Source organism: Anolis sagrei, chromosome 2, assembly GCF_037176765.1.
Source record: "Anolis sagrei isolate rAnoSag1 chromosome 2, rAnoSag1.mat, whole genome shotgun sequence".
NCBI lineage: Eukaryota > Metazoa > Chordata > Lepidosauria > Squamata > Dactyloidae > Anolis > Anolis sagrei.
In genome coordinates this window covers 278,146,622-278,218,710 of record NC_090022.1, presented here as the reverse complement: position 1 = coordinate 278,218,710, position 72,089 = coordinate 278,146,622, and the positions used below count along the sequence as shown (strand labels likewise).

At 41.0% G+C, this 72,089-nt stretch overlaps 1 long non-coding RNA gene across 1 annotated transcript; it reads left to right on the top strand.

The window, feature by feature from the left end:
* Nucleotides 1-31,289: 31,289 nt before the first annotated feature.
* LOC137096152 (uncharacterized) lies at nucleotides 31,290-39,083 on the top strand. Its single transcript, XR_010909350.1, has 2 exons — nucleotides 31,290-31,745; nucleotides 36,989-39,083. It is a non-coding gene; the product is annotated as an uncharacterized lncRNA (long non-coding RNA).
* Nucleotides 39,084-72,089: the final 33,006 nt, after the last annotated feature.

Sequence of the window (72,089 nt, the reverse complement as noted above, 5' to 3'; positions counted from 1 at the left end):
ATAGATACTTTAAAGAGGATTCTCTATTCCACTGACACCAGTTGCATTGGATTATGGTGTCACTAATTTAAGAAGTGGAACGGGCAAGTCAAGAACCCATCCTGATACATCAGGGACTATTCCTCACTTCATTTTTTATTTATTTTGCAAAGGCACCAGTCACCATTTTTTTCTTCTTACACTGATTGACTATGTAATAGCAAAAACATTATTTTTGTTTTTAGCTCCCTTTCTATGTGTTTGTTTTTGTGTAGGTGGGCAAACAATGTGCAGGTGTGAAAATGTGCAGTAGGAAAACTGAGAAGTACAGTTGCAAATGTGAGAGTGGATGAGATTTGTTATAATACACATAGAAAATAGGGTCTCGGAAAGGACATATCCAACAGAATAAACCCACACAGATACTTACTCAAAGATTATTGTGAACCTTAAAATGAAAGAAAAACTGTTTGGCAGAGCAGTTTGATGACATATTCAACAAATACCATTATTACAGTGTGGCAGCTTCATAAATGTATCATTGCTGTATAGCAGATAAGAAATATTGACTCCTATGGAGAAACCACACTGATCTCGTCTGTCAGCAAGGAGCAAAGTACACTTTGTGTTAAGCCTTTCTTTTTAACATTCAAGATATCATTGGCCAAAAAAGTGATAAAAAAATAAAACCTCACCTAGTTTTTGCCACCTGAAGCAATTTTCATGCTGCTTGTAGATGTAAATTGAATGTCCAGACAAGTTAACTCATGAAATTATCACAAAGGAAAGTTTATTGTTTTCTTAGTTCTTCAGTCACCTGAATTCCCAGAAGACTTTACTGTGTGTATCAGAAGCCAGTTCTGAACAACATGGGATGGGATACAGGTATCTGGAGAGGTAAAGGGCTTTCTTCCATTTTATTAACATAGCATAGAATCTATGCCAAAATATTTAAGGTAATCTGTTGCATAATACATCCTTTCCATCGTTAGTGCAGACTATAATAAACTTCTAGCATCCCCAGGAAAGAAGGTGAGTTGCGATGCTAGCTGGAAAATCATGGGAGTTGTAGTCCCCAAAAGTACTTTTGCTAAACTAAGCTCTGACTTTTGGATAGGTGACCCCAGGTACATCCAACAAAGGGATAATCATATAGTTTTGTCAAAGGCTTTCATGGCTGGAATCACTGGGTTGTTATAAGTTTTCGGGCTGCATGGTCGTGTTCCAGAAGCATTCTCTCCTGATGTTTTTCCTGCATCTATGGCAGGTATCCTCAGAGTTTGTGAGGTCTTCACAACCTCTGAGGATGCCTGCCATAAATGCAGGCAAAACATCAGGAGAGAATGCTTCTGGAACACGGCCATATAGCCTGAAAAACTTACAACAACCCAGAGAACCATATTGCTGTTACTCTCAGATGTTTTCTTTAGCCTAGATATAGAGAAAGCCTAGGAATGTATTGTGGAACCACTTAGTTAGAAAAGTGCAATCCTGGATAACAGAATGCATCCCAAGATGATTTCTTGGAGCACGACTCATACATGTAAATTCAGGTCCACTCTGTTAAGTATAGACAAGATGACTTGTAACAAGATCAGCTTTTGAATTTCAAACTAGCAGCCTCATCACACTAGAGCATGGATTCACTTTAAATCCGGTTTCCGCCTTGTGCTGAATTCTGGGATTTGGAGTTTAGTGAAGCCCAGGACCTGTCTGGCTGAGCAGTTTAAAAATCCCCACCCTAAACTATAAGCCCCAGAATTCTGCAAGAGGCAGGAACTGGATTTAAAGTGAATCCATACTCTAAGTTTGATGAGGTTGTTAGAGCTATAATACAAAGATTTGTCAGGATAAAGCGCAAAGTTCAATTATAACATGCAAACAATTGGGGACATCACAATGAGGCCATAGATTCTAATTGTTGGTATTGAATTTAATACTTAATTTAAATAGAATCATAGAATCAAAGAGTTGGAAGAGACCTCATGGGCCATCCAGTCCAACCCCCTGCCAAGAAGCAGGAACATCGCATTCAAATCACCCCTGACAGATGGCCATCCAGCCCCTGTTTAAAAGCTTCCAAAGAGGGAGCCTCCACCACACTCCGGGGCAGAGAGTTCCACTGCTGAACAGCTCTCACAGTCAGGAAGTTCTTCCTCATGTTCAGATGGAATCTCCTCTCTTGTAGTTTGAAGCCATTGTTCCGCGTCCTAGTCTCCAAGGAAGCAGAAAACAAGCTTGCTCCCTCCTCCCTGTGGCTTCCTCTCACATATTTATACATGGCTATCATATCTCCTCTCAGCCTTCTCTTCTTCAGGAATCAAACTGCAGTGCAAAGGTAAATGTGATTTTTTAGAGTACAGACAGCTCTCTGTATCAACAAGTTCTGCACCCTCAGATTCAACCAACCATAGCTCAAAATGGTTTGAGGGAAAATCCAAAAAGCAAAACTTGATTTTGCTATGTATTGAACATTGCAGTGATGAATAGGCATACCCTACTATAGCCCCCTGCCATTTTACAGATCCTCAGGCTCCCTCCAGCATTTGTTTGTCATTTTATATAACGAATCTACAACTAAACAATCCTATAGCTAAACCACTAGCCACATTGCCTCAAAAAAACTAGCTCTCCCATCAATTCAAGCCACTCTTTGAACACAAACTCTCCTTCCTAAAGTTGTGAAATCAGCTTCTAAGGCAAAAAGGGCAGAGCTGTTTGTTATTTTCTTTGTTTGCTGTGAGTTGCTTAAAAAGATACTACAAATCCCATACTTTCAAGTCTCTCCTTACCGAACTTGTGAAATCAGCTTACAAGGCCCCAAAAGGTCTCAGAGCTGGCTTTTTGTTATTTCCTTTCTTTGCTGTATGTTGCCTAAAAAGACACTACAAATCCCATACTTTCAAGTCTTGCTTATTGCGTATTGCGCAATCGCGTCTGCCATTGATGAACTGATTCAGAAATTTTGGAAATTTTGTTAAGTTCCAAAAAGTTTTTAAAGAAAAAATTGGAATTCAATTCCGAATCAAACCACCAGTGCCCTCTACATCCAAAATGAGTTTTGAACCTTCTTTTTTGGGAGGGATCAACCAAGCCTATCAACCACCATTCAACCTTGGATGGGGATGTTCCTTTTTTTTTGAACGACAACTCCCAGAATTCCCCCAACCAGCATGGCCAAAAGTTAAGAAGAAACCTTCTCTAGATTCTGTTGATTTCCTACTTTTCTTTATGTAAATGACAATAAGAGTACTTCTTTGTACTATGGAAAGCATTGTTGATGGATGAAAGTAACAATCCCAGTTGCTGATTAAACTGGACTAAAACAGCAGACCCTCTTGCCTGGGTTGGGTTTTTTTTATATCATAGATGAGAAAGTGAGCCAGACCTTAGCATTTTTAATAGCATTTTAATGAAAAACAGAATTGTAGGAGGCAAATGAATTAGGAATGGGAGTATATATGTAACTCTTTCCTTTCTTGGCATTTGTCAGACAAAAAATACACCTCTTCACCTGTTACTTTTCTCCCCAAATGTGTGAAAGTCCATATCTTTTGCCTACAGGTGGACACCCAGTTACAGCCTTGAGCAGGAGGCTGATTGAATGGGAAGAGGAAAAGGATTTCCTTCCAATGCTAGTTGATGATTTTGATGTCAGCAAGGCAATGAATCCATTCTGTACTTGAACCTGAACTTTAAAGGAGCAATCCAGTGTGCTGAAGTGACTTTCAGATAGAATTGAGGATCTTGGATAGCTCTTTTAAATCATACTAAAACAGTGGTTCCCAACATTTGGGCCTTCAGGTGTTTTGGACTTTAACTCCCAGAAACCCCAACCAGTTTACTAGCTGTTAAGAACTGAGGAGCTGTAGTGCAAAACACCTGGAAAACCAAAGGTTGGAAACCACTGTACTAAAATCTATAGTGGATTCAATGCTCCCCAACTACAAATGTAGGCCTGCTTGCCCTCCCTACCAAAACCTTTCAAAGGCTGTTTTTCATTAAAACTGCAGCAATAGCAGCATCAACAGCTGATCATGGGAAAAGTTTCAGAATGCAATATCACATCTATTTTGTCCAGAAGGTCATGTGAAATATGTAAAATTGAACATATATTGGAGTCAGATTTGAAATCCTTGGGATCTAGGACATGAGGCTTTGTGACATTGTCTGCTTCTGAAATGATTCCAGTCTTAATCCTTATTTATATACCTGCCTGTGTATTAAAAATAAGGGTAAATGTGCATTCTAGCAATGGATGGTGGGAGTAGTAATGCAGCACACTTAAATGTCCCCTGTATGACCTTGCTTAACAAGGTGGCTCATTGATTGTTTTTCTTTATTTAGTGATTACTGGTCATTGAGTGATCAGGAAAAGATCCAACAAAAGGAAGGATAGACAGGACTTGGATGTATATGCACTGCAGATTTAATGCAGTTTGATACCACTTCCATTGCCATGGTTCAGTGCTGTAGAATCCTGGTATTGTAATTTGGTGAGACACAAGCCCACTTAGGCAGAGAAGACTAAAGTTTCCATAGAATTCAGCCATGGCGGTTAAGTTAGCATTAAACTGCATTAATTCTACAGTGTAGATCAGTGGTTCCCAACCTTTTTTTGACCAGGGACCACTTTGACCAGGGACCACTCTCCAACATTAGTACCAAAAGGATTAAAAATCAGTTTTTGGTCAACTTTAGATTCGTTTTGGGGTGCTGATTCATAAAATTGCATTGGATAGACCACATCAGCTCTAGTTTCTGATACAGAACATATGCCATGGTCAGCAACAGGGAAGGAGTGGCAGGCAGCATGAAAGGAGGAGAAATAAAATAAAATAAAATAAAATAAATAAATAAAGAGGAAGGAGACTCGCAGACCAGATTTTTGTCCTCACGGCCCACTGGTGGTCCGTGGCTCACAGGTTAATAACCACTGGTGTAGATGAATAATAATAATAATAGTAATGGCAAAAGAAGACTTTCCATGGATAGTTCCTGGGGAAAATTGAGAGCAAAATTGACAAAGAAAAAGCATGGATGTGGTTCACAAATGGAACTTTGAAAAAGGAGACAGAGGGCCTGATTCTTGCAGCTCAGGAACAGGTAAATAGAACAAATGCCAACAAAGCCAGAATTGAAAATTCGCCGGCAGATTCCAAGTGTAGACTTTGTAAGGAAGCAGACAAAATGATAGATCACATCCCCAGCTGCTGCAAGAAGATCACACAGACAGGCTATAAGCAGAAGCATAATACTGTTGCTCAGATAATTCATTGGAACTTTTGCCATAAATACCATTTGCCTGTGACAAAGAACTGGTGGGATCACAAGCCTGAAAAAGTTACAGAAAATGAACACATGGGGCTTCTGAATTCAGACTGACAGAGTTTTGGAGAACAATACTCCTGACGTCACAATCGTGTTAAAAAACCAAGTACGGATTGTTGATGTTGCAATCCCAGGTGACAGCAGGATTGAAGAGAAACAACTGGAAAAGCTGACACAATATGAGGATTTAAAGATCGAACTTCAAAGACTCTGACACAAGCCAGTCAAGGTGGTCCCAGTGGTGATTGGCACACTGGGTGCAATGCCTAAAGGCCTTGGCCTGCACTTTCCGCTAGCAGCAGATTTCCTGCAGCTAGTGGTTTAACCCACTGTGCGACACTCATTATGTATGTATATACAAATGCAGGTACAACAACAACAACAACAACAACAACAACAACAATGCCAAGACTGGTACAAGCCAGTCAAGGTGGTCCCAGTGGTGATCGGCACACTGGGTGCAGTGCCGAAATACCTTGACCTGTACCTAAAAACAATCGGTGCTGACAAAATTAGCATCTGTCAGCTGCAAAAGGCCACCCACTCAGATCTGCATGCATTATTCACTGATACATCACACAGTCCTAGACACTTGGGAACAGGCCTGTAGCGAGGGGGTGGTTTTAGGGGTTCAACCCCCCCCCCGAAATGTTTCAGATTTTTTTAAAAAACCTAGTTTACTGGGTTAACCAAATCCCCATGCTAAGTCGATGAGATGCAAAAAATTAAGAGTCCCTCCAGAACTGCAAGCACAATCTCAAGCAAATATTGACAATTTATTCACACTGTCATTACTTGCAGAAATGGCCGATGTAGTGAAGCAACCAAGTTGTGTGTGTGTGTGTTGAATGCTCTCATTAAGGAGGCCAGACTTGGTGGAGGTGGTTGACAGGGGTGGAGCTGCAGGCTATTGAAGGTTGCTCTGCCCCCTGCTGTGCTCTTGGCTTCAGCGTGAGCTAGGAGGCAGGTTTCAACCCCACCCCCACCCCAAATTTTCAACCCTCCCCGAAATTGTCAAACACCCCCCCCCTGAAATTGTCAACCCTCCCCGAAATTTTTTTCTGGCTACGGCCCTGCTTAGGAAGTGTCCAATATGTGATCCAATACAACAACCAGCATAGTGATCTTGTTTGCTGTGTACTAATCTTGTTGTGTTTCAAATAATAATAATAATAATAATAATAATAATAATAATAATAATAACAACAACAACTTTATTCTTGTATCCCACCACTATCTCCGCGATGGGACTTGGGACAACTTACATGTCCCCAGCAAAAACAGGAGGAAAATATACCTCCTGTTTTTAAAATACATTACGTTGCAAAAATTAAAACAATAAAACCATGCAACAGACATAAGAACATCAATAACCATCAACCAGTGGCTGAGAACAGTGGGCATGTTCAAATCTAGGAGGGTGGGGCAAGGGCTAGTGCAATACAGCTGTAAGGGCAGGGCTGGTAATAAAGTGCTACAGAACACTTTATTACCCTTGGTAAAGTCAGAAAAGCAACAGCTACTGAACCAAATGAAGGCTACCTCTGCTGAGTTCACAGATGGAAAAGAAAAAAGAGCACGGAGTAACTGGGTCATAGCAAGGTAGTTATGCAATGAGAGTAAACAGGATTAACTATAATGAGATTATCAATTCTTTCTGGGTGTAAAGTAAAACAGGAAAACAAAAGGAAACTGCAGACATCACTATTAGGTTTCTGACAGCACTGCTGTCATTAGGTGAGGCTCAAGGGATTGAGCAGGAAGGAGTACCAAACACAGCAGGGTTGCCTTGCTTCATCTGGAAGTATCATTACGATTGAAAGAGGATAAGTACTAAAGTTACCTAACTACTCCATGGACTGGCATTAAAATATGCTGACAGTTTGAACTAAATGAATTTGAATCTAAAATCAACAAATTAATAAAAAAACTGGCTAATAAAGTGATATTCAATTAAATTTTGCCATAAGAAATCAACGATGGCAATTACTGCACAGGTAAATCATTGCTGGTCCAGAGCTACAATAATGTTGCAATTCTTCAGAGAAGTAAAAAAGCTGAAAACTTTTCTAAGACTATCAGAATTCTTTCTTTTCTTTTTTTTCTCCCCAAAGTGATCCTTTGCACATTGATTCCGGCCATGATCTGCACTCTTTAATACTTCAGTGCCTTCCATAGATTCTTGCTACTCTCCCAGACAACTAGTAGTCAGAACAAAGCATATAATGTACTAAAAAAGTAGAACAACATGTGCAAAACAGGCGAAACCACGTATTTGATGTATTAGATTTGCTTTATTTTTATATTGTTCTCTAGATAGTAAGGGCCCAATCCAAGAGTTGGGCATGAATAGACCACAGCACCTAAACCAGTATGACTTGTATAACTGTTATCAAATTCCCATTAATTCAATTGATTTAATCTATTTGTTTAAATCCATTGAATTAAACAATTAGATTCAGGTCAAAGTGGTAGCAGCTATAATGTTTAATTCCACCATATCACACTACAGTAACACTTTACTATAACACTTTAATTGCAATGGCAACATTTTCTGGATTTCTTGGGACTGTATTTTAGTGAGTTGAGAACAGTCATCTTACAAAGCAAATTGACATTAGATAAACACATAAGTACAAAAATACATTCAAATTAAAACATTAAAATTAAAAAAATCAAAACAACGGCAAGCCCAAATCCCAAATCCAAATCAGAGTCCAGAGTTCCAGTCCGATGTCTATTAGTTCACGTAGGTCAATTGCAGCTACTGCTTGGTCACCTGCCCGAATGCTTGGTCCCAAAGACTTGATTTGAGGGGGGTTTTTTTCTAAAGGAAAGAAGAGAGGGAATTGCCCTGATTTCATTGGGGATGTGTTCCATAGGCAGGGAGCCACCAACAAGAAGGCCCTGTCCTTCATCCCCGCCAGTCGTGCTTGCGAGGGTTGTGGAATCAAGAGCAGGGTCTCCCCAGATGAGTGTAAGCTCCAAGGTGGATCGTAGAAGGAGATATGTAGAAGGAGATATGTAATAGCCCTGTGTCAGTTCACTATAGCCGCTCCCAAATGACACGCTCTGGTATCACTGGAAACTTTTACTATAGTACACATTGACATACGAGAAGCCGAGAGTGCCAGGCAGCAGCCTGCACTCCCTTTTATACCCTCCCCCCACTCTCAAAGGAACAATCCCTGCCAAGAGTGAGACCCCGCTAAATTCACCTGCCAAATCCATCAGCCGTTTCCTCTCAGGGTCAGATGCTGCAGGTGCCTTATCAGTGTTTATTGTCAGTGGCCCTGGTTTCGGGCGCCAGAATCCAGGCCCTGAAAGCTGGGTCCTGACAGCCCTGTACAGTATGAGCATCCCTCTTCTCTGCTGTACAGTTTGAGCATCCCTCTGCTCTGCTGTGTTCCCAATCTGGATTTACATGGCAAAAAATGTGAACACTTGCTCAGAATTCTGCTTCATGTAAAACAATGTTTATTTAATCTGATCATAGAATTTGGATATTATTGTTAGAGGCCAGAATTTAGGTTGATAGGGGGTTGCTGAACACACACAGTTGTGTCCCCATGCAGCTGCAGAGCCCAGAACAGTGAGCTAGCTATATGTTGTGACAAAGTGGGTAGGATGATGAGAGCCGAGTGATCCTGAAGCCTAGCAGGCACCTCCACCCTCAGTGCTGTTCTGTTCCAGCCAGATGCTCACTTTGCCAGCTGCAAAACCAGTTTCCATGCAGTTCAGTGGACTTATTTGTGCCCAAGGCTGTATGCTTTCACAGATCCAATTACCCTGCACCAAGGATACGCCGTCATCTCCAAATACTTTCATCTGGTACAGTTTGTCATTTGAACCTGGGCATTTCTGCTTCTTGTTACTCTGATTGCTGATCAGAAGAAAGAGATTGGGGAAATAATTTTTCTACAAATTACTGCATAATAAAACTCTTTGTTATTCATCTCAGTTGGTTATTGTAGGAGACACAACTTTGTAAAGTACATAAGGATTCAATCCAGGGCTGGAACACAGATCTTATGTGCACTCACCCATGGTTACCTAGTGTGGGTTTGGACCTTGGTGAAATTTTGGGCTATAGAAGTTTATTTGCTCCTTCATAGTTCCTTAAGTCTTTTCCCACTTTATCACATTGATTAAATACTTCTGAGCCACCTACTTAAGAAATGGCACATGATGTAGGCTTCAAGTGTAGGGTAGAGATATCTTGGTGCGTAAACAGGGTTGCAAAGGGTTATCTTTTCAGACGCTTTCTAAACTGGTTGGCAAGTGACTTTTTTTTTTGCAAATTATCCAGATAGAGATGGGCAAAATGCCTAATTCTGTCATGTGATGGTATTCATCATTCTCAGCTTTAAAATAATACAGTTACGCAATTTGTGGGAGGAGCTGAAATGCCCCTTTGAGAAAAAGCTCCGCCATTACCTTTTGCTCACAGAGGAGGGAAGATCAGCAATATGTTGTGTTCCTTTCTGTCTCATACACTTTCTAAGGCCCTTCCTTCCTTCCTCCCTTCCTTCCTTCCGTGTGTTGTGTGCCATATGTTACCTCCTCCTCCTCTCCTTCTTTCCCTTCCTCTTTCTTTCTTCCAGCATGAGGAAGGAAAGGGGGGGGGGGATGATCATTGAGAAACTAGAGCAAAATAATAATAAATAATAATAAAACTTTATTTATGTTCCGCCCTATCTCTTTGGAGGGACTCAGGGCGGATTCCAAACATAAAAGCAAACATTCAATGCCTGAACATAACAACAATATACCCATAGTAATGAAATTTGGCAACCCAACATATAAAGACCAATGATGACTTAACAACTCAAATTAAATAAGAAAAATGTGCTATAGCAGGATGTCCCTCCTGCAAAAACAAAGTTTTTTGCAGTTTAATAAAAAAAATTCCCCGTGTGTTTATGACTGAGCCAATTAGGAAATGACATTGATAACCCAGGAACAAAAATCATAGTCCAGGAAGGAAGTGTATCTTTTCACAAAGAAATCAGGGGAGGGACAGTGGGTGGGAACAACTCTCTACGTTGTGATGGCAAATCAACTGAGAACTCAACTGAGAAATCAACTGAATAAAATGGATAGTTTGCTAGTGTGTGGTGGAGGTAGGAAAATCATCCATTTAATTTGAAAACCGAGTATGCCTGAGCTGTATGGTAAACCTACTCTTCCAAAGACTTGACATGCTCAGTGGGATGAAGTCTCTAGTGAGTGAGTGGGTGGGGTCATACAGTTGCTGTCATCCCAAATCCACCATTGAACATTTGCCTGATTTCATTCTTTAGTTCACATCAAGAGACAATCCCTTCTCCCTATTATATACTGTCCCATTTTTAAAGAAATGGTTCCAGTTATCCACCTGTTGACTCACATTTTGAGCTACTTTTAAGGTATCCCTTTTTATCTTCTCCTTTCACTTTCCCCCTTTGTCTTCAGATTACTTTGGCTGCTGGAAAGTGAGTTCAAAGTGTAAAAGTAGCTTGCACCCAATTAACTCAGTGTGAAAGAAGAGAAGGAGGGGGAATGGTGCCCTTCCCCCCCCCCACCCCAAGTAGATTCAGGCAAAAACAAACTGCTGCAGTCTCTCCTTGCTAATGTGTTTTTCCTCAATACTTTGTGCCACAAGTGATATTGCTTGGTCACATGTCGTAGGTTTTCGGCTATGTAGTGTTGGAAGGAATGCACTCAACCAGGAGACCATGCTTCATGAAGAATGGCTTAAAAAGCGGTGCGTGTTTAGCCTGCAAAGGAGAAGGTTGAGAGGAGACATAAACCCCATGCTCAAATATCTGAAATTTTGTCATAAAAAAGAGGCTTGTTTTCTGCTGCTTTGGAGATCAGGACTTCAAGCAATGAATTCAAATTACTGGAAGAGAGAACTTCCTGACCCTATGAGCTGTTCGACAGTGGAACTCTCTGCCTCAGTGTGTGGTGGAAGCTCCTTCCTTGGAGGCTTTTAAACAGAAGCTGGATGACCATCTGTCAGGGGTATTTTGATTGTGCTTTTCCTGCATGGCAGTGAGTTGACTGGATGTCCCATGAGGTCTCTTCCAACTCTATGATTCTGTGCTCTTCTTATTTGTGGTTTATTTCTTTTCCATGTTCCTTTCATGTTATTTCTGTCTCTGCTCCCATTTTTTTTTTTTGTGAACAAAGTAATGCTCAGGAACACATTAATTTTATTAACAGAGGTATGCCTGTACATAGATAAATAAATAAGCAGGAGTGCAAAAAGAAACTAAAAGATTGCTGTGTATATAATAGGGGTTGTAATCAACACATCTGGAGAGCCCCAGTTCAGGGAAGATTGTTCTAGTTTCTCCTGTGAATTCTTAATTGGTGGTACAAATGACCTTTTCAAGAAGTAACTCAGTTATTGGAGATCAAACTAGTTTCAAAGCAGCTCAGTGGTAGCCCCAGGCTTAAGCTTGGAAAGCAGCCACAGAAAGGGAACATGACAACTGAGGACGTGGCAGCTCTCCCCAACCCTTCCAGTTCACCTGACTAGAGTTTCTTTCCTAAGCCAAGGCAAAGATGATATTGTCACATAAAGATTATATAAACAAAATCAAGATTACAAACTTGAAAAAAGGGAATAAATTCTGCCCTCTGCTGTGAAAAGATTCTGTATATGTGCCTTTAAGTTGCCTGTTGGCTTACAGTGACTACATATATTTCATAGTGTTTTCCTAGGCAAAGAATATTTTGGCACTACTTTTCTCTCAAATGTAGTTTATAGCAACTGATAGTTGTTAGGAGTCTCACATTGAAGCAGTAACCAGGGATGATTCTGCTTAACTTCCAAGATCAGACCCTTTCAGTTTTTATTTAATGGAGTAAAAATTGAGCTATGCTATAAATTAATAATGTGTGGGTAGGAAGGCAACATGCTAAAACCACATAATATGTGCATTCTGTCAATGTGCAATCCAATAAATTAATCTATTAAAGGAAAATAGATCTTACAACACTTCTAAGAAGTCTGGATTATGGGTGGTCTATTCAAAACCATGTTCATTTTTGCCATCCCATTTTTGCTACCATATTGTTAAATCTGGTGGTGCAACAATAGTAGAAGTGACTGTGATTGACCTTTAAACAATATGCATGGGCAACATGGACCTTATTTCCAAACAAGATTGTGGGAAGCTTTCCTAGAAAGCTATTCTACTTGGGAAGTCAAGAGTGCATAATGTGGGGCAAGGGCTGCTTATTTGGATCAGGATGTGGATTTAAGAGACCAAGTTTGCTGCAGAATGCCCACACAGGTAACCCTGGAACTGGCTGGAAGCTGGGATAGTGGCCACAAAGATCCTTTGTGTGAGGATTGATCCAATCCAAGGAATATTTTTTCCTACTTCCTCCAGCAAGATGTGTTGATAAGAAGAACCCTATCTGATGCCAATAAGCCATCTCAAGTCCCAAGGGGAGATGGGATGGGGTATAAATAAAGTTGACTGGACTTGACTAGAGCAATTCAAGGCAAAGATGAAAAGGAAAGTGAGCATTCATATAATAGGAACACTGTGGTTCCTCTCCAGGGGCAGGTGTTTGTTTACTTTCCAGCCAAGCTATGTATCTAGTTTCTTTTTTAAAATGCTTCAGTGTTATCCCAGTCCACATAAGCTTGCTGCATCTGGGTATCGAGGCCCTGCTCTGAATGGTATATATTCTGGTCAGTTTCAGTGAAATTTATAGTTTAATCCAGCATTTCTGGCAAGTTTCCTTAAGACATTATTTTTGGCTGGATGTGTGTTGTAGCATGCATTGGGGGTGTACATTTTGTAAGCACCTGACCTTAAGATGGTTTCAAACTGGATTTTAGTGCCTGTGTAGAAGAGCCCAATATCAAGCTGAATGCATCATAGCAAGTGCAATACAAACTAGTGGTAGAAAACCAGGAAAGAAAAACGCAGGATGCTCTTGTAAGTTAAAAAGGTAAAACATGCATTTATTGTTTCAGGAAATTCTTTTTAGATTGAAGAGAAAACAGGCAAAAAACAGGATCTCGCATGTGGATATATTCTATTTTCACTTCACTTCCCTTCACTTTATTTCTTAATTAGTCACTCTCCACCAAGGTGCTCTGAGCGACTTACAATTTAAAATAGCATTTACACAATATAAAAACATTCAACATAATCAGGCAGAAATCTCATGAACCCTCCTCTTCCTAGACCTAGGGACATAAATTAACTTTTGGAAGAGAGGGAGAGTGATTTCTATAGGCAAAAAGGTTTTACACATATCAGAGAAAGAAATAAAGAAAGAAACATGCATGCTCTGTAGAACTTCCATTGTCCTAATTGCTCTATGCAAGGTTTGATGCCCTTCACTTCCAAAATATCTTTCACAGTTTTAAATTAGGACAATTTTAGGAGATGCAAGGGGCCATACATACTCCACAATGGACCTCAGAGGTCTACACCAGAGACAACAACAGCCAACAAAACCTGGCAAAACCTGAAGGACTATAATGCAAAAACTCATGCTTCTTTAAACAAGTCCGGAAGAACCTCAAAGAATACCTTAATCTACAGTCACAAATAAATCCCTTCCCCTATGAGATACAGGATGGGGAAGTAAATTTTATGAATAAATACTATAAGAGCCTGCTGCAGACATATATAAGTAAGCAGTGCTCTGGGAACTCAGCTTGTCATTACAGTGACTTTTTTCTAAGCCTTCATGTCCAGAAAAGAAATTATAAGTTATGGTTCCGAAACCCAAGGATGCACTCTTCTTTTGCTCCCCTCAACCATTCTCTGCCTCATTATACTGGCTTCTTATTATCTCTGCAGACAGAGTGGCACCAACAAGATAACATCTCGTAGGCTTTTTATTAGCAGTTAAGTATTTATAATATCAAATGTTTGTTAAATTCTTGTTCTTTTTTTAAACCATGCTTTTTAAGTGGGCAAAATTAGTAGTTTATCATTGCAGGTTTGTTATAATCTAATATTAGTGGGGTCTGGGGGGGGGGGGGGCGCGGAGTACCAAGAGTGCTGAGAGATCTTCGCGTTTTCTGAAAATCAGGTCAGTCCATGAATCTGTTCAGTTTATTTGGCCTCATCAGATGAGGAATTTTTAGCATCTTAGGATGCTGCCTTCCCAGTTGAGCCACAGAGCCCCATGCCACCCATCATACAACATAGCCTTACTTCTGGCAGGGTTCTGTGGCTCAACTGGGATGGCAGTGCTGCCAATATGGGAGCCATTTGGAATAGTGGGGCTAAAGCAAGGACAAGCCATGTGGAGACGCTTCCCCATGCGGGATGGTGAAGTGCCTGTCAGTTGGGAGAGATGCGGGGTATCAGGATTGCCCTGCTGCCCCCATAATTTGCCAGGGAGGCTGGCAAATCAGCATGGATGATCCCATCAATGTGCTGATGTTTGCAATGAGGCAAGTTGTTTGACCTCTTTTTACCCTATCAAACAAAGAACATAAAAACACTGGCTCAAACCACTTGCTCATGGGAAGCTCAAAGTTAGGAGGTGACTGCAACTGTACTCTTCTGTTGCACTCATCTTTTACTTTTACATGTACGTTAAACTGTTTTTTAACTATTTGAATTAAATAGCACTGTCAGCCCTTGACCTCTGTGAGTTTTACATTCATGCTTTTGATTATTTGCAAGTTTATATCTGCTCTTTAAATGGCTTAGTACCACCCCTTTCCTTCTTCCCTGCCTTCTGTCCCTTTGGGGAGAGAGGGTGGGTTATAAATAAAGATGATGGTGATTATTATTATTATTATTATTATTATTATTATTATTATTATTATTTATATAGGAGCCCATCCCTGTCTCTGAAATATGGGGCTGCCTTTTGAACATTCACACATCCGCTAACTCATCCGCAGGAGGTGGTGTGGCAGTGGCAGTGATCCCTCACCATTTCTGATTTTTTTTTTTGTCGTGTCAGGAGTCACTTGAGAAACTGCAAGTTGCTTCTGATGTAAGAGAATTGGCCGTTTGCAAGGACGTTGCCCAGGGGACACCTGGATGTTTTGATGTTTTTACCATCCTTGTGGGAGGCTTCTCTCATGTCCCCGCATGAGGAGCTGGAGCTGGTAGAGGGAGCTCATTTGTGCTCTCCTTGGATTCAAACCTGCAACCTGTCAGTCTTCAGTCCTGACGGCACAGGGGTTTAACCCACTGCACCACCAGAGGTGTCTACTACTTCTGATGACCTCCTGTGAATGGGGCTGATGTTCAGAAGGAAGCCCAATCTTTGGTAAGGAGATGCAGTAGTTGTAATGACCCCCCTCCCCCACCCCAAACAACTGAGGACAGGACTGATGTATGGATGTTCAAAAGGAAGCCCCAACTTCAGGATGTAAACACAGTGGCAACAGTGATGATTTCCTTCTACCTCCTGACGTCAACAATGATGTGCAGAATTGCATGGCCCTGGGCTTTGAGAGGGAGACAGTAGCTGTGAGGCTAGGTAGCTAGATGTGCAATCTTCATGCTCACTGCAAACTGGGACCTCCTACCCACAGTTTACAGTACTCACATTTTTTCCACCTTTGTGGGGTTCATGTGCAGCATTCTATGCAAATGCAAAGCTCCACCTTATTGTTGTTATTGTTTAACAACAATAAAAGTGGTCCTCAGCATTTGAATAGAATGCAGCACAGGAACCCTGTAAAAGTTTTTTCTCTATCTAATGTACATTTTAGACGACTTCTCTTTTAAAATTTGCAAGCCAATTTGAATCTCTTGATTGGAGAAAAGTGGGTATAATTGTATTGGCTCAATGAACAATTAATTAATTAATTAATTAATTCTGGGCTTCTCATTGCTACATAGGTTAGCTGCAGTGTGAATTGAATGCTACACTACAAAGATTTTTTTGTCTGATCCAGAATGGTTTGCCCAGTGATGAGATGGATCTACTACATGGCAGTGTGTGACATGCATGGATAGAAGCTGAATTTCTATGAGGCCAGATATGCAAGTCTTCTATGCACAAAAGTGGACGATTAAGGAGACCCAGTCAATGGAAAATTGCTTGTTGGAGATATATGACTTAACTGGACTGACAATTTCAATCCAGGATAAGGAAACAGAGAATATTAAGAAAGAATGGCAACTGGTTGTGACATACTTAAGAGAAAATGGGACCAGATCATAAGATACTGTTTGACATATAATATAAATCATGTTAAGTACATATAATGTTATCTACAGTTTGATTTATAGTTTGATAAATTACACGAAGTAATATGGTTGGCATTAGAGGAAGTAGGTCTTGGAAGCAAACAATACCTCTAGCTGGGACATTGGGAAACTAAACCCCAGCTAGAGATATTGTTTGCTATTTAATTTGTTTTGATTTTTGATGAGTTTTTAAATATGGTTTATGTAGTATAGGATAAGATAGCATATGTTATATCAATTCTAACCTTTATATGTGTTTTATATTGTCAAAATGTTTTTGTGTTGTGTTGTGTGTGTGTTTAATAAAGATATTAATAGAGTGAAGCTTGGGACAAAAAGAAAAAAAAGGATGAAGGTCCATAAAATACTTCCTTATTTAACCCATTATACACTAATGGCTAGGAAGATTCAAAATGGGACTGTGAACCTCCTTCTTTCAACAGTTCTCAGATGGATACAGGACATATGTGGCAAAGCAATATCAGAATATGGTTAAGATGTCAAAAATGATTAACAAGATAGAACATATAAACTCCCTCCCTAAAGATGAAGAAACAGCCTGACCCTCTTCTCCTTTAGGAAACTTCTTAAGAAGCACCTATGTGCTTTAGTGTATGGAGAGGAGGAGGAATAAGCCACTTTAACTACTTGGAATGCTGGCTAGTCCCACTTATACTATATGGCTACTACATTACATTTCAAATGAACACCAACACCAGCCATTTTTAATGTACTGTACTTTCTGGTGAATAAGACTACTGTTTAACCCAGGACAAGGTGGGAGCCTGTCTGATCTCCCTAGGGAGGGAGTTCCAAAGCTGGGGACCACTACCGGCTAATTTTGTGGTTATTATGATGAAAAGATTTGATGACTGCCATTCTGACCTGCAATTTTCCAATCATGTCGCTGGCAGCAGATTAAAAAAACAACAACCCTGTAGATGTTGTGGTTGTGGTGCTGTTGTGGTTATAGGAAAGAGGGGACATGCAAATGTGGGGGAGGGGGGAGAATAGGTTTAAACTGGAAACAAAATATCACATGATTTCTTCTTTATATTGAAAACATTCATGACCACTATAGCTGACCACACCCTTCAATGCCACAGAGACCACGTTGTGTTCAAAACCAGAGCATGATACCCATATGGTCACATTCTGCAGGTGACCACATTCTCTCACATTTTTCGCCTGCTTTTGGTATCCTGTGTCCTCATTTTTTCAGGGATACCGCAAGCTAGTGGGGAAAAATACATGAGTTACTGGCATTATAAAGATGATATATTCCAGTAAAGGGCTATGCTAGTGCATAAAACCCATTATTATCACCCCATGAGACTGGCATAAGGGCATGCTGCAAACCATTCTGTAGAAGCCCATTTTTGGTATGCCTTGAATTACAGAGCTACAGCAGGCCCCTCCCAGTCCTAACAGCAGAAATCATTTATGGGGCTTTATTTTCATTCTAATTGACTATGTTTTTCAATTATGCTGAAATGCGATGCTGTCTTTTCTCCAGAATTCCTTCTTCTATTTCTGGTTCTCTCCATTTGATTTTCCCCCCTGTGAGGTCTGAGTACATCCAGATTTTTCTTTCATTTGGTATTTTCCAATGACTGTTCTTTCAGATCTATGAGAAAAAGGGCCATCTGGAAGGGTCCATTAAATACAAAGGTTATAATACAAACCAGATAGATGGAAAAATGGTAGTCTCAAAGATAATCATCATATGTTAGGTTTGCAATGCATGGGCACGGAAAAATGCAACACAATGCTACTGTATGGAGTGCCCCTTATCGTTGCTTCAGTCAATCAGCCAGCTAACTATATTCTCCTTCATATGATTTCATTATGTAGGAGTCCCTTGTGGTGCAATGGGTTAAATCCTTGTGCTGGCAGGACTCCTGACCAATAGGCCAGTGGTTCAAATCCGGGGAGAGCAGGTTGAGCTCCCTCTGTCAGCTCCAGCTCCCCATGCAGGGACATGAAAGAAGCCTCCCACAAGGATGGTAAAACAACAAAAACATCTGGACATCTCTGGGCAACGTCCTTGCAGATAGATAATTATCTCACACCAGAAGCAACTTGCAGTTTCTCAAGTCACTCCTGACACGAAAAAAAAAAAACCTCATTATGTCTCCTACTTGGATTTCCATTCCTCTTCTCCCAGCACTCATGAACACTGATCTGTTGTGGGGGTCCTCCCCAATGAATTTCTTTAAATGCTTGCTTTCTCTATTAAAATATCTAACTTGTGAATGGGTAATGAAAAGTTATTTTGTTTGAGTTTCCTCAGTTCAATCAGGGGTAGGAATATTGTGTCCTTCCAGATGTTGCTGGGCTACAGCTTCCAACATTCCTTGCCATTTGCTATACTGCCTGGGGGATGATCAGCGTTGCAATCCAACAACATCTGGAAGGCTGGTTAATTCCCACTTCTGATGCATACCAAATAAATACATGGCTTCTGCAGCTGCTGCACACAGTAACTCAAATATTCCACCATCACTAAAAGAAAACAAAAAAGAGGGTGGGGGTGGCGGCTGTTGATCGTGGACTTTGCTTGTGAAGTTCTGACAACTGGCTCAACAGCAAAGAGTATGGAAAGAACCTGATTTAGCTTTTGTTGTTTTCTTCCTGTGGTGCTATCACATTACACAGTTACACTCTATAATTTCACTTTAAATTGTATGGCTGAATCTTATGGTTTTATAGTTGATAAGGAACATCCCCTCAACTGCAAGTCCCAGGGTTCCATAGGCTATTGCTATGTCAGTTAAAGTGGAATCATAGTGCTATTACTGCATAGTATGAAAGGGCCTCTGGTCTTGTCAATTCCAGATCTACCATCAGAAATGGAACCACACACAGCAGAACAAAGAAGGTGGGAGACATAATTTGAAGCAAATATAACTTGGAGAGGATGAATTATGAAGTGAGGAGCATACATCTGGAAACAGGAAAAGGCAAATGTGTGACAAAAAGTAAGGACTATAAACATTTCTTCTTTATATGTTTTAACGGTCCTGAGATGGAAGGATTGGGGATTTCCATGAAATGTCAGGAATATTTTATTTATTTTTGGAAACTTGCGTTCCGTTTAACTTGTATGCTTTTGGACAGGAAATTATTGTTTACACTTCCAGTCTTTTAAAATTTGAATTTGATTTTGTAGTACACTGCCCTGGGATTTTTGGCTTTGGGCCAGGATTTAAATATTTTAGGAAAGCAACCAACCAATAAACAAACTGGATAGCTAATTATAAGCACATGCTGGAGTATACATATACTACCATATGGAGAAGTAATCATCTTTAGCATTTGTCCACACAGTGTACCACGTTTTATAATGAAATGCCACATTTTATAATGAAATGCTACAAGTGTAAAGTTGTTGCATGGCTGCCATTCTCTACCATCTGCAACAACCAAACTATTCCCAAGACTCATGGTTTTCTGCCATAGTTTCCCTAGTCATCCAATACACAGATGATGGAGGGGTCAAAGGAGTATCAAGCAACTTCCCCATAGCCAGATGCAGATTGATGAATTCATTGCTGTGAGAACCCAGTAGATCTCAGTAGTTGGGTTGTTTCTGGCTATGGGACATAGCTTGATGCTTCTTTGACCCTGTCCTATGCTCCAACAGCCATAGAATGACTATCCAAGGGAGCGATCGCAGCAGAACCACAAGCCTTGTGTAGAGAGAGTAGGGAGCTGCCGCCTGTCTGCTGCATGGGAGAGATGAATATAGGAAATGTGTAGCATTCACATTTTACTACTATCCTGATATGGCAGAGATGGTCTTGATTAATCCTCTATTATTCAACTTTTCCATCTGCTTTTGAAATGACCCAGTTTGTCTTTCTGCCTCCTGTTTCCCCTCTTGGTTTTCAGCTTATTTCAATTACTAAAAAAAACTTGAGTTCACAATGCAAAAGTAGTTTGCATTTCAGTTCATTTAGAGGAAAGAGAAGAGACAGAATCGCATCCTTCCCAGTATGTTCAGGCAAAAAGCAAATTGCTCCAGCCCAGTGGTTCTCAACCTGTGGGTCCCCAGGTGTTTTGGCCTACAACTCCCTGAAATCCCAGCCACTTTACCAGCAATATCACTGCTCTAGCCTTTCCTAGCTTCTCCTAGTTCTTGCTTGGCAATCACTTTTAGCATCTTGACAAAACTCTGATTTTGCTTGTCCCAGTTTTCTTCTGTGAATTATTGGAAAGTAATTCCGAGGAAAGTAATTTCGAGGAGCCACAATCAGCATAACCAATAATTAAGAGTTCTGGCAATGGCAATTCAACAAAATCTGGAGGGCCACAGGAGTCCCATCCCTGCTAAAGACTATCAAAGTCATGTTCAAATGTTTTACAGTTAGACAAGATGAAAAATTGTACCTATTTTGTGAACGTTCACACTTCAGTCGTGACTGACTAGAGACCCAGAATAGCATAGTGCTTTGAGCATTTGACTGTGACTCTGGAAACCAGAGTTCGATTCCCTATTCAGTCATGGGAACTTCCTTGTGATGTAGGGTGAGACACTTAACTTTTACCCCCTGAAAACATTATGATATAGACTTAGGATTGCCATAAGCTGGATTAAACTTAAAGGAATACAGCAATAACAGACAACTAACCAGCCAAAGACATGACAACTCTAATCTGCTTTTAAGACTGTGTCATGTTTTGTATGGCTGCAATAGACAAGGATAAAAAAGGTATAAACACACATTCACACTTACATATAAGGTAAAAACAGTATTGATGTATTGTCGAAGGCTTTCAGGTGACCTCACTACCTCTGAGAATGCTTGCCATATATGCAGGCGAAACATCAGGAGAGAATGCCTCTAGACCATGGCCATATAGCCCGAAAAAAACCTACAACAACCCAGCATTGATTATTTCTAGTAGCAGTGGGGAAAAAGGAAGGTTGATGAAAATTAAAAGGAGACCCATTTATTTTGATGCATTTATTCAAGGCGGGACTAACATTGGCTTGAGCTCTTGTGTAAATATCCCCTGTGCATAGAAAACTAGCTTAAAATAGATAAACTTTGACCTAACTTTTAGAACATACCTTTGCTTTTTTATGTTTCAGCAATTCACCATATGGGAAAGTACTCAGCCATGTGATTTTCCTTTACCCTGCATTCTGAAAAGAAGAAATCCAGCAACCTTTTTGCCTTTTCTGATGCTGTTTGTGTGAACTTGGCCAGACTCTCCACAAAAGGGGAGGGAGAGGGCTGAATTTATGGTCAACAGTGGCATATGCGAAATGGGTGTATGTATTCAGTCTGATAAATGAGCCAGCTGATATAGCTGTTTTGCAGTTGCAGCTGGCAAAAAAGGAGTGTGGCAGGCTATTTTGGAATAGAAACGTAATGTGCTTAGTTCATCATAGCATTATCTCCCTGTGGAGTTGGGATGATGTGCTAATGTGAAGTAAGGAGGTATGCTAAAAGTAGCTGCTCTGTTAGTAGGGTCTCCCATGTCAAGCAGGTTTTTGCTGAGGAGCCAGACAAAATGTGCCAAATAGCTACTGGGCAGCAGTATAATAGGTGATCATCACCAATTAAACCTTTGTGACAAGGATCTCTTGATCTTCCTTTTTTCAACCAGCTGTTACAAGAAAAAGTAGTGAAAAAGCAATGGATTTAAAGAAGGAAACACATGCTGCACTTTTGGGATTCTACATAAAAGCTTACCATATTTCTAAGAGCTGACAAAGGATAGAAGTAGATGTAGACATAGTGAGAAAACCAGAAAGTGTGACTAGATGATAGTAATATGCAGGAATATATCTGGTCCATTGAAGCAGCTTTGATTTTGAAGAGCCTCAATGTACTATGTTTGGCTTTACACTTGCAAGTCCATTTGAAATTTGCTGTGAGCAATTGCCATCAAGTTAATGCCAGTTTACAGTTTTATTTTATCGTATTGAGGGTACATTTGTGATGTATTTAAAAACACAAAGTTTAAAACTTGGCATTATACTTGGCTGTCCATGGTATCTGCAAACTTTTGACAAGTAGCTGGCCACTTGAAGTGTCTCTGGTGTTGCTATAAGAAGGTCTGCTATTGTGCACGTGGCAGGGCTCAGACTGCATTGTAATAGGTGGTCTGTGGTTTACTCTTCTTCACACTTGCACCTCGTGGACTCCACTTTGTGACTCCATCTCTTAAGGTTGGCTCTGCATTTCATGGTACCACAGCGCAGTCTGTTCAGTGAATGAGAGTCCCAGAAGACACTGAGCAATAAACAGCCTTGCTCAGATTCTGCAAATTCAGGGTCATGATTTCCTTACTTGAGTCTATCTGTAATGTAGTCTTCCACTTTTCCTGCTGCCTTCCATCTAGTGAGTCATGTCTACTCACGATGTGTCCAAAGTAAAACAATCTGAGTTTAATAATCTTGGCTTCTAAGAAGTGTTCAGGTTTATTCTAGGAACTATTTATTTGCCTTTTTGGCTGTCCATGGTATCTGCAAACTTTTGTCCAAATGAGGAGATTTGCTTCCTATCAACTCATATTTTCACAACCATACATAGAAATTGGAATATATACAATTTTATTTGTCATTTTAGGTGCCTCCACTGTTTTTTTTAAAGAAAGCTTACTCATTATGACTCTTTCTGTTCCCTTTGTTTTCTTCATTTCATGACATTAAAAACAACACAGAGCAAGCCAATCCTGCTTGCAATATGAAACTTGGCATTCCAAGGTCATGGCCAATTAAGAACAACCGAGAACATTTCATCTGTTGTTTACAGTCAGTTTTGGGTGGCCAAAGTGGAACTGAATTTCAAGCTGAGAAATTTCACGTCCTTTCAATCTTTTACTTCTTGAAAAAAATGCAAGTGACAATTTCCCCTCCTAAATATGTTTATGTATCATCTGTGCCAAATGAGAGCTGGCAATTTTCCTTCTAGAAGTGTCATTCTGGACAAACAGGAAATGCTTAGAGAGCTAAATGAAGAATAATGCATGTTTTCATTTACACAGAGAGGCCAAGTTCTTGTTTACTTGAAAATGGCTCTGTTGTAGAAATAGCACAGAGGTCAAGAGGATGGGGACATGTAAAGGTTCTTGAAATATTGGCCTAGGATTGGGTGGATTATCTCACACATGTTAGAAGTCAGGCTAGCAGGAAGCAAGATGGCAGACACATGACTGATGGATGGGGTCCTGCTTCTATTGGAATGTGTGTACTGCCTTGTACACCCTACTTACATACAGTCCTCACAGTCTGCATATGTATGCACTGTGCACTTAATATGTGTATCATGACATTCATGAGAACCCTACTGTTAGGTAGTATGAAGTGACGCATGTTTAGGGAAGTAATGACAGGCTTCTGACTTTTGCTCTTGGACACCAATGCAAAGTGCAGTGACATGTCCCTCCCTCCACAACAGCTTTTCTGGCTCTTGATACTTTGAATCTCCCTAAACCAGTGGTTCCCAACCCCTGGTCTGTGGACCACCAGTGATCCCCAGAACTAAAATATGGTTTCTGGCCTCACTATTACTAGACTGTTGCAATGAGAGCAACTGGTCTCATGAAACCCAAATCAATTGGGATGTTGGGAGAGGAGAGGCTGACTACCCATGAAAGGCACAACAACAAGCCTCGCAGAGAGAAAAAGGGGCATAGTCTTTCTCATTTTGTTTATGGCAGCTTCTTTCTCCACTCGACATAGCACAAAATTATTGCCTGGGGCTTGGAAATTTTAACTTTTTTGAAATGCAACTCCCAGAATTTTACATACAGGATGTTAAAAGTCTCCTTCATGGTCCTTCCATGGCACTGACAACCAACCTGCTTTGGCCTATTAGGCTATTCGGCAAAATGGCAGAGAACGAATCAACTCTGATGCACTTTCCAAAGACACTTGGTGTAGTTGAACTAGTCACCATTATTTATGCTTCAAAAGGTCGTGTTGGTCTATAACAACATTTCTCAACCTGAGGGTTGGGACCCATGGGGGGGTCGTGAGGGGGTGTCAGAAGGATTGCCATGGGCCATAAGAAAACAGTTCGGTGTGAGAAATTTGACCCCATTTTATGTCAAAATATCAAAATCCACCAGTGCTCACATTTGGGCATGTTGAGTATTTATACCAAGTTTGGTCCAGATCCATCATTGCTTGAGTCCACAGTGCTCTCTGGATGTAGGTGAACTACAGCTCCCAGACTCAAGTTCAATGCCCACCAAACCCTTCCAGTATTTTCTGTTGGTCGTGTGTGCCAAGTTTGGTTCAATTTCATCATTGATGGAGTTCAAAATGCTCTTTGATTGTAGGTTAACTATAAATCTCAGCAACTTCAACTCCCAAATGACAAAATCAATCCCCTCCCGCAACCCCACTAGTATTCAAATTTGGGCATATCGGGTATTTGTGCCAAATTTATTCCAGTGAAAATACACCCTGCGTATCAGATATTTACATTATGATTCCTAACAGTAGCATAATTATAGTTATGAAGTAGCAACGAAAATAATATTATGGTTGGGGGGTCACCACAACATGAGGAACTGTATTAAGGAGTTGTGGCATAAGAAGCTTGAGAAACACTGGTCTATAAGATATGTAGGATTGTCTTGCTTCTGCCTGCACTACCAGCTTTTTCTAATGAACTAGATGACTATATACTCACACTTAGAGAAATGCTAATAATATTGATGTTAAGGCAGTCTCTCTCCTAATGACTCTTAAGCCAATGACTCTTAAGTGAATTTCTTACACTTCCAGTGGGAATGAAAATTCAGTCGACATCTTAAGATTGATGCCTAATTGTTCATTTGTATTCAAAAGACTTTCCATTATTCAGTTCCAGTGCCACATTCCACTGTCAGCGGTTAATAATGTGTTCAAGGGACAGAATTGCACTCTAATAGATCTTGATGACTTTTTTTTCCAGAAAGTGACATTTCTGTTTCCCACAATATTTCATTGCTTTAAAAACACCCTTTCCTTTAAACATATTCCAGTTAATGACTGCAAGCATGGGCATGAAATGTGGGTTCTTAAGCCTAAACATGTTTATTCATAAGTAAACAAACTGCTACTGAAGAATTTCCGTCAAAGAGGCTACATGGGCTTTTGTAAAAGTAATGGATGAGCTCATACTTGTTGCAAGTCCAGCATTACTACACCTGCCCCTAACTACTTTACTGTCTAACACAGTGCAGCTCTCGAACTACACAGGCATTCTCCAAAAATGCTTTTGTGGGCCTCCCCACTTGCAGACCAATGAATCCTTGCTCCTAAAATCACAATACAGCTTTCAAATAGGTCAAAAGTTTTCCATGCATTGTTTAACACCCCACTTACATTATGCCATAAAATATCCATTTTCAGAACCAGAAGGGGACTTCTACTCCTTTGGAATTGTTTTTTTTTTTTTAAATCTATTAGCTTGGGGACCTGGCGGTGCTCGGGTAGAGAAAGGCCTTGTTTGTTTTTTGAAGTTTAGTTATATCAGTTTGGTAATGTATAATGCTATTTATTAGAAAAAAGCCAGTCTTTCCTTTTTTTTTTTAATGAATGCTCTCAATAGAAAATGTATAAGGATGTGGGTGAACTACAGTTCCTAAAATCATGAGTCAATCCTTCCCAAACCCTGCCATTATTCAAAGTATTTCAGTCCACCAGAGGAAGGCCTGAGGTAGGCCGAAACCGATCGTGGTCGGCTGATCCACAAGCTACTTATAAGAAGATACGACTGTACTAAAAATTTGCACCATATTGTTTGTTGCTGCTGTGAGGTTAACAGTGCAGCAAGTTTATGTACTGTTGTTGAATTATATTATTGTTTATGTTATACAAGTGGTGTTTTTGTTGTATGCATTATTCAAAGTTTGCCATGTTGGGTCTGTGTGCCAAGTGTAGTGGAGATCCGATATCAGCTAGGTTCAGTGATATCTATATAAGGGAGAACTACAACTCCCAGATCTCAGAGCAATCAGCCATAAACCCAGCCAGTAATCACAGTTGCCCATTTTGGTTCTGTGTGCAAAGTTCACAGATCTGTCGTCAGCTGGCTTCAGTGGTGTATGGATAAGGTTGAACTACAACTCCTTGATTCCCAGGGCAATCATTCCCAAACCCTGCCAGTATGCACAGTTTTCCATGTTGGGTCTGTGTGCCAAGTTTGGTCCAAATCCATTGTTGGCTGGGTTCACAGTGCTCTCTGAATGTAGCTGAACAACTCCTATACATCAAGGTCAATTTCCCCAAACCTCATCATGGGGGTTCTGCATACCAAATGGGCTTCAGGTCTATTATTGAAGGGATTCATAGTGTTCTGCCTTGATGCATGGTGAACTACAACTTCCATCCTGTTGAGTCAATCCCTCAAACCCCTCCAGTCTGTTCAGTTGCTGATCAATCCCCCTGTGTTTGCTGTGTGCCATAGGAAATAGGAAGAAAGGGTTAAGAGAGAGCCAGTGAGGTCATGCAAATTCCACACAAGGAACCCTGGGATGCCTGTGGTGGAGGAAGCACATCAAATCTAGGATGAAATTGTCCCCGAATGAATGCATTCCTTGAATGGTTAGTGTTTGGGGAGGACATTAGAGCATTTGGGCTACATGTTCCTGGTGCTCACTATAGCCTGCAATGTCAATTGAGGGAGTGCCTTTGAAGGCTTCTCAGCACCTGGAACTATAGCCTGTTTGTGGAGGTGGGAGGATGTCTGTGTCAGTAGACACCTTGGCCACATACACAGATATGCATTTGTCACTTTTATTATGTGTATATATATGTATATATAATCCTGCACTCTAGGGATTCTCAGGAAATAGAAAGTGCCCCCAGGCATTTAGCAATTGTTCATTTCTGTTCTAAGACTTCATCTTATGTTGTGGACAAAAAAAGTCTAGCCCAATACATTTTTCTGACTGAGTCAGAGAAACAGATGGCATCTTACACTCTGGCCAAGGAAATACCATATTTACTTGAGTCCAACAAATCTTTTTTTGGATAAATTACATAGCCAAAATTGGGGTCACATTTGATTCAGTGATGCATTAGTTTCAATGCTGTGTTAGGATTGCATGTGTAAACCTGCCTGTATCTCTCCATTAGGTAAAAGTCATGCACCCCTCCACCAGTTTTCCCCTTGCCTGTCAAATCCTTTTTTGTAACTGATTTTGTTATTTGGGAGTTGTAGTTTCTGGGATTTATAGTTAGCCTACAATCAAAGAGCATTGTGAATGCCACCATTGATGGAATTGAACCAAACTTGGCACACAGAACCCTTATAACCCACAGAAAATACTGTGTTTTCTGATGGACTTTGGTGAACCCTCTGACATCCCCCTCGTGACCCCCCCCCCCAGGTTGAGAAATGCTACTCTAAGCCCTTCCAGAGGTCAAGAAGTTGAGAAATCAATCTATAGCTGTGAAACCAAGACATGTAAAAGAGTAGTAAAGATTTGTTTTCAAGTTTAAAAACAAACAAAAACAAAACAAAACAAAGGAGAGTCTTTAAACTGGCACTGATGTTTTCAAAGTGGCGTCAGTGAGGGATAATGCTCTCAGTTCCTAAAAAGTGTTTGCTGCCCACCTTGTTCCGTTAGAGTAGATGGAACAGGTCTAACTGAGCTGGAGGTGTGCTAAGCCCCATTATTAGAGGCAAAGATAAAGCATTTTGGCCACATAATGAGAAGTCAGGAAAGCTTAGAGCAAACAATGATGCTGGGGGAAATGGAAGGAAACAGGAAGAGGGGCTGACCAAGGGCAAGATAGTTGGATGGCATCCTTGAAGTGACTGGCTTGACCTTGAAGGAACTGAGGGTGGTGACAGCTGACAGGGAGCTCTGGCATGGGCTGGTTCATGAAGTCATGAAGAGTCGGAAGCAACTGAATGAATGAACAACAACATAGCTTCAGCCAACAAAATATGCAGATCTTTATATCAAAAAGTATTAGCATTAAAAAAATAACATTATAGGGTAGTGCCCATTGTCAAGCCCACTAAAATGTAAGAGCACTTTGGTAGTTCCAATACAAGGTGTTAATAATCTCTAATTTTATTTTATTTTTGTTGTTATTGGTATTTTTTATCATTAAATGAATCACAATTATATAAACCAGTTAGGAAAGTTAATCTATTTTTCACCCTCACTTCTTGGTCCTGCCTATTTAATTTTAGAATAGTGATTAGTGCATGCAGATACATGTGCCAGGGGTTTTTCCTCAGTTGTTTTAATACAGTGCTAAACCTCCCCAGCAAAAGAATGCACAGGACTGATTTTATGAACATTCATTTGTATTTCCTACTTCCCTGATTAGCAGGAAGCTTAAATAAAGGAGAGATCATTGAAATGTTGGAATAAATACAATATGTTGTTTATAAAACGGCATGAGGGTACTGTATAGAGACCCAAAGATAAAGCATTAGTTTTTAAAGCAGTATAAATACTCCTACCCTTGCCCCAAAGCTAACAGCATCCCCTTTTGACCCTCCCAAAGCACCTTCTTGACAACTAGTTAAAGAACTTCCAACCCCTGCATTTGTATTCCAGCTAACAAACACTTCCCCTTCAGTGCCTTTAGGCTTCAGTGCCCAGTGAGAATTGGCTAAGCCAAAGTGGGAAAGTGTATATAGGGCAAAGGCAGCAAGGGTAAAGGTCTCAGTGTGGCGTACAGTCAGATGGCATCAGATTTTGTCATCAATGGAGTTCACTCTGTTCCCTGATGGAAGGAATCTTGTATAAGTTTAGTCAGAAGAACACCGGGATGCAAAGCATTTTCCCCTTATTCTGTAGCAGAGATGGGCACAGGCAGTTGGCATGGAGAGAAGAGCTCTGTTGGCAATTGCTACATTTGATGGTGCTACCCCCTTAAAAACCTTACCTTTTTAGCCAGACAGTGCACAACCTAAGAGTTTTCCAAAGTACTGAAAACTGAATATGTAGATTCAACTTCGTGCTCTCTAGTTTTTGCATTTTCAAATTTTCCTATATTCCTATATTATTGGAAATAATTATTTAACAGATCATGCAAACTGGGATATTTTAAACAGCGTTTTCTAACATGGTAAGGAGTGGATTATTGTAATATTTTTCATATTTGAATTAGGGTTTTATTGATTTTTTCCTAATGATTTCTCAGGTATTGTTCTGACTTGGGAAGGTTTTGTTTTGAAAGACAGCATACATTTCTTTTTAAATCAATGAAAGGGCAGGTACTACTTATTCTTCATGTCAGGCAGCTATTAAACAATGGTTGCTGAAACAGTGTCATTATGTAAATAATCCACTTGAATGGCTTTGCATCAGCAAAGAACAATTAACACATCTCCTTGAAAGTAAAATATTATTTAAAGTTAATAAGAAACTATGAAAGGGCCATTATGTCTAGCTGTTAATTTTTAATTAGTCTCTCTGCTCCCCCCCCCCCCCCGCAAATGAATTTTTTTCAACTTCTTGATTAACTATTAACAGAGCTGGGAATTGTCTTTTATACACTAGAAGAATAACTGATTGAGATTCAATTCCACTCAAGTTTCTTTTTTAATTTATGTACCTTAACTTCTTTTGGATGCTTAAGTTTTCAGAGTACTACAGTACCTTGTAATGTATTGATTGGTCAGAATCTTATTGGTGTCTTCCACATGTATAGCTTCCCCACGTTTTCTTCATTCACAACTTTGATGTATGTATAGTAACCTAGCATTAAAGACATTTCCAAGATTTCCTTGTGAGAATTAACTGCTATTAAGGTTCCTTTATCATTACAGCCAGACCAAAACAAGCACATTTTGCTTTCTGCATGGAAAGCCTGGGAGAGGGAGCTATATGCACATACTGCAGCATAATTAGTTCCAAATATTTATTCAGACATTCAGTGCATATATTGATTGATTGAAATATTTATATCCTGCCCTAAATGCAAAGAGTGTGGGAACAAAACCAATTTAAAGCATTTAAAACAATTTAATATTTTAAACAGCAGGAAATTGTTTTAAATATTACATGGCTTTAACTTTTTTTAAATGGATTCTGTTCTGTGCTGCTTGCACTCTTTGCATATAGGGAAGGATATAAATATTTCAATCAATAAATATATTTATGGAATATTTGAATAAATATGCACACAGCTCCACTTCTAAGGCCTTCCATGTGGAAAACTAGGACATTTTTGCTGTCTCATTCGCTGTAATGCTAGAAATTGAAGGAAAATTTCATAAAAGGGCAATATTCTTATTTGGTGAAGCAATAATACCCTTTATAATAATAATACATTTTATTTATATTCCACCCTTCTCCCCTAGGGGAGCATTTACATACATAGGGAAACATTCAGTGCTTTTACAATCATATACAATGAGACACATAAGCACAAACAAAGGCAGAAGCTTCCCTTTTCATTTCAGGCTTCTGGAGGCGGAGCTCATCTCTGGCTCTGAGGAGGATTCAAACTGCCAATCTTCAGGTCAGCAGTTCAGTACCATCACAATGCCCTTATTCCACCACCATCTTGTAGCTATACACTGGAAGGGAAGACACCTTACAACTGGAGCATAAGAATGTGTAAGTGAGGCAGCCTTATTGTTGTGGAAATGGGAATAAGGGATGTGCTGCCAAATAAGGAAGGTGAAGGGGGGGTGTCCCGTGTGCAAAAGATGAGTGAGGGGCTTTGTGCAAAAGCTGGGGTGCGGGGTGCAGACCATCACGTGATTTCCTGGAAATCACCTGATTTAAGGGAAATGGGAAACTTTCATTTTTCAAAAGGTATATATAGAGTTCAGTCCACCAGAAAGGGGTCGCCTCTACAAAAACGCCTCATTGCGTGGGAGGCGGCCAGGCAGCTGCTTTTGAAACTTAATAAACTGCTTTTCCCTTGGATGAATCAAGTTGTCTGTCCCTTTTGACTCCTGCCTGCGCTCGCTTTGAAGGTTACAAGATAAGCTTTGGCAGAGGGGCCCTATTTGGGCAAAAAGGTCTGCTACATTTCTGGTGCCGTGACTCGGATTCAGACGAGCCAAGGATCAAGGGGGCAGATCCTGTTGCCAGGACGATTCCTGATCAGCAGCGAGGACTGGAGATAACCACCGTGAGCCGAGTATGAGGGGCCCCAGCTGACCGGTTGCGGTACTTCTCTCTTCTGTCCACGTCGCTGGATCAAGGTAATCGCAACGACATAAATCACCAGAGAAAAGCAGACGGGAAGGCCAGGAGGGATACACAGGAGGAGGAAGGAGTCCAGAAGGCGAAGGTTGTTCCGACGTCTACAATAGTCTGGCAAGTATAGTGGTTGAGTAAAGACACTGAGGGAAACATACATACCGGCGCCGGGGAAGGGAACCACTAAGTCTCCCATTGGGTTAGTGGGAGGAAAGGAGGAAGCTCTGCGTTTTCTGACACGTACTGTCGAGTGTCCAGACGTCCAGGCCAGAGCCAAATCCCACCTAGAAGCCATGGGAGGGGGGAGTTCAAAGCCAATTTCCCCATTGCAGTGCATGTTACAACATTTTGACAAATTTGTGGCAGCATCTAGTCAAGCAGATCCAGGAGACTTTAAGGATTACAGGTTAAGAAATTTGTGTACAGGCGAGTGGCCCACTTTTCCTTTTGATTGGCCCGAAGAGGGAACTTGGGATCTGAAGAAGATTAGACAGGTAGAGGAATATTGTGCAAGCAAACATCCAGATCAACACATATATATTGCAACTTGGGACATTGTGGTCTCAGAAAATCCAGACTGGATAAGAAAATGTAAACAAGGACAGTGTATGGCAGTCAAGAAGAGAGGAGGCAAGGAAAAAGGGAAGGTTTGGTCACAAGAGGAGGACCAACCCGAGGCAGCAGGGAGAATTGTTAGAAGACCAGCAGCCCCTGCAGTGCCTAATGCCCCTTCACTGCCAGTCGCTCCTCCATTACCACCACCATCACCCCCACCTTATCAGGCACAGGGGGGAAATAAAAATTCATCTTTGAGATACCCAGACTTGTCGGCCCTTCAAGTTGGAGAAGGAGGACAGATTGAGAAAAAGTCCAGCAGAATGCCGAGTGATGCAAGCCCGGCCCAAACCAGGAGCCGGGGCAATTTGGCCCCGTCGTTTGGGTCACCTATAAATGCCCCACTGGTTGAGATGCCCATCCGGGAAGTTCCAATCCTCAATAGCCAGGATCAGATAGTGAGAACATACCAAGTGGTCCCATTTACCAGTAGCGATCTGTTGAACTGGAAAAATTCCACCCCTCCATACTCGGAACAGCCCCAAGCAATGGCTAACTTATTGGAAAGTATTATGGCAACCCATAATCCCACCTGGCAGGATTGCAAACAATTGCTCCAGGTTTTGTTTACTACTGAGGAAAGGAGACAGGTGATCAATCAGGCGATACTACTGGCTCAGGCACAGCCCCCGGCGGGGACAGATGCAGTGGCTTGGGGGGCCCAACGTCTCCCGATGGAGGTGGATCCCCAATGGGACCCCAACAATCCACAACATAGGGTGGACTTGAAAGTATTTCAGGGCCTTTTGGTGGACGCTATAAGACACGGTCCACCACGCCCTGCAAACATACTCAAAATACAGAGTGTTAAACAAGAAAAAACAGAATCCCCTACAGCATTCTTGGAAAGGTTAGAGGATGCCTATAGAAAATATAGCCCCTACAACTTGGGAGATGACAATGGAAAGAGGGCACTGGCACAGTCTTTCATTACACAGGCAGCAGATGACATAAGAAGGAAAATCCAAAAACAACCTGGGTTTTTAGGAAAAACCATGAATGAGTTGTTAGCCATAGCTGACCAGGTCTATATGGCTAGGAACCAGGTAGAAGAAGAAAAGAAGAAGAAGGATAGAAAGGAAGGATACAAGACTCTCCTATCCATGATGGATGGTAGAACAGGAGAAAAGAGGGGCAGAGGACGTGGAAGAGGAAATGGTAGAGGAAGAGGAGGAACTGGAAGATTAGAATGGAATCAATGTGCGAAATGCAGGAAATTTGGGCACTGGCGGGGCCAATGTACAGAGCAAGTAACTAGTGATCGAGGAGGTCAAGAAAATGGTAGAGGAAGAGGCCGGGGACGTGGCAGAGGACGAGGAAGTTATACACCGTACCAGGAAAAGGAGGCAATAGTGGCTGCAGTGGTGGAGGAAGAAGGATGGGAGGACATAGAAGATGGTGAATGAAGGAGCCAGGCTCTTGTTTTGTTGGACCCCGGGGAGCCTATGGTCACTATGGAAATCGGGGACCAACAAATTGACTTTTTGGTGGATACAGGGGCTGAAAGATCAGTAACAAACAAGCTAACGAGCCCACCAAGTGCTGAAACCACTCGAGTTATAGGGGTTTCAGGAAAAGTCCAAAAATGCCCCTTACTCCAGGAAAGGACTTGTAATTTGGCTGGACATAATGTGAGTCACAAATTATTATATCTCCCAGATTGTCCTGTTCCCCTCTTGGGGCGAGACATTCTCTCTAAATTAAGGGCACAGATTCAATTTATTAACACTGGCCAGATGGAACTGACTATTCCAATGGAAGAGGAATGGAGGTTGTTTCTCATAAGGCAGGAAACATCAGAACCACCGAAAGCCCAGTGGCCGTGGGAAAAGACGCCTTTGGTATGGGCAGAAGATAACCCACCCGGCCTGGCTAAATATGTGCCCCCAGTAGTGGTGGAAGTAAAGAAAGGAATGGGGCCGGTAAAGAGGCCCCAATACCCTGTCAGTCGGGAAGCATCAATAGGAATACAAAAACATATTGACAGGCTACTGGAACATGGATTAATTATACCTTGCAGCTCACCCTGGAACTCTCCCCTGTTGCCAATCAAAAAGCCAGGAGGCGAATTTCGCCCTGCTCAGGACTTAAGAGCAGTAAATCAAGTCACTGTTCCTTTGACCCCGGTAGTGCCAAATCCACATATCATGATGAGTTTAATACCCGCATGGACGGCGTGGTTTACGGTATTGGATATTAAAGATGCGTTCTTTTGTATCCGGTTGGCTCCGGTGTCCCAGCCGATTTTTGCGTTCCAGTGGGACACCCAGCAAGCCGGCCAAAGGACCCAATTTATGTGGACCCGTATCCCTATGGGCTATCACAGTAGCCCCACGATATTCGGACAGGCACTGGCAAAAGACATGGAAGAATTTGAAATTCCGGAGAGTGAAGGGGTGTGGCTTCAATACGTGGATGATTTATTAATAGCCTGTAGGACAGAGGTTGGGTGTAGGCACTACACCCTGAAAATGTTGGAAGCATTAGAGGAAAAAGGATACAAAGTGTCCAAAAAGAAGGCTCAATTGTGCCAAAGAAGCGTAAAATATCTGGGATTTGAAATAACTGAGGGACATCGGTCACTGGGAGTTGAAAGGAAAAAAGTTATTTGTGCAATACCAACCCCGTCCAGCAGGAGGCAGGTTAGGGAATTCCTGGGTTCAACAGGGTATTGTCGGCAGTGGATCCCAGGTTATGCTATATTGGCCAAGCCTTTATACCAGGCCACCCGAGGGAATAGAGAAGATCCATTCCAGTGGACAGAAAAAAGCCAACAAGCCTTTGAGGCTTTAAAAGAGGCCCTGATGTCATCACCAGCCCTAGGCCTACCTGATATGGAAAAACCCTTCATTCTGTTCGTATCGGAGCGAGAAGGAGTAGCAGTGGGTGTACTTACCCAGGCTTTAGGGTCATGGCAAAGACCAGTGGCATACTTGTCAAGACAACTAGACACAGTAGCGCAGGGAATGCCACCATGCCTGCGGGCTGTGGCAGCAGCAGTAGATTTAATAAAAGAAGCAAGCAAATTGACTTTAGGGCAGCCACTGGTCGTAAAGGTACCACACCATGTGAAGGCGTTGTTAGACACCAAGGGACCACGCTGGCTCACAAACGAGAGACTGACAAAATATGAGGGGGTGTTATGTGACAACCCGATGGTAACCCTAGAAACTTGCGCCACCCTGAATCCGGCTACCTTGTTGCCTGCCCCGGGGGAGGAAATGGTCCACCAGTGCATTCAGGTGATGGAACAGGTATACTCCAGCCGACCCGATTTAAAAGACGTACCAATATCCAACATAGACATGACCCTATTCACTGATGGCAGTAGCTTCGTGGAGAATGGTGAGAGACGTGCAGGATATGCGGTGGTGCGGGGGGGGGGGGAGAGATTCTGGAAGCAGAGTCGCTCCCTCCGGGAACCTCCGCTCAGCGGGCCGAGTTAATAGCTCTCACCAGGGCACTGCAGTTGGCAAAAGGAAAGCGGGTCAATGTCTACACGGATTCAAAGTACGCTTTCACTACGCTTCATGCCCATGGAGCTTTGTACAAGGAGCGGGGACTCCTTACGTCGGCTGGAAAGGGCGTTAAGAATGCAGCTGAGATTGTGGCCCTTCTGGAGGCGGTTTGGGAGCCGGATCGGGTTGCTGTAATGCATTGTAAGGGACACCAGAGGGGAGAGGATCCAGTTACGCAAGGAAATAGGTTAGCTGATTTGACCGCGAGGGAGGCAGCCAAACACCCCCACCATAAGCAGTGCCTGCTCACTGCAACTGCATTAGAGGACCCCCCATTAGAAAAGTTTGCATATACACAGGAGGAGGAAAATTGGGCCTTGGGGGAAAAAGGAAAATGGAAGGGAGAGGTCATTGTGATGCCAGATAACCGCGTCTACGTCCCTAAAGACATGGCGTGGCACATAGTCCGACACATGCACTACACTACACACCTGGGTAAGACGGCCCTGGCAACATTGTTGGGACGACAGATATACATCGATGGGCTCCATAGCTTAACAGCAGCGGCTGCACGCAGGTGCTGGACCTGCGCCAAAAATAACCCTCGAGAAGGACCCTTAAAGCCCCCAGGAGTTCAACATATAGGCAACACCCCGTTCGAGGCAATTTTGACTGATTTCACTGAACTGCCTTCGCAAAAGGGCTACAAATATTTGCTTGTTTTTGTGGACACTTACACTGGGTGGGTAGAGGCATACCCGACCCGTACTGAAAAGGCGGTAGAAGTTTCTAGGGCACTCTTGAGAGACATAATCCCAAGGTTTGGAATACCATTGGAAATAGGATCTGATAACGGTCCAGCTTATGTACACAAGATAGTTCAGGGATTGTGCCAAATATTGGGCACCAAGTGGAAGTTGCATTGTGCCTATAGACCCCAGTCATCGGCAAAAGTTGAAAGAATGAATCGGACTATAAAGAATGCTATATCAAAAACCTGCCAAGAGACAGGGCTGGGATGGACTGTAGTGCTGCCCATGGTGCTATTGAAAATAAGATGCACCCCCCACAAAAGAACAGGTTTGACCCCCTATGAGAGACTGTATGGAAGGCCACCACTAAATTTGAGGTCAATAATAAACAAAGGGGGAGACCAGCATGTGATAGGAGATAAACAGACAATTCAACAAGTGCAAGCTCTGGCTGGACAGATAGAACAAATTGCTCAATATACTTCAGAGCTGAATCCACCTTATCCTACCACACCTTTGCATTGTTTTTCGCCAGGTGACGAGGTGCTCATCAAGGAGTGGAAGATTGACCCGCTTGGACCAAAGTGGAGAGGACCCTATACTGTGCTGTTATCAACCCCTACCGCCATCAAAGTGAAGGAAGTCAAGCCTTGGATACATTACACCCGTGCCAAGTTGGCGCCCTCCGTGTGGAAAGTGGAAAGAGCGGATCAGAGTGACCTGAGACTCAGGATCGTCCGGCAACCCCCTACGGGGTCAACAAGGCCATGAAGCTGACCCCATCGGGCACAATAGAACGTCGAAGGTCAAGTATGTCGCAGTGTGGCCCAACAAAAGCACTGTCCTGGAAGTGGTGGAAAGACATTATGATGGGAAGGGGAGGAGGAGACACCAGAAAACCAACAGGAGTTCGGACTATATTTGGGTTCCTAATGCTCATAAATATGATCACTGTGATACAGGGAAATTGGTTAAAAGAACATGCAAGACTTATGTTTGCCCAACATGGTAAAGATGTGTCTCTTATATATGAACATCCAGAAAAAATAGGTGACTTATCTTTCCTCCCAGCCCTAATAGAAGACCCTCAGGTGGTACTTGGGGGATTACAAGGAAGTATTCAAAATCCCACTATGTTTTCCCAGGTTCCTGATGGACTAAATCAAGCTAGGTTTAGACGAATAAGATACACTGCCACTACGCGAGGAATGTGTTTTTGTTGTGGAAATAAGGGTACATGGAATCAAAAGTGGAGGGATTGGGAACGCAGAAAAGCCTTCCTAATAGGGTTAAAAAATTATACTTACTGCACAGATTGGTTTTATTTACATGGTACCCATAACTCCACCTATACTAATAGACAAAATTTGGCAGACACAGATTGGAAAGAATTGTACCCCGAATATCCAATGTTTGATTCAAATTACACTACCTTGAATAGTGGTGGTAGTATTTGTTCAGGATGGCAAATTAGAGATCCTAATATGTGGTTTTTCTTTGACAAATGGGCCACCAATTACCATCCGGGAAGATACCAGTGTGTTGGGGTAGGATATTTAACATTCCCTGTGAGAGTTCTCAGACACCCCAAAACCCTCACAAGGCTTCGAAGGTCCCTACAACCAGTGGTGCCTTTGGGACCCGAGTGTTCAGACGAAGTGATCATAAACTCTGCCTTGTCTGACACTGAGGGCTCACGGGTGGGGGGGGGGGATTGATAACAGGAGTCCTGACCCTCGGATCCTACCCAGGTATAATCGCCCAAGAGAATAGAAGAAGTATTCTAGGGCTCACGTGTAGGTTAGAAAAAAGCATAAATGCCACTGGAAAGATAGTTAAACAATTACAATCCGAAATTGAAGAGCTGAGTCAGATGTTATTACAGCACAAGTTGGCCCTGGATTATCTGCTGGCAGCAAAAGGAGGATTTTGTTCCATAATAAAGGGCCGTTGTATAGTTCAATTTCATAATCTCAACCAAACAATTGAAGATGATTTAGAAAAATTACAAGAATTGGTAAATCATAACGTAAAAGAAGATGGGTGGAAACCTTTCTCGTGGTTGACTTCCTGGCTTCCTTCAATAACATGGCTCAAAGAGTTGATGCTTATAATCATATTATGCAGTTTTACTTTTCTATTGTTAATATGTTGTTTTCCAATTATGCTTCAAGCCTGCCAAAAATATATAATGCCGGTAACGCCAATGAAAAAGATAGGCCTCATCCAGAAGAAAAGTTGGAGAGACCCATAATAACCTTTGCTGATTTGCTTTCGCTTTTGTAAAACGCTTAGCAAAAAAAGAAAATGGAGAAATGAGGCAGCCTTATTGTTGTGGAAATGGGAATAAGGGATGTGCTGCCAAATAAGGAAGGTGAAGGGGGGGTGTCCCGTGTGCAAAAGATGAGTGAGGGGCTTTGTGCAAAAGCTGGGGTGCGGGGTGCAGACCATCACGTGATTTCCTGGAAATCACCTGATTTAAGGGAAATGGGAAACTTTCATTTTTCAAAAGGTATATATAGAGTTCAGTCCACCAGAAAGGGGTCGCCTCTACAAAAACGCCTCGTTGCGTGGGAGGCGGCCAGGCAGCTGCTTTTGAAACTTAATAAACTGCTTTTCCCTTGGATGAATCAAGTTGTCTGTCCCTTTTGACTCCTGCCTGCGCTCGCTTTGAAGGTTACAAGATAAGCTTTGGCAGAGGGGCCCTATTTGGGCAAAAAGGTCTGCTACATAAGGACTTCACTCAGAGTATTGATTGAAATGGTGGAATATAGAGGAAAAGAATAGACCTAGAAACTGGCAGGTTGAGAGCTGAACTACTATTGTCTTTTGCTCTGGAGTCTGTAAGGAGAAAGTGATCACTAGTACAAGCCAACAGGTCACCAGCAAAAGCCATTCCTGCATCAAGGGACTTCTTTAGACACAGGGTCCAATTTCCCCTCCCTGCCTTCATTTCTACACACCTTTTACAGACAGAGTCTCATGGAGTCCATCATACAACACAAAACTACTTCCGCCAGTAGCCCGTGGAACTCCATATGTACATTTTTTTCAAAAGTTTGTAGAAACGGAGGATTATGGTGTCAAGGAATAATCATCTTAAGAGCTCCCAATTTGTAAAGAAATGGCTGAAGGTGCTTAACTTGGCATAAGAAACAAAGATCTGTCAGATTTGCCCATGTTAGATTGCTTTAGTGACATTGAAGAGTGGATATTCCTTTGGGCAGTTTCCAGACAAGTATCAATGTTCCTTATCTTGCCAGTAATCCTCTTGCATGAGTCTTTTATGGGAATTTTTAAAATTAATTTGTTTGTCAGGAATTGCACAATTTCAGTATATCACCCCTTAATTTTCCCATTTTTTAGACCTAGATTTCAGACTCCCGCAATTCTGAGGTTTCATCATTTTTAATTTAAAAGAAAAGAAAAGAAAGCAGTATGGGTGGAGATACACTCACCAGTGTGAAAGCCCAGAATGTGGAGAATCACTATAGAACTAGACAAAAGTACATTGCATGTGATGGAGTGAATATATTATCAGTGTTGGGTTGTTGTAGGTTTTTTCGGGCTATATGGCCATGTTCTAGAGGCATTCTCTCATGACGTTTCGCCTGCATTATGGCAAGCATCTCCACTACCTCTGAGGATTCTTGCCATAGATGCAGGTGAAACATCAGGAGAGAATGCCTCTAGAACATGGCCATATAGCCCAAAAAAACCTACAACAACCTAGTGATTCCGGCCATGAAAGTGTTCGACAATACATTATCAGTTTTCATTACAAACACAACAGAACAAAACACTACAGTAAGATGATGATTTCCCTCTGCTTTCCACTCCTTATGGGATGAGGTACTAAATAGGAATTCCATCTTAGCAACTAGACAACTGCTGCCAGTGTAAACAGTCTCACGGATCTTGATTTTGATGTTTATGTTTCATGTGTTATGTTTTATGTTAGTTATGATTTACCTGATAGGTTATGTTATTTGTTGTTATGTTATAATTTGCTTTTATATGTTGGGCATTGAATGTTTGCCTTTTTATTTGTTGGAATCTGTTCTGAGTCCCCTTGGAGAGATAGGGTGGAATATAACTAAAGTCTTATTATTGCATTAGATGGACCAGTGGTGACATCTGGAATGAGGCATGTGTCCTGTATCCTTTGTAAGTGGTTCTTCTTGGTGTGGATCTTCTCTTGCCTCCTGTTTAGGATTGCTCTTTGGGCCCTTCTACATAGCCATATAACCCAGAATATCAAGGCAGATAATCCACAATCTGTTTTGAACTGGATTATCTGAGTCTACGCTGCCATATAATCCAGTCCAATGTGGATTTTATACAGCTGTGTGGAAGGGGCCTCTGTTTCCAAAACTGCCTGTATTCAAAGAGAAAGTCCCCATGCTAAAAGCACAGAGCATTTTTCGAGCTGAGGGATAGGGCACAGGTCACAGCTCTGCCTAGACAGTAGACACCCAAGCAAACACTGGTTTTATATTTACAAAGGCTAAGCTTGGGCAAACGTGGATGTGCGTGCCTAGAACTCATTAATCAGCCTCTGGTGAATGCAGTTTCCTTAATGGCCGAGGTATAACTTTGTACAACTTCACAACAGATGCTGATAGACAGAGATTTTAAAGATATTTTATTGTTTTGAGTGCATGGTAAACAATGCAGAAAGGTGGTTATACCAGGTTTAAAGAAAACTTTTGATCGTTATAATGCTTTTACTGTAGAGGTTACAATCAGTTATATAATGGGAAAAGTGACTTCTGGCCCTGACCCTAAGACAACACTCAATCCTTTCTTTCAAGCTGGTCACAGTCCAACACAGTGAGTTAGGCACACATAATCCCTTGGATTTGAGCAGGTTTAAGCATGCTCGATTCCATTTGGATTTGGCCACCTTTCCCTCCTCTTCCTGCCTCCCACCAAGTATCAATTTCTGAGTACACTGTGCCAGAAAAAAAAACACTTTCCTGACTTTATTTTTGAAGGGCACTCTCTGCTCATTAGTATTCCAGTATGACTCTAGATTGTGTCTGGGAACAAAAAGTTCTTCAGCTAACTGGAGCATTATTTCAGGGTCATATATATAAGGGATTGGTTTTAAAGTGTGCATTTTCTCCCAACATTCATTGTGATTTTGAATGGATTTGAATGTTGCTGTTTTATTTCATTGTGAATGTAGAGTTAATTAATTTTTTTACACTAGATTACCTCCTTTGAGTGCTTAAAAAAATCCTTATCATGCCATTTCTCCAAGGGGCTCAAAGAATCAATTGGTGTAACCACAGCATAAAAAAATTACTGTATGTAGTACAATTTCCAGAAATCCAAGGTGGCATGGGGTCTGAAAGTTGTAGTTCCAAAAATTCCTTTTCCACCTAAATCTCCAGGCCCTAACATCGGAGGGCCGTTCCATACATTAACTTTATTCCAGGAGCTCCCACAGCAAACTAGAAGGTGGCCAAACACATTCCCTGTAAATGCGGAATGGCAAAAAACACGAGATTTTCCTGTGCGGGAATATCCCAGTTTTGATCTGAAAATCTGCATCTTCGAATATCTGTATGTCCCTGCACTTGGAAAACATGGGATTTTTATGTGAGGTTGTTCCCAGGTTTTAAATGTTTGGTCCTGATTGGTTGGTTCCTAAAAAGACTGTGAGTAGAATGTGAAAACTTTGTTTGTGTGCCAGAAACTTCATAAAATGTGTGGAGGGCACATTTTCTCTGGCCAGGACAAAGTTGAGGTTCTCTAATCAACGTAGTATATCTTTTCACAATAATGGCAACCAGGAACATACATGTATAACCCAGGAATAACACTCTCTCTGCACAGATGGCCCTGCGACTTATATAACCCAGGAACAGAACTTATGCAATGATTCACATCTTTGCATATTTGCATCTTAAGTTTTTTTTAAAGTTGAAATATCCAGTCTTATGGTGGCCATCTTGGGGGTTGCAAAATCATGTGACAAAGGAGCAAGTGTGGATGATAGAGGCAGAAATCCCAGTACCAACAGGTCTGTATCTGGACATCTTCTCAGGTCCCGGGATTTTTTGCCCCTGACTAAAGCTCACAATTTGGAACTGCCCTGAGAGACCTTACTGAAGAGACCTGCATACTTCTGTTGCTCCTATTTTTGTTCAGCCAGATAACTCTTTCCTCTCTGCTTTCCTACTTGCCTCTTTCCTAGGATTCTACTCTGCTGTCAGAGACCTAGAAACAACAATGGTAGTCCCTTGATTGTTCCGCTTGGCATTCCCTTCTGTTGTGTGCGTGTACATTTGTTTGACAAAACTAGATGCACTGTAGCACTTGTCCTATTCCTTTAAATTGGCCTAATTGGTGCTATTTCACTCCCATTATTAAAAATGTATATGTGGAATTTGGATAAACACACCATATTGCCATTTTAGCAAATTGTCTTTAATTGGCTCTGAGAACTAACTAGATCATCCAGGGTTAAAATAGTGATTCACCCATCATTAGCTCTGACATCTTGTTGGTTTAGAACAATGGTTTCCAACCTTTGGGCCTCCTGGTGTTTTGGACTTCAGCTGCCACAGTTCCTAACAGCTGGTAAAATGACTGGGATTACTGGGAGTTGAAGTCCAAAACACCTGGAGACCCAGAGGTTGGGAACCACTGATTTAGAAAAAGTAATATTTTTAAAAGTAACTGCTTCCATGTATAAAGGCATATTTTAATTAAAGTTATCCATCTCAAAAGCTTTCAGCCGCTCCATCATATCAAGCCAGTTAATACCATTTTTTCCTAATGATTTCCAGCTCACATTCTCTTCAAAGGCCACCCAGCCTGTCCGTTCGGGTAGGAGATGTTTTTGTTTGAAAACTCAATTCCACACATAACAATTTTTCAACATCTCTTTGGAGAGTCTGAGTGGCCAGCGTTGTTTTGCAGAGGCTTCACTTACATTCACAGACCTTGAAATCCATCTGTTTTTGCTTGACCAGGCAAGTCCTAAGGGAAAAGATATTTTTAAAGTCCTTTGCACCACTAATATGCCAAGGATAGTTCACTGGGGTGACATCCAAATGTTCTTCTCTGAAACAGTTGCTGAAAACCAGTTATGTGACAATCTCTCCATGCTGTTTTGCTCTGTCCTTTTTCTTTTTGGAAAACAATGGGATTTAAAGAGCTTAACACACTTGGTTTGTAGTAAAAGATGGTATCAGAGGTGGTTGTAGTCTGGCTAAACTGTGACACAGAGAAGATCAAATTTAGAGTAAGACTCGGTGGGGTTTGATTTATTTTATTTTTCTCAAGGCTTTACAGAACTCAATGACAATTGACGTATTTTCATATTACTGCTGTTGGTCTGAGATTTTACAGTACTAGTGTGGCACGGCTTCCCCGTGGCTGTTTGCTGTCTGAAGCTGATCAGCAAATCATATTCCTGGTATTATCTCAAAGTCATGGTTGCTGTCATCTCAAAGTCATGGCCATCTTGGATACCTCAGACATCTGAGATGGAAAATCCCACCAGCAGTTTTTGTTGCAGTAAAAATACAAGTGTATAATAAATCTAATAACAATTTCCTGGACTTTAATGACACACAGATCTGTTTCAGAAGACAACTGCCTCACTCTGCCTAATGACTGCGGTCAGTCTTGCAATGTGACAACTTACTAGTGGAGAGAAAGCTACTGGTCCAATCTTTAATGTGCTTCTATAACCAGAGCTCAGTATTTTTTTTTTTTAAAAAAACAGCAACTTCTAGAATATCCTGCTTGTTACAGACATGATGACTGGAGAATTCTGGAACCTGTAGTACAAGCCAATAAAAACATTCCAAAATTAACAAATTTGTTCATAAATTCAGCTGAAATAAAATTAGATAAGGATAAGAGGGATCCTCTAACCCAAGCATGGGCAAACTTCGGTAGACTGTTAGGAATTGTGGGTGTTGAAGTCCAAAAAACCTGGAGGGTCAAAGTTTGCCCATGCCTGCTCTAACAGTGTATCTGTGGACAGGTCTACATAGGGACCACAAAACACAGCACCCAGACACGAATCAAAGAACATGAAAGATACTACAGACTAATTCAACCAGAGAAGTTAGCTACAGCAGAGCAGTTGCTGAACCAACCTGGACACAGAATATTATTTGGGAAATGCTGGATCACTCTGACAACCACCATGTCAGACTACACAGAGAAGCCATTGAAATCCGCAAGCATGTGGAAAATTTCAACAGGTAGGAAGAAACTATGAAAATGAACAAAATCTGGTTACCAGTATTAAAAAACACCAGAATCAAGACAATAAATAATGAAAACCACTCAGAGACAGAACACTCCAGACAACCAGCCATCAAGGGCCAGTTAACATCTCCCAAACAGAGGATGCTTCCAAGCAACAAAGACCAGGGTACCTTTATGCAGATACTCTCACTGATTGACTTTGCAAACGTCATGGCTACCCAAATGCTAATTCAAGCTTGCTAACAACAACATTTACACTTGCTTTAAACAAACAAGGGTTCTTTCTCCCGCCTTGGGCATTCCACAGGTATAAAGATCGATGCTTTTGAGCTGTGGTGTTGGAGGAAAGTTCTGAGAGTGCCTTGGACTGCGAGAAGATCCAACCAGTCCATCCTCCAGGAAATAAAGCCCGGCTGCTCACTGGAGGGAAGGATACTAGAGACAAAGTTGAAGTACTTTGGCCACATCATGAGGAGACAGCAAAGCCTAGAGAAGACAATTATGCTGGGGAAAGTGGAAGGCAAAAGGAAGAGAGGCCGACCAAGGGCAAGATGGATGGATGGCATCCTTGAAGTGACTGGACTGACCTTGAAGGAGCTGGGGGTGGTGACGGCCAACAGGAAGCTCTGGCGTGGGCTGGTCCATGAGGTCACAAAGAGTCGGAGACGACTGAATGAATGAACAACAACAACATGTACACTCCACTTGCTTCACTGCCAACAGAACCTCTGAAGATGCCAGCCACAGACACAAAATGTTAGGAGAGAATGCTGCTGGAAAATGGCCATACAGCCTGAAAAACACACAGCAACCCAGTGATTCTGGCCATGAAAACCTTCGACAATACAGTAAAGTTGTTGTCTGTGTCCTGTATCATCAGACGTTGCCCCAAGTCTGATGTAAGCTGGGTTACTGCCCTGGAAAGGATTCAAAGGGGTTAGCCGTGGTAAATGACATACACCCTCTGTTGCATTCCCTTTATATTTTTAGACTGACCTTGAATTTGTCCTCATTATTCCAAACTGAATAATTGTGTCTCACCTTACAGATCAACTGTCAGTTAGGGAGGAATATTTTTTCCAAGCACTGATCTCTACATACTATGCAATGGAAAGGTGAGGGTGTCTTCTTGCCAGTTGTTGCTGTTATTTGCCAGATTGTTCTTGGTGCCTCATATTAGAAAAAGGGGAAGGTCATGATGAACGCTCACATTTAGCAGCAACTCTTCACTGGATAGTTTTACAAAGACTTTGTTTCTGTCTGATCACATGGCAGAGGAGAGAGATTGGCCCCAGTTTCTGAGCTTAGGTATGCAAGTCCAAAAGAGATACACAGATAGCTAAAAAAGGATTACGTCTTCATGGACTAGCACCTGCTGGTCTCTAGGCTAATCCAGTTTTATAGTATGAAATAAAAAACATTAAGAGTTATTTTTTGGGGGGGGGGGGAGTTCTGGGAGATTCCTGGAGCGAAACTGAAAAGAAGTCACATTTCCAAATATCAAGGTCCTCAATATGCTACATTCTCAGCTTGTGGAAATCTTCCTTGTGAGGTCATTGAGTCCTTTCTACATGCCACAAGTCTACCCATTTTTGGCAAGCTGGCCAGCCTGATTTGCCATCCAAGACACACGTCTGACACCAGACCTGAGAGGTTGGCTTCTTCTCTTCCAGGAAGTAAAGCACATGAGGTTAACCAGACAGCATGACAGATTGTTTATGTCTGTGCTATGGCAGGAATGACTTACCCTTTGTTTTCTTTCCAGTGCCAGCGCCCTGATGAATGTGGCAGTGAAGACGGCTGTCGCAACCTTAACAAACCATAACACTCTCCGCCAATAAAACCCAATGACTAATCGTCCTTGATAAGGAATGAGATATTTTAATTGCACATGTTTTGTGAAAGTGCACTGGAAAAAACAGTTTTCAAACAATGTTTGGCTATGATTCTACTTTAACTGCCACAGTCCCATCCTTTGGAATGGATTTGCAGTTTAGGCACTGTTATCTGGAAAACTGCTTCTTAAAGTGTAGGTACCAACCACAAATGGGGTCCCTTTAGCTCAGGGGTCCTCAAACTTTTAAAGCAGAGGACTGGTTCATGGTCCCCCAGACTGTTCCGGGTGGGGGGTGGTGATGGACTATAGTTTGAAAATAAATGAATGAATTTCTGTGCACACTGCACATATCTTATTTGTAGTACAAAAAAGAAAAAAACTCTGAAGGAACGATATAATACTTAAAATTAAGAACAATTTCAACCAACATAAACTTACCAATATTTCAGTGGGAAGTGTGGGCCTGTTTTTGGCTGATGCAAGCATGTAGCGGGGGGGGGGGGGGCTTGAGAGGCTTCAGCCCCCCCCCCCTGAAATTCTCCGGGTGGTCTGCGAGAGAATATGCAGGGGGGAATTGGGATAATGATACAAAAGGGTAGATTCTCAGCCCACCCCCCACAAAATCAAACTCAGCTCCCCCTAAATCAAAATCCTGACTATGGGCCTAGGTTGATGCAATACACAAGTTAATTAGGATTGTTGTTCTGTCTTCAAGCCATTAGGGCAAACCTAAGTCTAAACTTTAGGGTGGAAGCTGAGTAAATGTCCTTGGAGAGCTGCATCCAGCCCACAGGCCTTGGTTTGGGGACCCATGCTTTAGTTCAATGCTGGGATCATAAAAAATGGCAACAGTAAAAGATTTAATGTATTGTTGAAGGCTTTCATGGCTGGAATCACTGTGTTGTTGTAGGTTTTTCGGGCTATATGGCCATGTTCTAGAAGCATTTTCCCCTGACGTTTTGCCTGCATCTATGGCAAGCATCCTCACAACCTCTGACCTCACAACCTCTGAGGATGCTTGCCATAGATGCAGGCGAAACATCAGGAGAGATTACTTCTAGAACATGGCCATATAGCCTGAAAAACTAAATTAGGAAACTGGTGATGGTGTTGGTAATCCAAATAAAATATTAAAAGCATAAGGGCTGTGATCTGCATGAGGAGTTACAAAGCGTTATGTGGATCACATAGTCTTTAGACTGAACTGCAGCATTGTACAACTTAATGCATTAATTAATCTTAAATTCATTTCATGTGAATTTATACTATATGTGCTTCTGCATGCACCCGCCCAGCTGCACCCCATGTGCTGTCACTTCTCATGTGCCATGCATCAGACGTGCAACACGGGGTTGTGGGACCGGGTTGTGGTGCAGCTGGTTGGGAGGCAGCTGCATAAAAATCATTACTGACTAAGAGGTCATGAATTCAAAGCCAGCTCGGGCCAGAGCGAGCTTCTGGCCATTTGTCTAGCTTTCTGTCAACTTTTGCAGCCTGAAAGACAGTTGCATCTGTCAAGTAGGAAATTTAGGTACTGCTTATGCGGGGAGGCTAATTTAACTAATTTATGATGCCATAAAAACTCTCCAGCAGCTGCAAAAGAATGAGGAAGTACTCCTTCGGTGTCACAAGTGGATGGTGAAGTGACAGGTCCCCTGGTGGCCAGAATTCAAAAAGCATACCCTCATGAAAGCTGGAAAGTTAAATAGCCTCTGTGTCTCTGTCTATATATGTTGTGTGTCTATGTGATCCGTCCTGAGTCCCCTGTGGGGTGAGAAGGGTGGGATATAAATACTGTTAGTAAAGCAAGTAAACACTGCTTCTTCAATCTTGAACTGACCGCAGTGCAGACCTCCGTCACTGGACATAAACATCTACCTGCTTCCATAGTGGAATCAACATGTATAAGACACTAACCGTATGTTGGCCATTGTCTAATATGGTACCATAGCAGCAGTTATTACAAGTATTTACACTATACATATCTACAATTTTGATTAAGCGTAATTAATGAAGTATTCCCAGCGTTCTGGAGGAAAAGCCCATTGAACTTAATGGAATTATCATACAAGAAGCAGGTATGTGTGGTAAATAATTTTCTTGGTTTGCATAATTGAGTACTGTAATTCCATAGAAGCTGCAGTTTTAATGTGGATTTTAGGTCTGTATGAAGTTAAGCAATTTTGCTTATTTTCCACTTTTGTTTGCCATGCACTCTGGCAAGGAACTATTCAGAACATTGCTACCTGCCCTTGAGATTCACATCTTCCCTCCCCTATATCCTCTGCATCAAATTTAGATCCATGGAACAATAAGAGGAAGAAGCTACACAAAAAGGTACTATCCACAGAGCACCAAAGGAGGCACCAGAAGGCTCTCTGACTCACGTGGAAATTTTCAGATTCTCCGTATCCTGGAATCTCCCTCACCTCCATTTGCATTGTACTATATAACTGACTAGGGAGGTAATTTGTTTAAGTGCCACATTATTGTTCTGTTGAAGTATTTGACTAGTTTTGCTTTTGAGCCCACTCTTCCATTATCCTCATTCAGTAATGATTGGCAGTGTTTATATCAGCAGAGCAATGGCTGTGCTCCAGTTGTTAGTCTTAACATTAAAGAGACTATCCAATGCGATCAATCTGTTTAGAGGAAAGGGTTCAGGACCTTGGGATGCTTTTCAAAATTCATATTCAAATGTGTCATGGACTCTCTGGCTATGTATACCCTTATGGGGAAACTACAGTTTAAAGGGCTCCAAAGCTGCAACAATGTGGCCAAACATGGGCCACAATGTCACATTTCTGGACACATTGCTTGGTGCCTGGCATGACCTCCCCAGAAATGTGATATCATGAGTAAGTCTCTAGGAGAGAGCTGCTTACTGGTAGCAAGTTGGTGGTTTAGACAGCAGATCAGGCTAGATCCACCACAATCCAGCTGCTCACATCTCCAAGACTATGGAGCTTCCAGGAAACTGATGTAAATCTCATATTCTCCCATCATGGAGTAAGTATCAACTGGATGCAGCAAGTGTACTACACATCTTGCTTATACATCATGTGAATTCACCACAGCTGCCATATAATCCAGTTTCTGAATGCTATTTATCTGCTTTTCACTGGATAATGTGAGTGTACACTTCCATATAATTCAGTTTAAAGCAGATAATCAGCATTCAGAAACTGGGTTATATGGCAGTGTACATCAGGCCTGAGCAGTGATTCCACATTATTTTGGCTATGTAGACACAGCCTCTGTCTTGCTGAGATGGAAGCCAATGATCATGGGTGAAGGATGGCATGAGATTTTAGTGTCCACAAGGAATCCTGGAACCAAACTGTAGTGAATTCCAAGGGTCCACTGTAGTTATTTAATGCAGTTTCAAAGCAGTATTGAATAAAGTGTTTTTATTGTGCAGATGATTACATATTTATTTATTTATTTACTACACTTTTATCCCAGCCTTTTCAGTCCAAAGGCGACTCAGGGTGGTGTACAGACTGGCAACATTAGATGCCGGACACACATTAATACATCATTTAAAACAGATTAAATCGCATAATAAAATTCATAAAAACAGTTTAAAACTATAAAAATCAATGACTTCCGGGTTAAAATCCATGTCCATTTGCATCGTTAAGCCATTCCATGTTCGTTTATAATACTAAGTTATCTGTTTACAACGAGGTTCCAAAAGCTTGCTCGAAGAGCCAGGTTTTCACTTTTTTCCAAAAGGTCAGGAGGGAAGGGGCGATCTAATCTCCCCAGGAAGGGAGTTCCACAGCTGAAGGGCCGCCACTGAGAAGACCCTGTCTTTTGTCCCCACCAAGCGTGCCTGTGAGGCAGGCAGGACTGAAAGCAGGGCCTCCCCAGATGATCTTAAATTCCTGGAGGGTTCATAGGGGGAGACATATTTGGATAGGTAAGTTGGGCCGGAACCGTTTAGGGCTTTACATAGTAAACCTTGGAACCAGTTTGAGACTCAGATGTCCATTGCAAAAACCACAGAACAGTGATGTACGTTAAAGACTTCATGTTTGTGAGTGTTTGTTGTCTCATTGCTGCAGTTTGAAACTACCAATTGTATTAAATAGTCAGTGGAGATGGAGCCTAGCTGTAATTTTATAATGGAAAAGAAGAAAATGGAAATGAGATTGTGTTTCACTGGCTTTGACGGGGATCTCATTAATTGCCTTTCCTTCTCCAGAGAACCAGAGGTCATGCAAGCTAGTGAACTCCTGTGACAGCTAATAAGTTGGCTTGCTCTGAAACACAGCATCTGGGAAAAGGAGAATTGTTGTTACTGGAAAATCAGTGTGACCTTTCCTTTGGTCACAGCTTCAGTAACTAATGTGATCTTGTCTAAAAGTCCCTTAAAAGAAACAAGTCACATGTGGCCATTTCTCAAGATCTATAACAGCTCTCAAGTATTTAGTAGGTTTCCAATCTCTCTCTCTCTTCAAAGAACATTATTGGGGGTGGGGGAAAAATGTATCAGGACAGCTAGACCAAAACATGCATCTGCTGCTACTGCTTTGAATCAGCTTGTGGAGGGAAGGAGCAAAGGTTATGAGAAGGATGCTTGAAGTTTCAAAAGGGGGGAAATGGGAAAACCCAATGAATCAGATGTAAAAGAGTGAGTGAGGGTACATTAACACTGTAGAAATGATGCCGTTTGACATTACTTTAACAGCCATGGGAGGTGTAGTTTTGCAACGTCTTTAGCCTTCTCTGCCAAATAAGACTAGTGCCTCATCAAACTATAATTCCTATAATTCCATAGCACTGAGCAGTTAAAGTTTAACTGGCAGTTAAAGTGGTGTCAAACTGCATTATTATAATATTTATACAATGCAGATGTACACTGAGAGACTATTCATGCTGCAGAATTGTAGCAGTTTGACACTACTTTACCTCCCTTGGCTCCATCTTATGGAATCCTAGGATTTGTAATTTGTTGTGGCCCCAAGGCTTTCCTACAGAAACGGGTAAATAAATATCACACAATACTATAAATCCCAAAATTCCATAACATCAAGCCATGGCAATTAATGTGGTATCAAACTGCCATAAGCATGTGATGCGGATACAGCCCAAGTCTCAAGGTGTGTGTTTGTGTGTGTGTGTGTGTTCCTCTTTGTATAATCCTGAGATTTATGGAATTCCTTGCTAGGGAGCTCAAGGGGAGCTCAGGGGAATGGACTGCAGTTCTTTAGCAGAGAACCCACCCCCAACTGCAAATTACAGGTTTCTGTAGGGTGAATCTGTGACATAATGGTTTCTAACTGTTTTAACTGTATTGCAGACATAGCCATCTACACAACCCAGCAATAACAGTTCTGAAACAGTCACCAATTTCTTGGCAGAGTGTGATGAAAAAGGGACAGAAAAAATGAAATGCAAAGATACAGAATGGGGGACGTATGGCTCGATAGCAGTACATGTGAAAAAGATCTTGGGGTCCTCGTGGACAAAAAGTTAAACATGAACCAACAATGTGATGCAGCAGCAAAAAACACCAACAGGATTTTGGCCTGCATCAATAGGAATATAGTGTCTAGATCCAGGGAAGTCATGCTACTCCTCTATTCTGCCTTGGTCAGACCACACCTGGAATTCTGTGTCCAATTGAAGAGAGATATTGAGAAGCTGAAATGTGTCCAGAGGAGGGTGACTAAAATGATCAAGGGTCTGGAGAACAAGCCCTATGAGGAGTGGCTTAAAGAGCTGGGCATGTTTAGCCTAAAGAAGAGAAGGCTGAGAGGAGACATGATGATGGCCATGTATAAATATGTGAGAGGAAATCATAAGGAGGAGGGAGGAGGGTTGTTTTCTGCTGCCCTGGAGACTAGGATGCAGAACAATGGCTGGGATTTCTGGGAGTTGAAGGCCAAAACATCTGGGGACCTACAGCTTGGGAAGCATTGATCTAGTGGGAATCATACATGGCCTACCTCTAGCCTTAAGGCAGCAATAATAATGCAGAAGTGTAATAACTTTGGGTCCAGATCAGGAGTAGGCAAAATATGTCCCCAAGGGCTAATTTTGTAATTTGCAGTAATTTCCAGAAATAAAAGAGTTTGGCTTCAATTCTCCTCACTTTTTAAATAAACAGGAAATATAAAGAATCACTTTGCGATTACTGCCCATTGTAAAAACAAATGGGACTCTCTTGGCCCAGAGTGGCCCAGATGTGATGATAGGCATGTGGGGGCATGCTTGACATTTGGCATAAGATGCCTCATGTTGTATAGAAGCCATACACGTGCAGGGCCCTCTTCCTGATAAGGATTTGGTAGGGGTTTCGTACCAGGAGTGGGGTGGGGATTATTGGTAATTCATGTCAGAGAGCAGGAAATTCATTGATTCAAGAAAATGCAATCCAAGTGAGAAGTCCTTCACCTTCTAACACAGCAAAAAAGGGAGCAGCTGGAGGAGGAATGTAAAACCAAGAGTAAGTTTTTTGTCTCCTGGTAACAGGTTCCCTCATTGCACCTGCCTCTCCTGGTGCTGAAAACATCACAAAGAAAGTACCTTTCTGAAGCCATCAATTAATGTCCAGAAGTGGAAATAGAAGTGCCAACTCTGGACATTCTATTCCTGGAAACAGAGATTAAATAGTGCCTTGTTCTGTAAGGGAAAATGCCCAGTGTGGAACACATCCCACCACTCTAAAACAGTGGATGTGGCTCTTAATGAGACATGCCACATTATCACTGAGTGTCCGTGCCCTACACCACTCAAGAAATTACACTGTTTAGCCAATATTGCACCACCTGACATCCACCGGGACATAGCAGCCAATAGTGAAAGGACCAAGGCAGTGACATCTCCGGTCCATCCCCTGTTCAGATATCAGCCAGCATGCCAACAACTTAAATCAAGAAATAGTTTTCTAAGATCTACAGAGACACTCACTGGAACACCCCAGCAAGCGAGAGTCCAAAAGTGGTAGGCTCAAACCCAGAACCTCAACCAATGTCTGATACCAAATGAGAGACTCCCTCCTGTGCACACAGAAAACTGGGTGACTTGGAAGGCGCTGAATAGACTGCACTCTGGCACCACAAGATGCAGAGCCAACCTTAAGAAATGGGGCTACAAAGTGGAATCCACAACATGCGTGTGTGGAGAAGAGCAAACCACTGACCACCTGCTGCAATGCAACCTGAGCCCTGCCACATGCACAAGGGAGGACCTTCTTACAGCAACACCAGAGGCACTCCAAGTGGCCAGCTACTAGTCAAAGGACATTTAATAGAATGCCAAGTTTGCAAACTTTGTGTTTTTTCTTTAATAAAATACAACTATTTTGTTCGCTCCTGATACGATAAATAAATAGGGAAAATAAAAAGAGAAAAACTGGAGAACATCTAACAAAATCCATAAGAAAACAAATCATGTGTCTAAAGAAGGATAGTTCTTTTATTAGCCAAAACAAAAGTGTCTCCTGTGTTGTAAAGATCAACACGTATAAAGTCATCTCATAACAATGGTTTCCTTTCCTCTGCTCAAGTGTGTTACAAATACACCCTTCCTGCTTTTTCTTTCAAAGTCTAATTCTCTCATTCAATGGCCTTTGCATTTTTTTAAAAAAGGAAAATATATTGAAGATGGGGTTTCAAGTCTTTAAGAAGAAGTGGCCTTTCCTGACATAAAAGCATTAAGATGTCTCCAAGGCATAGGAAATAAAATAATTTATCGTAAATGAAATTATTACTGCTGGGAAGAGACTTGTCTAATGTCAGCTTGCAGTGGGGAAAAACCAGATCAAGTAGGCTGATGGAAAGGTATGTAGTAATGTGCCTTCGGCAAAGTGAATGAAGAATACCAGGACAACGAGTGGGAAATATTTGCTGGAGCAAGAATGTTTTGTACTGAAAAGTTTATTTAAGGATGGTAAAATCTGATTACAAATTTGAAGACAAGGCAGTCTGTTTGATTTGCCATGGGGCTCTTCCAATTGTCAAGAAATTACTCAACATAGTTGAATGCATGGCAGCCTTCCGTATAGTAGTATTTTCTAATTGGTTTGAACTACAATTTCAATCAACCCTAGCAGTCAATAGTTAGAGGTGATAGTAATTGCCCTTAAAACACGTCTCTACCAAAAACCGCCTTCCTAATGCTTAGACTACAATCCTATCACTCCAACCAATGGTTGGAGATTATGGGGCTTGCTATTCAAAACCATTGGGGGAACACTGTCACAGACAATTAATCCTCCTAACTATCCCCCCCCCCAAAAGGGGTTTGGGGAAATCAGGACAGTGTGCATGTTGCATGAAAGGACTTGTGAGATTGGTTCGGTACTGAGAGCAAATTCTTGGGTGGAATTACCTCCTGTCTCAACCAACCATGTTATGTTTTAATACTTTTATGATATTTATATCATGCCAGGGGTGTTTGAGAGTTTCTGTGTGAGTGTGTAGGCAATCCAGTCCCAGTTTATGTTCGGACTTCAAATTTCTTTTCCAAGGTGCTCAATCATATTCCAAAAATAGGTCCAGCACCTTGGATAGTTCCTCCATAGAAATCCCCTTGACATTAAGTCTAGTCGTGTCCAACTCTGGAGGTGTTGTTGTTGTTTATTCATTCAGCAAGTTCAGCATCTCAGCAGTTTAATCTGCTGTGCCTTGTTTAATATACTTGCATCTTTTAAAAAAAATTGTTTACATTATTTTAAGTTGGCCAAGTTGATTTTACCTCATGTTGCTTAGATGTCTTTAGATTCAGGGTGGGTTGTAGATATTTTATAAAATAAATTGTCTGGAAAAACAATTGTCAACAAAAAAGCAGCATCAGGCAACCTAGGAACTTGCAGTTCAAGACGGTCCAAATTTTGCTGGAAGAATCTGGGAAAAAGGAATAGAATCAGATGTTCAGGACAAGAAGGAATACTCCATACTTCCTGGAGCAGCAACATGAGAAGGCTCTGCCTATATAAGAGACCAATCTGACTGCACACTATTTGGAGAATGATGATACTTTATTTGTACTTCCTTCATGGTGGAGTGTCATGGTGGAGCTGGGATTTGAACCCGGTTGTCTTCAGTAAGAGGGCATCATTTTAATCACTGCACCAGACAGGCTACTATGTCACTTTCATCCCTGAAAGCCACAGAAAACTTTAGTCTGATGTAAATATGCCCTGAAGCAGCCCCAGATCTGGCACTGTCATGCCAAATCCAGGACCATTGTTCAAACTGTCTGGGAACACACATTCCACTGGGCAGCCTGCATCTCATCGGCTCTATGGTGCCACTGCTCCAAGCTCTGTCCAAGCTTCTTGATGTTATGGGTGCCTGTGCTGACATTGGAACAGAGAACCACACAACCAGCAAGAAGGAGGGGGGATATCATCTCCCTTTTCTTGGTGGTGCAGGTGCCCTTACTGATGTCAGAATGGGATGACCATATTACTTGGAGCGGAGACATTTCCCTCCTCCTTTTGCTGATCATACTGGCTTCCCATTCTGATGCAAGCAAAAGTGGCCATGGTGGCCAGGAGTTTGGATGGAGTTGGTTCAGGGCAGCAGTGGTGGCAGGGACATGAGAAAGTGGGACAAATGATTCACTACAGAGCAACAAACATATTAGGTTGACAGCAGCAGAAGAGGAGTTGCATATACAGCAATATTTCACATTGCGGTTGTATACTCTATATTGCCATTTATTTTGTTATATTGCTTTTGTTGATATGTATTTTACTGTATTATGTTTTAACTGTTCTGTTGAGTGTGGCCCCATGTAAGCCGCCCCGAGTTCCTTCAAGGAGATGGAGGCAGGGTATAAAAATAAAGTTATTATTATTATTATTATTATTATTATTATTATTATTATTATTTTACTGACACAAAAAACACAGTATGTCACAGCAAATGAGATATATATGCTGGATTTTGTATAAAAAAATCACAAGTCTAACACTTCTCAAGTGTTTAGGACTGTGTCATGTATTTTTGAATGATGCACACAGATCCAAGTAAGGTGAGCTTTTGCAATTGACAGATTGTGATTTTGTCAATGTTTATTGTTTCCAAATGCTGGCTGAGATCTTTTGGCATGGCACCCAGTGTGCCGATTACCACTGGGACCACTTGTACTGGTTTATGCCAGACATTTGCAGTTTGATTGTGATGTCTGATGACGGCTGAGATAACCTCCCAATGGGTGCCACCTTGTCGTGGTTGGGGGCTTAACTGCTCCAAGGATGCTGAGAGCTGTGCTGGTGGTAGTGTAACTACCAAAAGGTCCAATCAAGTCAGAGAGGTCTCAGATGAGGAGTGGAACTAAGAGCACCTAACCCATTAGCACTATGGAGAAATAAACCCAAACGAAGTCTATACTGGCTCACTCGACGCCCAGGATAAAAAGGACCATGGTGGATGCTGCTGATTCTGGACATCTATCAACAAGTGGGCTACAGAATCAAAATACAAATGAATAATCACAGAAGCGGCAGAAATATACAATGCCAGAAAACCGCACAATTATTATTATTATTATTATTATTATTATTATTATTATTATTAATTCTAGTTTGAGATTCTTAAGTGTCCTATGGAAAACTTGTCCATCATTGCTTTACTTTTGAACATAAGCTTAGTGAATGCTGAAAGTTCACATTGTATTACATTTTGTGGTAAAAACATTGAAAGTAAATTTGGGCATTATATTTAAAAGTGCCTTGCTTAGAAAGGAAGCAGCCCAACCTGCTGTAAAAAAGGATGGATGCTAAGATTTTATTAGCCTCTTGGAGGAAATTCATAGAAAAGTAGATCTTATTTGACGCTCCTATTGAAATGAGAGTTAAAATTTCAAAGGCAGTTGGCACTGCTCTTATCCTGGCAGTCTTAGACAGTTCATCGGCCTCTGTAAATGTAGGAGCAAGCAGTAAAAATGCTAGTTTTTTCAAAGCCATGGTACAAGACATCTTGGAAAAAGCCCACACAAACCCACAAACCTTGAAGAAAGCTCAGATAGCAATCTTGGAGTGGGAGGGCAGGTCCTGGGTCACTGCCATTTCTAAATATATTTGAGGTAGGGAGAGGGTTGAAGTCAAAGACATCTAGATTAAAGGACAGCATTGGCAGGAGATCAAGGATCCGCTTTTTGCTCTCTGACCCTGTTTATGAAGTGGAATCAGCTGGGACTTTATCTTAGCCCACTAATCTCTATGCTGTGGAAGGTCCACCTGCCAAGCTGTCTTTCACTTATTAGTCCCTATAAGATCATTTCTACTCGTACAACCGTTTCAGCAATGACTGTAAAAAAAAATGTTAGCATGAGCAGGAACAATAAAGATCCTCATGTGTTGCTCCCTTCTCTGAAATCCATAAAAGACTTAAGGAGGTTAGGTCGAGTTGCAACGATAGTGGGAGGCATGGACCCAAGGTGGTGAACAGCTTCACCAAACAGGTTCATTCAGCACCATAGAAAGCTCATTTAGGATTCAGACTGAATGGATCGATATATCCCCAATGACACCAATGCCACCTAACTCTCCTAAGGCTATCAATAACTACTATACATGCAAGCTCCATAATACCCCTGGATTAGAGGCAGTGTCCCTCTGAATACCAGGTGTTTATAAACACAATAGGGGTGTGTTTAGTGCTCACTTTCTGCATGTGGCCTCCTCAAAAGCATAGAGCTACCTCTCTTGGAACAGAATTCTGGATTAGGGTTAGATATGCTTCTGGTTTGTTTACTAAATATCTGATGGGGAGATGTATGTTGTATTTCAAGACTGTATAACAATGCACACAATGACAGACATTAGAGAGATAAATATAAAGCAGCAACAAACTGCTGTTGTTTAACCAGACAGTAAATATTTCTGATGTTTGAATTGCTATTTTAAGATCATCTGGGGAGGCCCTGCTCTTGATCCCGCCTTTTTCGCAGGTGCATCTGGCGGGAACGAGAGACAGGGCCTTCTGAGAGGTGGCCCCTTAGCTGTGGAACTCCCTTTCTAGGGATATTAAATCAGCCCCCTCCCTCCTGACCTTCTGGAAAAAGTAAAAACCTGGCTCTTTGAACAAGCCTTTGGGCATGCAGTGTAATATATAAACACAGAATTGTGTAGGACTGAAACATGGAATGATTCAGATAATGTGATTAACAGGAAGACATTGGCTATTATATGTTTTAATGGTTTTTGTGTATGGATTTTATAATGTTGTTTTAAATTTTTGTAATTGTATTTTTTAGATTGTTATGGCATTGAATTGCTGCCATTTTGTAAGCCGCCTTGTGTTGCCTGTGGACTGAGAAAGGTGGGATAGAAATATCGTAAATTAAAATATATATACAACCGCAACCAGGTTGTATAAGATTACTAATATACAGTGGTTAAAAGCCTGTATCATATAGGCAGAGTATACCGATATGATACAGATAAAGTGACAGTGACTCTCTCTAATTGAGAAATCAAACTGGCAAGGCAGAAGATGAGCAATAACCAGTCCCATGTTTCCCGTATATACACACAGGATCCAACAATGAAAGTAAGAAAAGGTTTGGTTTTTTTTACAGCATCTATGCATAATCAAATAATGGTGTAATGAAGTAAAGAAAAGGAAGGGGAAATGGTTGTAACAAAAACGAGAATTTTATAAGGGCAGGTTATAGTTCTAGGAATGTGTTTCCACCAAAGCTTCAACAGACAGATACATTCAAACTCACTTATGCAAAGAGTAAACTCACTGAAATCAATGCAGTTTCTCTTATGGGCATCCCATATATTTCAATGGATCTGGAAGCATAACAAAGGCTCCATGTACACTGCCATATAATGCAGTTTCAGAATGTAGTTTACCTGCACTGAACTGTATTATATGGTAGTGTAGAGTCATATAATCCAGTTCAATGCAGTTAAACTGCATTATATGGTAGTGTAGATGGGGCCTGAGTCTGGATCTAAGCCAATATATATTTATTTTGGTTTAAGTTTAGATATTCACATTCAGGATTCCCCTCTAGAAAAAAACAGCAACAAATAATAATTGTGGTACCATTCATAAATGTATACAAATAAATCTGAGGAAATTCTGGCCAGAAAGCAGAAGTTTGGTTTTATTTGACAACTGGATGTGAAACCACATTGCCTAATATCTTACACAAAATAGTTCAATTCCATCTTTGGCACCTTTATTAATCCAGTCATTACTTCCCCTGATTGCCTTTTCCAGCGCTCCATTCTTCCAGCAGCTAAAAAAGTTCTTATTTTCCTATCTAAATTTACTCATGTCCTGTTTGTGTGCACCTGGCCTCATGCCAACAATTGTCCTTCAATAGAAGCACCTTTTCACTTACACACTAAGATCATGCCATAATTCTATTTATGAAGACCATGAGTATCCACCTTCAGCTTATACTCCTCTAGACTAAACAATTTCAAGTCTCCACTTCATATTCCCTTAGCCACCCTAAATGCTCTGCTGTGAACTAGATCCAACTTGGCTTCATCTTCCTGAAAACTGTTGACCACAGCTGAACACCCTGTTCCAAATGTGGTCTTCCTCTAGTGTCTTATATAAGGAATCGAGTGTTTACTTGCTCTGTAGTTGAGTTGTTGTACTCACTTCTCAGCACAGCAACATATTTTATGGCAAAATGTGTTATTTTTGGTCTGCATTTTTCTAGGACTGACATTAAAATGCCTAAAATTAGAATTTCATGGGGCAACTAGCAGCTGCTGCCTTCAATGCCCATAGCACAATGAAGGGATTCTGGGTTTTAGTCTGAACTTTAAAGGAGCAATACAAGGTACTGAATGCTATTCCCAAATTTTGTTTATTTATTTACTGTACTTATGCCCCGCTCTTCTCACCCCCGAAGGGGGACTCAGGGCAGCTTACAAACTATGGCGATAATTCAGTGCCGGATTCAGACAATAACAATAGCAGTAAACACAATATTATAAAACTGTAAAAACATATACACATATCAATTATAAATAATCTATCAGATGATTAAAACCTATCAAAGGTGTAGCACCAACTTTATAAACATTAAACCAATTGCTTTGGGTTGAATGCAGGGATCACATCTGAGGCCCCTTCCACACAGGTCAATAAAATCCCATATTTTCTGCTTTGAATTGGGATGTATGACAGTGTGGGCTCAGATAACCCAGGGTTCATCCCAACAGTGCCTTTATAGCAATAAAGGAGGGACTGTCCAGACAACATTCTGAACAGTCCTGAATTAATTTGCTACAAACCAGGAAAACCCTGGTTTGTAGCGAATTAATTAGATAGTGTGTTTATTCCACGCCTTCTTGGAAGATGCGGGATAACCCCACTATTTCTGGTTTTGGACTGCAGAATACTGAAGTCCAGACAGTATTTCCACAGTTTTTTAAAAGTTATTTTGCTGCTTTGCATAATTTCAAGCAGTATCTTCTCCCTCCTCCCCCCCCCCCCCCTCCAAGCCAAAAGTACAGTATAATTTCAGGCACACTGAGGAATAGCTATATATGCCTCCACAAAACAGCAGTTCCAATGGTGGCAAAAATTCCGTCACAAGGCAAAATGAGGAGCAGACTGGCATAACTCTCAACTATTGTGATATACAATTTAAGGTTTCAGAATTATTAGAATCATAGAATCACAGAATCCTTGAGTTGGAAGAGACCATGAGGGCCATCCAGCCCCCTGCCAAGAAGCAGGAAAATCACATTCAAAGCACCCTCAACAGATGGCCATCCAGCCTCTGTTTAAAAGCCTCCAAAGAAGGAAGCTCCACCCAAAGATGTGATTGCCACTATTGACCAGCCATACAAAATTTGGCCAAATTATATCTGCCTCTTGATTCCTACTAAAATGGGACTCACTTCTGTTCCATGGGTGGAATTAGGCAATGTATGGCACAAAGCTATCAACTTTCACTTTTACATTAATAGTCCTAGAAGTCTTGTCATCTAGGTATGTGGAAAAATGAAGACCAGGTAAACATCTCTGAAACTGGCTTCCTTTGTTCAAACACCTTCCTTATTATAGACCTTAGGTGAGATTCATGCTGTCCTCCAAATTCCCAGCAGTTCTGTTTCCCAGATCTAATGGTTAGGAATACTGGGAACTCATGTGCAATGACATCTGGAATGCTAAATTCCTATCCCTCTTTTACTGGCAGGAGTCCTGGAGAAAGGGAATGCAAGGCACACCCAACTTCATGATTTCACCATCATGTCTAAAATGGTGACAGATAAGTAATAGTTTACTCCTCATATGATTAGTGAAGTCGTGGGTGTGTGCTCACCTTTTCTGAAACAGCTTGACCATTAGTTATTAACCACTCACATATTTCCATCCATGTTATATAAAGACTCTGAGTGGATTGGGACATTGGCTTCTTCCTGAAGATGTTGAGTCCTGGCATTCTGCCTCCATCAACAGAAGCCTGCGCTGACCAAAGGGCAGGGCCTGTCCTCAGCATATGATTACACACTGCTCCAGTGGTGCCATTATGCTGCCTGGGAAAGTACTAAAAGCCTGGCTTTCTCCTATATTAAACCTCCCTTGGCAGAACTTACCCCATGACCTTTCCTGGTTATGCTGTATTTAGCTGAGGTTCCCTGTGACAGGAAAGGATAATGTACTTGTTTTTAGATTATAGCCTGCCATGTTGATTTATGGTTGTTTTTAACCTTAAGATTGATGCCCTTTTTTTAAGGTTGGCAGGAATGCTCTAAGATGTAAAGCCAGAAAACTCATTACATATGAAGCCAGTACCCACCTATGGACACAAACTGTGAAGGATTTCTTTGGGGAGTTTAAAATAATGCCAAGTGTTCTTTCGCAAAGCACCATCAGCTCTGCCTTGAGAGGCCTCCAGGACCCCAGCGGGCCAATTTGCTTCCATTAAATCTTAGTGGAGCAAAGTGCACACATGTGCGCGCACACACACTCACATATTAGTGGACTGTTGCAGCAGTTGTGGTAGATTATGCAGATGAGCTCCTGCTGTCACCTCCAGCTCCCCATGCAGGGACACGAGAGACGTCTTCCACAAGGATGGTAAAACATCAAAATATCTGGACATCCCCTGCATATGGCCAATACTCTCACACAAGAAGTGACGTGCAGTTTCTCAGGTTGCTCCTGACACGGAAAAAAATCATGTGGGTGTTAAGTAGGGATGGAAAACACATTTAGTTTTGAAGATCCTTGCTGTAATTATTAATTTTTGACAGTTACCCTGAAGACTGATTCTGAAATGTAGATGCATTCATGAACTGGCGGGAATCTGTTCAGTTTTCTTATTATCGTGACAGAATCTCCAGAGAAGATATATACACACACACACACACACACACACACACACACACATATACATACAGTAATTTCTCACATAAATTGTCTCATTTCACCTACCACCTGCCACAGAAATTTGGATCTAACCATTTGATCTTGCTCCTTCCCCTTTATATATTTGGAACACAAGTGTGCCGAACATCTGATTCAGACTTGTGGTTTTTGCATATCATGATATACAATTAGCCCATTGTATATATTATTGTCCTCTTTTTGTATCCAATGTGTAAATAAAATGAAGATGTCCTTCTGGTAAAGTGGATTTTAGTCCATTGAAGGTCATTTTGCTGTTAGTTTTTAACATTCTTTGTTCTTGTAAAATATCTTTTACAAGGAGACTTGACATTTAATAAGGTTCATTCCTCACGGAGTAAAGCTACATATTTGCTGCAGTGGAACAAAAATCAGCCAGAGAAGTAACAGTTTCCGAACCAAATATCTCATGCGTGTAAGAGTATATACTGACATTATATATACAGTCCATATTTTATTTTAAAATAATTGAATATTATCCTTTTGCGTACCATATCTTTTTCAGTGCATTCAGCTATTTTTCTATTTGCAAGTACTTTCCCTATGTAAATATCTACTGTTTTCTCTCCATGCATCCTTTTACCGTGTGCCTTTTCTGCTGAGTCCAGTTGGAATGCAGTTTGGTTCAATGCCTTTTGACCTTGTTATTTTTTCAGCCTTGTGATTTTTCATCATGGCTTTGAAGAAAACAAAATCTCTCTGTTTCAAGTACACAGAGAACGAGTTTATATGTTGAACATTCTGTCTCTTCTTTCATCTGTCCCTAACCTTTCTTTCTTGGTCATTTCCCTTTTGAAACCAACCTTTGAGAATTTACCATATATACTCATGTATATGTTGACCGCATATATAGGCAAGGGCAGGTTTGGGGGCTAATAGTATGGATTTTGATAGGAACCATGGATAACTTAAGAGTCATTCCACAAAGAAGGGACATTTCCAGCATCACCCCCTGACAGTTGCCACTATTTTCCCACCCAGGCACTCAAAATGTCAGAAGTGGTGCTGTGGCGGAGAAAGTAGACGTGATTATTGCTTCTTTTACAACCTCATCATAAAGGCCTCCAGAATTGCCATGCATTGTGGTGATTCCAATGGGGCTTTGCCCCATTGTTCCTGGCAGAACGTGGGAAGTATCCTGTATTGCCACAGCAGCAGCATGCTCCTCGTAGCCACCTCTTTTAAGCACGGACCTCCACCAGAAGCAGTTGTGTGTTGTGTAATGGGAGCTGGTGGACTCAATGCTTTATTTTGCTACTCTGCTCAAATAAAGTGATGGTCCCTTTTTAAAAAAAATAAGAAGCTAGTTATAGTATTGACATGGTTTAGTTGATCGAGGATTTTGCATTTTTCAAAAGGAAGGAAAGGAAAGAGAAGTGTGTAAATTGTGCTATATTGTAATTATTACCATTACTGCCATTAAAAATAGGAAGTAAGCAGATACACCATGAGGGGCAGGGAGGGATTTCATGAATTTGGAGGGGGGCACCCATCATGGTCTTACAGGGTGGAAGGAGATGCAAAAAGAGGATAAAGCCAAGGAAATACGAGAAGATTCTTGCTACCATAGGTCAGTCTCTGATGTAAATAGTTTAGGTAACCAAAGTGGCAGACTCCTCAGATCCAAAATGCTGCTGCTCAGTGCCAGGTCAGTGAATGCAAAAACAGCTGCCTTCCAGGATCTGATTCTGGATGGCAACCTGGCTTGTATCACAGACACCTGGCTGGATGAGGAAGGTGGTGTAAACCTTTTCCAGCTCTTGTTTTTGGCATTTTTGTTCAGAGTTTAGTAACATTACTATTTTTTACTACAATTCACATTAAACCCCACTATTGCTTGTGCTGGGTAGAACTTCAAAGACATAATGTTTCCAAGCTAATAGCTATCCACTAGGCTTGGTTGGTAAAAAAATGGTTCTAAACTCAGTTCAGAAGTAGGGGGCACTGGCAGTTCAATTCGACAATCATTTCCATTTAAAAAAAATAATAAATTCAAAACTTTCCAAAACTTCTGAAACTTCCAAATCGATTTGTTAATGCAGGTATGCATGCGTGGTAGGGAAAAACAGCACTGGCACTGGGGAAAATTCAGGGGATTCTTCCTCCCTCATATTTAGACCAATCCTGATGAAACTTGCTACAGTGGTAGAACACATGGATCACTATTTGCTCACCAAATTTCATAACCTTTGACTTATCCATGGAGTTTTGGCAAATTTTCAAAGTTTTTATTAAAAACATTTTAAATAATAAATAAAATCTGTTCCTGGTTTGAAAGTGTTATTTCCTGTTTTATTGGATGGTCTTTACTTTTAAAGTAGTTGCTCTACTCCAGAAACTTGGTTTGTGTGGCACAAATTGTATTAAATTAGTGGAGAACAGAAATCATAGTACAGATTCCATGAAGGACATATTAGACTGACCCCCTTCTTCTGGGCAGAAAGGCACCATCCAAACTCTCCTAACATCCATTTGCTTCCTCTACTGAGTTGAAGGAGACCCTCAAGACACATCCATCCATTTATTCCTATTTGAAGATGCAATCATCATTTTATTTTATCATTAGTTACTGACTGTAAAGTGCTGGCTGACTGTGACTGGCTACCCAAGTGCCTTGTTCACGGCAATCAGGTAAAAGTAAAAGGATTGGTTTTTAAGCAGGTTATGTTCTCTTAGCTTTGCAAAAGTTGCTTATTGCTTTGCTGATTTCTTTAGACCTCTTTGTAGATTCAATCAGTTTATTATATATTTAGACAAAGACTGCTACAGACAGCTATTTTGGGTCCTTCAGCTGTCATTTGGATACTGAGCAGGCATGCATTGTGGGAAATGTTCAACAGTAGGGCCTTTTGCAGTCTCTACCATTGGGAGCCTGGCCTTCGCAAACTACTACAGTTAAGAGGCTCTTATTAGCCACGCCCACCGCATCCCTTCTGGTAACGCTTGGCCAAAATAATGAGATTTTAAAAGTTCCCTTGCTTTAGTTTATGCTTTTTTTTTTTTTTGGCTTTACCAAAGTTGCTCAATGGTTGTGAAAATTAAAATAACATTGGGAGACATCCGAACATTACAGAATTTTTCAGAAAAATATGGGTAAGTGGTTCAAATTCCAGACCCACCCCCCTCCTTCCTGCATGGTTTAAAACTCGCTTTGGATGTCCAAATTCATATGATTTCATCTGAATTTCAATCAATTCCGAACATGTCTATCCAACCCTATTATGCACAGGTGTTTTCAACTTTTTTTTAAAAAAAATAGTTTCATGATGGTCTTAGAGTTCCTCTGCACTAAGTTTTGAGATTTCTTTTGGGCTCTTGGTTGGCATTCCTCCACGTCTTTAAATTTTGGTCTCTCGGCTTTCTTGTCTCTGGATAAATAAAGGTGTTTGGTACATTTGGCTGAAGTCTAAAAGCCTGGAGCTGTAGGAAACTTGAAAATATTCAAGAAAAATATCAAACATGTTCCCTTAAGTAGGCAGTTTGTTCTAAAATAGCATTTGAACCCCCCAATTGTTTTATTTTAGGTGTCATTTACAAAAGAATTTGGTCATTCAGAGTTCACAAGCTAAAATTAGATGCTTGATGACAGCAATAAATAAATCCTGGCTATGAGATCATCTCATACCATGAACCCACTACTTTGTGAAGTTTGCTTTAACAGTTTCTGAGTGTGCTACATACATTATCAGTAATCCCCTTTTAGCTCTGGATATTAAGCTCCGCACAAAGTCTTGAAACATAATATTGACACCCTATTTCTTCACTGTTGTATATATGCAGCTAGGAAGAAACTTTACCTTATGGTTTCCCACCCACTTCATAATTATAATACTTTAACTCCATTGCAACTGTCACAGTTTCATCCTGTGCAATCATAGGATTTATAGTTTAGGAAGAAATTGTTATTATCTGCTAGTTTTCATACTTCCCCAAAAACAAGTCCTAGGATTCTATAAGATTGAATCATGGAAATTAAAATGGCATCAAAGTGCTACAATAATGTAATATGAGAGATCTAAGTTGAATCAGTGCTCCACTTAGTTTATCTAGTTTATTTTGGAATCACTATCTAAGATGACAGCATCACTTGAACCTCTTTGAGAGACAAACTCCATCTAGACTGCCAAAGGTGAAAAAAGATATTTTTGACCACTTTTCTAATTCTGTGAACTGCATTTTTATGTGTTTTCTCTATTGGTCTTTAGACAAGAGAAAGCCAATATGATGTAGTGGTTTAAGTGTTGGACTAGGACTATAGGAAGTCAAAGTTCAAATCCCAACTGGCCAATGGAAATTCACTGTGTGTCCTTGGAAAGTCACATTCTTGCAGTCTTATATTCAGAAGAGGGAGGCAAAGGAAAAATACCTCTAAGACTCTGCACTTGGAGGACCATCATCCTCAGGCTATGAGGGATCGCCTAAGTTATTAAAACTGCCCTGCCTTTGATTTGCTAGTTCCCCTATTCTACTATCTCAACCACCATGTTTTTCTGGCATCATCTCGTCTTTAAGCATTTTTCCTACATTTGTCACTGAATGTGTTCAGAATTTATTCAAAACATCTGTCATGGATGTATTATTATTTAATAAACAGAATTATAAAATAAATGTTGCAACCTGAGGCAGTTTTTGAAGTGCAGTGTGGAACATGTGTGATAGAAATTATATTTTAGTACTAATTTATATCAGTTTGATACCCATTGCGTGAGTTGCACAAAACTTTTATTGCTTTGTGGAAATTTACAGGAATGTAATAAGAATCCGTAACTTTCCTGAAGCATTGACCTGCTTCGCCATCTAGTGGTTTCTGGGGGCATTTCCCCCACTAGCTTTAGATTGCTAACCCTGAAGTGAACACATCTGTGTGGTCTTTTGGCAGCATACAAAGGTTTTGAAGATAGGGCTTTCACATAATTATCATGATAGACACAAAGCAGGCATCTTTTTCCTAGCGAGAAGCACAGCCAAAAGCCATACCTACAATTTAAAAGTACACAGTTTACTAGATAATTAACTGGATTTTTCTAGATTATTGGAATCATTTTTTTTTCTTGTCAGGAGCGACTTGAGAAACTGCAAGTGGCTTCTGGTATGAGATAATTGACCATCTTCAAGGACTTTGCCCAGGGGACACTTGGATGATTGATGTTTTACCATCCTTGTGGGAGGCTTCTCTCACTTCCCCGGGAAGTCTTCATCTAAATATAAAATAATCAGATTGAATCTACAAAGGTTCTAAAGAAGGCAGCAAAGCACTAAACAACTTTTGCAAAGCCAAGAGAACATAAACTGCTTAAAAACCATTCCTTTTACTTTTGCCTGATTGCTATGAACAAGGCACTATGGTAGCCAGCCACAGCCAGCCAGCCCTTTACAGTCATTAAGTAATGATAAAATAAAATGATTGATTGCATCTGCAAAAAGGAATAAACGGATGGATGTGTCTTGATGGTCCCCTCCAACTCAGTAGAGGAAGCAAATGGATGTCAGAAGAGTTTGGATAGTGCCTTTCTGCCCAGAAGAAGGGGGTTGATCTAGATGTCCCTTGATGGGGTCTGTGCTATGATTTCTGTCCTCCACCAATTTAACACAGTTTGTGCCACACAAACCAAGTTTCTGGGGTAGAACAACTACTTTCAAAGTAAATATCACTCAATAAAACAGGAAATAACACTTTCAAACCAGGAACAGATTTACTTTAGTATTTAAAAATGTTTTTTAATAAAAAATAAAAATTCGCCAAAACTCCAGGGATAAGTCAAAGGTTATGAAATTTGGTGGGCTAACAGCGGCCCATGTGTTCTACCACTGTAGCAAGTTTCATCAGGAGCGGTCTAAAAATGAGGGAGGGAGAATCCCCTGAAGTTTTCCCAGTGCCAGTGCTGTTTTTTTCCTACTATGCATGAGTGTCCATATTAACAAATTGATTTGGAAATTTTTGAAGTTTCAGAAAGTTTTGAATTTTCTTTTGAAAAATCCAGAAGTGACTTTAGAATCGAACTACATCCAAAATGAGTTTTGAACCTTTTTTAGGGATCAACCAAGCCTAGTAAGAACCATTCAACAGTAAAACAGATTACTTCAAAGGAAGGAACACACTTCTTTTTTTAGAGGTCGCTAAACAGAGTTTTGGAGGCCTGCTGCTCAGGAGTATTTTAGTTGTGGGTTTCCACACTGACAGGGGATTGGACTAGAAGGCCTTTGTGATCCCTTTTAACTATAACCCTTGTGAGTACAGAACTACTATATGAAAGAGATAAAGTCTTCACCTACATCAGTCTTTGTGTGATTTACATGTGCACAAATGTGAAGTATGCATCTGCAATGCAGATGTGTGCTGTAGTCATAAAGGTTACACACTTTGCATTGATACAGGGCATTTGAAATAAACACAAGCAAATCCTTTGCAGAATGCAGAGAGCCAAAGAACCCAGTAGCTCTGCAGATAAATTGTACTCTCAGACTATGATCTATGACTCACGATGCCTGAGAACAGAGTTATGTGGCAGGAAAGAGAGATACTCATTGAAAAGATTCTTTCTAAGAATCAGAATAATTGCCAACTGCTGCTCACTCCAGTCAAAGGCAGTTCATGACTCAAAGCAGGCTACAGTTCCGGATGGGAGGGGCAGATTCCTAACATTATTCATCAGAGGAGTTACATAATTCCACACAAATTGTATCTATGGTGTCAAGCCAAGTTCAGTGAACAAAAGAAACAACAAAATGTATGTGCTGGAATTCTGAACAGTGCAAAATGTTTTAGTGATGTCAGATTATATTCAGTTTTATCAATGTTGATCTCCCTTGTATGAGTCTGCTCTAGCATCGAGCCAGGCTTATCTGTAAACAAATCTGAAACTGGAATGATGTCATGCAGAAAAGTTATTAAATGAACTGATTCCAAAGAAAGAGATGATAGGATTCTCTGTTCACCGCATCCTGTACTCACTCAGCCAGCAAACGCTATCCGTTTTATGAGCCAGGAAGAGCAAAAGTCCAGAATAGATATTTGGAAGGGATCCTATCCATATACATGGGCTGTGCAACCTCAACAATACTTTGTAGGGGAAATAGATTTCAAATGGGGATTTGAAGATGAGAGAGAAATAGTAACATCCAAGTGTTATGGGAAAATCCTTCTCAAAACGCAATCCAATTTCCAGCAGCTGTTCCAGTAGCCTTCCTGAAGACATTACTAGGAATAGAATAATAGGATCAGAGCTGGAAAGGAACATCCCTCTGCCATGCAGGAATATATACATAAGCACTCCTTAAAGAGGACCATCCAAACTCCATTCATAGATGGAGAGATCATCACCCTTGAAGAGTCTATTCCACTCAAACAATTTTTTCAGACAAGACATTCTTCCTAATATTTAGGTGGAATCTATTTTCTTGTAATTTGAATTCAATGTTCATGCCCCAGTCTTTGAAGCAGTAGAAAGCAAACTTATTCTGTTTTCCACAGGGCATTCCTTCATCTAATAAATATGATTATAATATTATTTTTCGGTTTTCTCTTGTCTGAACTGAACATATCTATCTCTCAAAGCTCTTTCGCCTCCTGGTGGTGAAATGGGTTAAACTGCTGAACTGCTGAACTTGCTGACCAAAAAGTTGGTTCGAATCTGGGGAGTGGAGTGAGCTCCCACTGTTAGCCCCAGCTTCTGCCAACCTAGCCACTCAAAACAAGCAAATGTGAGTAGATCTATAGGTACCACTTCTGCGGGAAGGTAACAGCACTCCATACAGTCATGCCAGCCATATGACCTTGGAGGTGTCTATGGACAACGCCAGCTCTTTGGTTTAGAAATGGAGATGAGCACCACCCTCCAGAGTTGGACACAACTAGAATTAATGTCAGGAGAAACCTTTAATAAGTTCTTTCTTGAAAAGCTTGATGTCTACAGCTTTACCAGCTTGTCGATATCTTTTCTGAGCTGTGCTGTCCAGAACTGGACACAGTGTTTCAGTTGAGGTCTGAGCAAACAGCATAGAGTTGTACATATCATGACATATTACAATCTTGGCACTATACTCCTCTTGATAAGCCTTTAAGTGCATTGACCCCCCCCCCACCCTTTTTGTACCATCATATCATATTGTTGACACGTTTCAGTTGTTGTTCACTTAGATCCTAGATCCCTTTTACAGGTAGTTGCATTCAAGCCCGATGTCAATTGCTATTTCATTTCCTTGAATAAATGGACTATGTTACATTCATTTTTAATTCATTTTGTTTATTTTGGTCTAGTTCTACAAACTATTAATTTTGAACCTCAAACTCTATTGATTCCACAGGGTAGAGCAGATCTATCCAAACTGTTCATCATAACACATTTGTGTGTTGGCTGAGTACGTAGGTGTGTCATATGAACATAACAAGAAATCTTTGACTCTATGTGAAATTAGCAATAAATCACATATTTTTAAATATATAAATGAGAGCTCTTCTAAGATATTTTGTGTCCCCATAAATTTTGTTTCCACAACTTATGTATGTGTTGAGCTACCAACAGCATTAGCTCTGTAGTTATGTATCTGTTTCGAATAAAATAGAAGCTTTGGCATGGCCAAGATGATTGTAAGCTTGGAGTGTGAAATCATATTTCGTCTGGTCATTCAGAATGGGAAAAACACACTCAGAAGGCACACGAGTATGTCTGGCTTGTGTACATGTAATATTAGTCCCAGAAAATCTGCAAAATTAAAGGAGAAATGGTGGTTAAAAGCTTTGTTTATGCACAATTTAAATTTGTGTATACATGAATTTGTATAAACTTAGGGATCTGCTGGTTAATCACCTGCTTCTGACAACTAGATAGTATTACACTCATCCAGCCACCTTTGCAGTTTTGGCTTTTGTGGATTTGATTATTTACAGATTTGACTAAAAATGTTCTAAGAAAATATAAATCCTCCAGTGTGATTCTATGGTCAACTTCCTCTAGTCATGCCGCAGGTGCTAGGACTCCTTCACACGGGCTTGATTTTGGTGGTGGTGGGTTTTATCCCCCCAGTTCAGCCACAGAGCCCAACTCCCATCACACTCCAGAAAAGTACCTCTGGAGTGGCTTTGTGGCCAAACTGGGGGAAAAAACCCCTACCACCACCCAAAAATTGCTGGTGGCGGACAACAGGATGATCCCCATGTTTCCATAAGGAAAAATGGGTAGAGCCGGCATTAAAAAACTTCCCAC